Source organism: Cupressus sempervirens, chromosome 1 (assembly GCF_028749045.1).
Source record: "Cupressus sempervirens isolate cs-2001-9-10 chromosome 1, ASM2874904v1, whole genome shotgun sequence".
In the NCBI taxonomy this organism is placed as follows: Eukaryota; Viridiplantae; Streptophyta; class Pinopsida; order Cupressales; family Cupressaceae; genus Cupressus; species Cupressus sempervirens.
The window spans coordinates 790,398,748-790,470,836 of NC_143118.1; the positions used below are offsets into that span (position 1 = coordinate 790,398,748).

A 72,089-nucleotide genomic window follows, 5' to 3' on the forward strand; every position below is an offset into this window, starting at 1 on the left:
GACAAATTTATTCTGTTTGCTTAACTGTGATTGTTTGCGATTTGTTTCTACGATATGATTTTGTTTCGCCATATATGGTCCACCTCCAATTTTTCATTGGAAATGAAAAAAATACAATCAATCAATGTTTCATTTGGAAATAGCGAATGGTGCACGAGTATAGAAAGTAAATTGTTTCATCCGCATCTGTTGAGTTTATCGATCCTTCAATAATAATAATAATAATAATAATAATAATAATAATAATGTTAAAAAAAAAGGAGTTTATCGATCCTTCAATAATAATAATAATGATAAAAAAAAAAAAAAAATTTAAAGTAAAAGTGGGCAAATTAGAATATTATATATATATATATATATATATATATATATATATATATATATTATTATTATTATTATTATTATATATAATTTTTTTTAATAGATATTAATTATATGAAATAGAAGAATATATAAAATAATGTTTTATTCTAAAAATATTAAATATAAGGAAAGTAACTGCATATAACATAAGTTCAAAAAGTAAATAAGAGGATCAAAATGGAGAAATTTATCAGAATATGTTTTGTTTAGTTTATGATCCTTCAACAATTTCAGGGTATTATTATTATTATTATTATAAAGAAAAAGTGGGCGAACCACTAGAATATATTTTTTTCCCCTCTAATAGATATTAATTATATGAAACATCTGTGTGTGTGTAATATTAAATATAAGAAAAAGAATTTCATATAACATAAGTTCAAAATTATTCTAATGCTAGTGGAGCAATAAAGTTGGTAGGAGATCTAGCAAGAGGTGAGCTCAGAGTCCATGAAAACTAAAATGAAACCTGATAGGAAGAGCAAGGTAAAAGTGATTCACCCTAGCTCCAGAAGCAAAGATATCCTTGGCCCATCCCATATTTTTAAATCTAATCTATAATTAGATTTAATTAATTAATTTAAGGATAAATAATAGTTTAAATCAACATCTCTTTGTCTAAAATAAATATATTATTGTCATATGCTAAATGTATTAGAAATAATTTCAACCTTATTGAATTTTTTCATGAAGTTCAAATTTCAGAATTTTATGATATTTAATAAAATAGTATAATTTTTAATAATATTATTTCATTTTGATATAATATGAAGTTATTTAGTTTGTAATGTCAAATAATTTTGTCAATTTTATAGAATTATCACTTATATTTAAAAATAAATAAATTTATATAAGTTAAATTTAATATTAATTTTTTTCCAAATTTCTTCCCAACTTTATAATGGAAAAATTTGAATTCTAACATTGTAACTGAGATTCCAACCATTCATTTGTTAATAAGAAAGAGCTGGAATTACTCAGAAGAACAACCCATCAGTCGAATTCATCTTATGTTTAGATAATACACAAAAGTAAAAAATATTTTTGAAGTCAATTCAAATTACTGATTATAATAGAAAATTTGAATTGATGAAAACAGTAATGGATTCCTCAACAGCAGGCGGTAAGAGCCTAGATGGATCAGATGACAACAAGATGAAAAGGAAAACCTCGACATAAATTCATAAGATTGCGAACACCTCCAGCAAAGGTGAGCAGATTTGAATTCAGCAGTGTCAAACTTAATTTATTGCAAATAAAAAAGAGACCAATAAAATGAGCTGGACATGCATTTGAATTGGGGCACTATGAAACCAAATTGTACGGAGAAAAAGCTAGCTTGTTTAGGATAAGAACAGAAAAATATCCAGCTGGAAATACATTTGATTCAGTGCCAGTAAAGCCTAACATATTTGTCTGAAACCGGCTCTATCAGAACAATTGTAGGCAGCTAAGGCCTAACTTATTTCAGATAAAAAAGAACCCCTACACAAATTCCGCTGGTCGCAAATTCAGGCAAAGTGAATCCATTGTGCCTGGCTAGGAACACCTCCATTAACAACCGTGAGCATGTAGAATCCAGAAGGAGCCGCCACAGGACTTGGTGGCGCCGTCAAAACAACCCAAAAATATCTCTTTCCCTTTCCCTTCTCCTCCACAATCTTTGTAGCCCTCGCCAGGGACAACATTCTTTGGTTCATAGAAAATGAATGCGTAGTAAAAGGAGGAGAATAAACATGAAATCGAACATCGTTGCTCAAGTTTCCCGAAAGCGTGAAATTCACGAGAAATTCAGACCCATATGGAATGAAACCCGAGGGCTTAACAAAACTAATATTGGGCCTAAATCCGTCGTAAACCGGATCAAGATAATAAGGACTGTAAGCATCCACACGGAGCTCAGTTTTAGCATAAACACCAGTGAAAGTGTAATAATCATTTGAGTTGCTTCCGGCCGCCAGAATACGCCCGTCGGGAAGAAGATTTGCAGTGGAATGGTACATTCGAGGAATGGTGGACGGAGCGAGGACTGCAAACCGCTCTCCGGCGGGATTCTCCGGCCGGTAAAGCCACGGATTTTGGACGGGAATCCGGGCGTCTTGCCAGCCGGCGGATCCATTTCGGGCGCCGTTGATTATGAGGACTTCGCCGGTGGGAAGTATGATCATGTCGTTCATTACTCTCGGCCCCGGCATTTCCTCCATTTCCCATACTGGATTTTCAGATGTTATTACCATTCTCCCGCAGGTGTTGAGGGCTTCTAAATAGACCTCGTTTCCGGTCCGTTTGTTATTCTCGCCTCTTGTGAAGGATCCGACGGGTGCACCTCCGCAGATCATGATCTCCACTGTCTTGAAACCGTTGGAGAAGTCCAAGGGAAGCATGACGGAGGATCCTGTGCTCGGGTAGCACCTTGCGCCGCCGCCGGGCATTGTCGGGAACGTTCTCAGAACTTTGTTGCTTTTGTAGTCGAGGAGGATGGAGTCCTGGTTGGCGAAGATGAAGAGATTCCCGTCGGAAGACAGATGCACAAACGGGTACAGATTGTTCTCCTCGCGCGGAGTAAGCGTCTGCTGAAGGAAATCGAGGTTGTGGAAATCGTCTGTGTTTTTCTTGGGGACAAACTCGTAGCTAAACGAGTGGCGGCCTCCAACGACGAAGACCCGATTGTCAGGCAAGATCTGGTCGGAGGCGTACCATCGCTTGGACATCAGCTTCTCTGTGGGGGATTCCACCCAGTCGCAGGTCCCGTCCGAGCAGGGCGTGTAGTACCTGTTCGTACAGAAAGATATTAGAGATGCTATCATGATTATATTAAAAAGAAATAACTATATATATATATATATATATATATATATAAACATACCGGATGTTGAATTCTCCACCTATTCCCGAACCGCCCGTTTGGACCAGCGTGCCATTGCTAGAGAGAGCACCGGAAGAGCACCAGGTGTCGGTCAGAATGTGCAGAGGCCTCACCTTGTTGGTGACAATGTCGTATTCAATGGAGTGAGCCCAGCAATCTGAATCGATTGGAAGAGGTGGTCTTACATTAGTGCAGGGCGGGCTGGTTCTTGTGAGGTTGGATCCGTGATTTGGTCTGTCGAACATGATGACTTTGTTGTTGTGCATCACAATTGTGTGCATTGAAGCGATTCCAGCGTTCTCCAATAGTAGCTCCCATCTGCCTTGCAGATCCTTTTGCCTGTGTCCCCAACATGATGATGGTGTAGCCAGCAAAACTACAACCACCTTGATCATCATGGTCAATGGATTACTCGGCCTTTCCATTTTTCTCATCAACCTTAATCAGCAACGGTGGCTTGGAACAAGAGGGATTGGCCAGGCAACAAGGCAGTTGATCTGAAAAGATGCAAAGCGATAGAAAACTTTGGTAGAGACAGTGAGGAATGGGGCTCGTTTATAAAGGGTGGGAAGCACATTGGGATGAGCATTTAGATTCATGTTATGATAGTATTATGACATAACCAAAGTTTAAAAATGTGTTGTTTTAGTTAAATTTATGATGTATAGTAATTTGATATTTCTTATAATTTTAATTTCCAATTCGATATCACGTGGCTATCTTCCTACAAACTGTAGAGTTGAACAAAATTTTTAAAATGGAAAATATCATGGATTTTTTTTGAAAATTTCACAATTTGATCTTCATGATCTGTATAGTTTGTGGTCCAAAAAAACAAATAATTTGAAAAAAAAAAATGCTATGTTTTCGTAAATCTGAGAAAAAAAATGTTTGACTTTGTTTGTCTTTAGTGCATTTTGTCTACCCCTTAAAATGCTTCACGTTGCAATTAAGAATGTGTTGTTAAGTGAAAATTATGGTGTATCCAAATTTGATATTTATTTATCTTTCTATTTCTTAACTAAATAATACTTTGAAATAATTAAATGGAAGGAACGGAAAAACTAATAAATGAAAAGATATATATATATATATATATATAGTGAATTTAACTGTATAGTATAGTAAATATATATCTACTGAGTTGTGCTAAGAACTCATGTTGGAACTAACCCCTAAAGCTGTGCTTTGCTAGTTACACTAGTTTGTTACTTAGTCTCTAGTTATATATGGCTTAAAACAATGTGTTGGAACTATCTTACCAACTATTTCAATTAAATCACAAAATTTTATGGATGTAGCTATCCCCCTACAAACTATATACCAATTTTCAAAAAATCAAAAACATCATGGATATTTAAAATTTTGGGATTTGATCTTCATGATTTGCATAGTTTATAGTTAGTTGAAATAAGAATTTTTTTTTGATAAAAATCACCAAGTTTTAGTGAATCTGGAAAAAAAAAAAGGTTTGACTTTATTTTATGGTTAGTACATTTTATTTGGAGATTAATCTGTCCCATTTCACATCACATACTTTGATACATTTGAAAAGAATATAGTAATTTTATACCTGAAATTTCAAATTTCCATTTGAAGATGACAGTATCTTTCAATTTGAGGATGACAGTATCTGTATTCAGTGTTGTGTTCTGTGAATATTTCTTGTTCACTTGCTTTTCTTTAAAATCTCAATTTAGGGTTAAACAAAATTTGGGTGAAGCTTTACATTCAATAGTTTATTCAAACATGTTTGGAGCTCGGTTATAGTGCTATCCTCGCCATTGCCAGTTGTCATACTCTTAACGAGGATTTGAAAATTATCAGCTTTTAGAAATTTTATAATTGGTTTTGAGTTTTTCAGAAAACAATACATGTAATTCACTGCCGTGTCTGTATCAATCGAAGAAAATAAGTTTCATGTTCTAACTATGATAAAATGTTTTGAAAACTCAAGATTTGACCGTTAATGTATGCAGGAAAAAGTCTTCCGGAAAATATTGTATTTATAAATTTCATATGCTCCTTCAATATTGATTTAGAGATTTAGAGGAGGGATTTTTTTCTAAAAAAATATTTGCATTGTTGATGGGAATAATGTATTTTAATTTACTTTAGTGAAAGTATGGTAACGTTTTTAACACATTTCTGTTACCAATTTCATTTTAGGGTATGTATATTAATTTTACGATACTTTCATATTCTTTAATAGATAAAATTTTCATAATTTTATAAATTTGAAGTATTAAATAATTCAATGATTGAATAATATATTATTATTTTTTATTTTTTCTATTTAAAAACTAAATAATTATTCTTTTTAATTTACAATATTAAATTAGCTAAGATATTTATTTATATTTGTAATTAATATTTATAAATGAATCAGGTTTTTTCCTTTAGATAATATATAAAGACACATATATTTACATAATATTTTAAAATTAGTCTAGATTAATATATAAATATATTTTTAAGAATATAATTAATCCAAACCAATTATTCCTTTTGAAAAAATTGAGGGAAGAGAATGTATAGAAAAAATAATTAAATTTAACATCACAATGAAAATGATTTATCGTAGGGAAGAGATGAGAATGGAACCTCTTATATCTACACTTTAGTATTATGAATTTGATGAGCACCATCGCAACGTATTTCCACTTGCAACTTCATAATATTCTATCAATGACCTAGAAACCTCTTAAAACATGTCTTGTAGTTTCCATTGGAGTTTCTTTGCATTGCTAACTTTTTGTAACAAACCACATACAATAGCTATGATATACATAGAAGTGATGAAACACATGCTACTATTATCACCTTGTGTCCATCCCATGACTTAGAAAACATCTTAGATATGCCCGAATTATATATGTTCATTCCCTCCACATACTAGCACCTAACAAAAATGTGGATTAAACATGAAATAAATAAATACTTTTAGAAAAATGTTCTCCTAAGAAACAAATGTTGAGATCCATCAAGCTATTTATTAATCCTAAAAAATGTGTATCTTTGAATTGTGTTTTGGAGTTCTCATTGCTAAACTATGAATCAAAAATTCCTTAAATATTCAACATTATTCGCTAAGACATATGATACATATTTGTCATTTTTATAATTAATATGAAAAGTGTATAATTTTTGTTTATATAATTTGAGGCTAATTGGATAGTAATACACATTTCTTGATCAACAAAAATCCCAAACATATACCCAAAATATAACCTTGACAATATATATAATTTTTAGATTTGTCAATATAAATAAAGATATAAGTTAATATGAAAAGTGATATAATCTTAAACTAGTTTTTTGGTTTTGGTGTTGGCTCTACTCCCTGTTTGTTTATTGGTCTTTTGTGGGTAGTTGGTTCTGTGCTCCAACATTGTTTTTGAAATAATAAGTGACCAAAAACAAGGAAGTTAGCCCTCACAACCAAAATGCTGGTAACCAGCACATTACCAGTAGAGACCAATAGAGAACATTAATGAAATAAACTAAAGATCCACTTAACCATAGTAGTACTTATGCATGTAACTAACCAACATAATACTATGAACAAAACCATCTAAAATATAGTAGAAGTCTATTATGTCTATCATACTACGAAAGTTCATCATAAAAACTGTTGGCATAACTAGACCAACCCAAGTCTAAGCAACAGCTGGAAAATAGAAAATTCAAAAACAAAAAATTAACATAAAAACTTGGATCCAAAGATCCCCTTAAACTAAAAAACTGAATTCTCAATTTTCTCCTTTCCCTTCACAGCTAGCAAAATCCAAGCCCAGTCATTAGCAAGAAATTTAAAGAGGGGCTTATGATCCTCCATATCCATTCCAACATCTTCCTTCTCCTATGCCAGTAGTTGGAGGGTGGTGGCAATGACGTGGGTGACCTTTAGGGAAAATTTAGAGAAGGAGAAGAACCCCTCTTCTAAAATTTTAACCCTCTTTTCCAATTTGGCATACACCTCCAATTACTCCTTGGTCTCTTCCTTATTATCTATTTTCACCTTTTTAGCTTCCTCTTTAGCATTCTTCACATGGTTATCATCCTACAAAACCCTTGCGTTATTAAAAAACTTAGATTTTTCCTTGGCCAGGGAGGAAATAGTGATGGGTGAAATGTCCACTTTGCTACTATCCTCACAAAAGGTAATGGGCTGAAGGGTAAAGTTAGCATAAACATGGGTAGTCTTCGTGGTAGCAACATTGCCAGCTAACACTTGAGTATTGTCAGCATACAACTGGGCATTGTCAACGAAATTGTCTACCAAGTTAATAATTTTTTCTACCTCCTACTTTCCTTCTTCTCTTTTGGAATCCTCCTCCTCCCCTTCTTCTTCATTATTTTATGAGCTCTCCTCTTTAGCCTCCTCAACCCTGAATCTATTGAATTTTGGTTTGTGCCTTGCTTGGGATTGGGCAATTCTCCCCGATCTTCTCCTAGCCTTTCCCTTGGCCTCCTCGTCTAAGTCCTTGTCTTCCATCTCCACAAGTTTTTCAATTTTAATCTTTTCACTACCCTTTTGTTCTATAGCCTTATTAGGTTTTTTTTCTTTTTCTTATTTTCACGACTAGGGGAGGGTCATGGAGTATGAATTCTAGTTCTAGTACTGGTGCTCGAGGGTGAATTTTGATGGTGGCACTAGTTGTCAACCACCACCAGCCTAGGGGGAAAAGGGCAAGATGGAATTGGTATAGGCGAAAGATAAGGCCTTGTTGGATAATGGTAAAGTTTTGCCCTTTATTTCTCTTCTCCCTAACATCACTGACCATATATTCAAGTGAATGTAGCAAAAAACATGAGATAGAAATGAAATCCCTATTTCTAAAATGATTCAACAAAGGGAAATGGTAGTAGTAGTAAACACTAAACCTACCCTTCAGCATCAGATATTTCATGAGTACCAGGCACACATCATCCCATGGAGCTAGTAGCTTGTCCCTCTTAAATCCTCCTCTATAGTGCACTAGGTCCTCATTATTTGCAAAAAAATTGCTCATACTGGCGTCGTCCATAATTTTAGTGACCTTTCTCCATTTTTTCCCTCTCATTGAAAGACTAGTAGCCATGGCAATCACTTCCTCATTCACTTGAAAAGTGATTCAATTAATGGTGACCTTGTGGTTGTTCCACCCATTGACAAACTAGAGGGCACAATTCTCGTCATACCTCGCTATCGACTACATGTAGGGTAGAAACCCCCTCCCCCCCACCCTTTAACAGAAACTAGGTGGCCATCCTATCTTTGAAGTTCTCCATTTTTGTGGGCTCTAGCCTATTCAAATCCCCACCCATATCTATCCTACCAATTTCCCATTCCCCTACTTCAGTGATGTGCATCTAAACCTCCTTGTTTGCAAAAATACTACAACTACTATCAACCTTGAGTCTTTCAACAATGAGCAAAAAGGTTTTATAGTCTCGTGCTTGATAAGCTTCAAAATCCCATGTGAATTCATTATGGGAGTCATGATTGTATAGTATCATAATTTTAACACCCCAAAAATCTCTGACAATCTAATAAATGATGTCATTTGTACTTTTAAATGGGGAGTAATTTGAATTCTATGATGGGTTACCATAATGATGAAATGACATTCCTCTTAATTTTCATTCACTCATATCTCCTTTTGTATGGCCACGTCTTCTCCTCATTTCCCTAAAACCTTTATTAAATTTAGCACACTTTGACTCAAACTTAGCAAATTTGGCCCCGACTTTAAATTTTATAGTCATTATTAAATGATACTCCATCCTCTTTCCTTGCTTATCAAGGACTTAATTTCTTCATTAAGATTTTCCATATTCCTCTAGCACATGACTTCTATTGATTTAAACCACATGGAAGCCACTGCGTTGGCCACCTTATTTCCTTCCTGTAGATGTGTTGCATGTGGACTCTTTCCATTCCCTCTAAAATATGCCTAATTTCCATAATGATAGTCTAGATATTCCATCCTATTTGGGACAAGATAGCCCCTCCTGGTTGGGACACCCCATCAACCATCAATGATTAATTTGGAGTCCCCCTCTATTTTTATTTCCTTAAATTACATTTCATTAATTAGCTGAAGCCCCCAAAACAAAGCCATTTCCTCGGCTAGATAATTACTTTCATTTTCTACCTTTCTAGTATAGACTAATAGAGCATCACCATTGATATCCCACAACACTCCACCCGCCACTCCTACACCTCCTCTTGTAGCACCATCAAAATTTAGTTTAAATTGTGTAAGGGTAGGTGGTTTCCATCTTGTTGGATGTCTCCTCAACATTATTGGGTTATCAAAAAGGTAAAAATCCTCATGACATCCCTATTTTTCTACAATTTGTCCTTCTTGCCTACTTGGTTCTTCCTTCAGCTTTTTACATTTGGCAACCCTTATATTTTCCTTCAACAATTTCTCCATTATTTCAAAAACCAACTCCAATAGTCTTTCCTCATCCCTAAATATTTTGTTATTTCTTTCTTTCCATATACGCCATCAAATATATGGTGGAACAATTTTCCATAGAAAGATCAATCTTGGGTGATAGAAGGGACAACACCAGTTCTCCACGAATTGATCTAGATTGTCTTTCATAACCCAATCCAAACCAAATCTCTCCTAGACCCTAGCCCATATCCTTAAGGCATATTGATATTCAAGGAATATGTGAGAAATGCTCTCCTCCTTTTCCTTACAAAGATAACAACTTATTATATAAAAGCCCCTTCTTTTTAGATTGTCTAAGTTTAAATTTTTTCCATGTTGAACCATCCACCAAAAAAAGTTGATTTCAGGAAGAGGGTTACAAATCCAAACCTTACTGCACAATGGTGGACAAGGGTCCTTGCTAAAAATATGTTTGTAAGCTGATTTGGCTGTGAAGCTACTACTTGAAGTTAAGTCCCAGACAATAGTGTCCTCCTGGAATAGAATTGGGGGTCTTTGTGCTTCTAACAACTCTTCCAACTCCTTGAGTAGCTGAATATCCTCTTGGAAGTAAGTATCTTTATAAAGTTTCTTCCACTTCCTCCCTTGACCAATATAGTCTTCTTACTTCCTTCCCATGTCTTCTTTAAGTACCTCTATTTCTCTTTTGAATTTGCTGAAGACCAGCGATTTCCCACCCATCCAATTGTCTTCCCAAAATCTGATGCTATGACCATTCCCCACTACCCACCTTGTCCCTTCCCTCAATAATACTCTACTCTTGACAATATTCATCTATATTTTAGAGCCTCCTGGGAGGTCATTATTGAATAGATTCCAATTGAAGAGGGAACTTGACAGATATTTAGCTTTCATTATATTACCCCAATCAGTGTTGTGTTCTCCCAATCTCCAGCCAATCTTTGTAAGAAGAGCCTTGTTAAGGTCATGAAGTCTTCTTCCTCCCAACCCTCCCATTTCCTTTGGCTTGCACACCTCTTTCCAATTGACCAGACTCAATTTATTTTTCTCTTCTATTCCTGACTAGAGCAAGTTCCTTTGTATTCTCTCAATCCTATCCACCATTTTTTGGTTAATTTTGAAAAGGGACAAGAAGTAAATGGGAGTGCCCTAGAGAGTTGCTAAGAGAAATTTCCATTTTCCAACATTGCTTAAGATCTTCCCTTTCCATCCTACAAGTTTCCTCTGAATTCTATCCACCATCATATTCTAGAATTCATTAGCCACTTGTTTAGTGGTTAGTGGTAATCCAAGATAAGTATCTAGGAGGTTTGTAGACTGACAACCCAAGATGTTCCTTATTCTCCTTTGTAATGGGGCATTAGTATTAAAGAAGTAAATCTTACTCTTTTGGTAGTTAATTTGGTGATCTAAACTTTCTTCATAATTGTGCAAAATAGTCTTCCAAGCTTCAGCCTCCATAACCGAAGATTCTCCAAATAGGAATGTGTCATCTACAAATTGTTGTAGGACTTCAGTTTCAGCAATAGTAGTAGGCTTGACCCCTTTAACACAACCAGTGTTCACTAGTTTAGAGAAAGACCTCCCTAAGACTTTAGCAACCATGATGAAGAGGTAAGGAGAAAGTGGGTTAGGTGGACCTTTCTTCGCTCCAAAATTGACCTTTCTCCACTCCAAAATTGCCCTAGGGAGAACCATTTAGGAGAACAGAATATTGAACTGAGCCTAGCATCATCTTGATCAGACCTATAACCTTATTATTAAACCCCACTCTTTCAAGCACATCATAGAGAAAATCCCACTTGACCTTATCATAGGCCTTGGAGATATCCAATTTGAAGGCCATACCCGGTCGTTTTTTTTTCTCCATTGAGCGAATAATCTCATGTGTAGTTATCGCCGCATCTAGAATTTCTCCCCCTAGGACAAAACCTTTCTATGGACTGTTAATTATTCTTTCCAAAATAGGATTTATTCTATTAACCAAGACTTTAGCGAATATCTTATAAATAGTATTACATAAACTTATAGGTCTAAAATCTAGTAGGCTCAATGGTGTGGGAATTTTAGGAACTAGAGTAATAAAAGTCTTATTGATCCTCTTTAGCATCTTTCCAGTTTTGAAAAAATCCCTAGTAGCCCAAACCAGTTTAGAGTTAACTACCTCCCAGAAATGCTACAAAAATGTAGGGGGGAACCCATCTGGACCAGGAGCTTTATAAGCTTTCATAGAAAACACTGCACATTTCACCTCCTCCTCTGTGATGTTTCCTAGAATGTGATTGTTTTCCTCCATACCCAACACTTGTGGTATTAATCAAGCTTCTTCTGATCACCAGATTTCCAACTTTATTGTCCTTAACGTAAGCCTTGCAAAAGTATTTCATCACATGTCTTCCCATTTCTTCCTGATCCTTATAAAATCTTCCCCCTTCACCATTTAGCTTTTTGATTGTATTTCTTCTTTTATGGTTAGAGGTAGACCTGTGAAAGAAAGTAGTGTTTTTATCCCCCTCCATAAGCCATTGTACTCTTGATCTTTGTTCCCAAAAAAATTCGTCTGTCAGAAGAATATCCTTCCACTTTTTTCTATAAACCTCTTCTTATCGAGTTGCACTTTCTAGGTTAATACCTTCATAAATTTCCCCTTGGAGTTTTTAAAGTTTTTTGTTCACTTCACCTTTGATTTTAAACAAATCTCCAAATGAGCCCTTAGCCTAGCCCTTAACATTTCTCCTTATATTATCAAGTTTTTAGGTCAATCTATACATTGCAATACCTTCTATCCTTATATTCCACCATGCTTGAACTCTCACTTTGAATTCTGGGTGAGTCTACCACATTATTTCATATCTAAAAGGTTTCAACCTAATTTTAAAACCATCCTCCCACTAAAAATATTAAGGGGGAATGGTCCAAAGCAGTTCTAGTGAGGTTCTCTAGATAGGAATTACCAAGTCAATTCTAGTTCCCTGCTACCAATAACCTGTCTAGTCTAACCTAGATCAGCTCCTTCCTCTTTTATTATTAGTCCAAGTATATGGGTTTCCTCTTAGTTCCACATCAATAAAGTCCATTTGGCTCATAAAATCATTAAGATCTTGCAAGCTTTCCGGGCAGTCCTTGTTACCACCTAATTTCTCCAAGTGGTACAAGGGAGTATTAAAGTCTCCCATACACATCAATTGCTTATCCTTCATTTTTTTTGTAATCATAGATAGTTTATCATACATTTCCTTTCTCCCTAGCTTGCTATTAGAAGCATAGATATTGATTAGCCCCCAACATTGAGTACTAGATTGGAAATCAGTTATTATAAAAGTTCTATCCTTCCAAACCTCAACTCCCATCATAGATTTTGGGTTCCACATGGTAACAATACCCACCGATGCTACATTAGCATCCATATGCATGTATGCAGCACCAAGCCAAACATGACTAACAATTTTATCAAAATTGGCACTAAACATTTTAGTTTCTTGTATTAAAACACAGTCTACTTTTTCCTAAAAAATACATTGTTTCTAAGCATATTGCTTCTGGGGTTATTCAACCCCCTTAAATTCCAAGAGATGAATTTCATTTCTTACCTCTAGTAATGGTCTCCAGTCTAAGTTTCTTACCATTGGCCACATCCCTTGCTACTTGTTTTGTCCCGGTTGCTCTACTAAATGGCTTTTCTATAGTCCCACAAGCTGCCACATCTAGTTTTTCCCTCCCCCCTCCTTCCTCTTCTGAACCTCTCATTCCCCATTATCCCCCTCTTGTGGTGAGGTAGGGCCAACCTCCTTTTAAGCCTTATCAATGCTTGCCATTACTTTAGTTGCAATCTCCACTAGAGAGGCTTTAACCATCTTTAAGGGGGTACAAATTCTTACTTTAGTATCACATTCTCTGGCCATAGGATCCTACAGGTTTTCACCTCCTAGATTCACTGGGGAGCTAGGAAAAGGGTGGCAAACCTCTATTTCACCTTCCTATAACAACTCTCCTTCCTTAAGTCACCCCATGGATGAACTCAATAGTTCCTCTAATTCCTTCTAAAGGGATATTCCTCCAATTTCTTCTTGTCCTCCAAAGCTTCCCCATCCCCAAGAGTAATATTCACAACTTTTCCTGTGCTGCAAAGCACTAGGTGAACCTCCATAATTTGTATAATAATGGTCTCCACCTCCTATCTTGGGGCTTTTGAAGGTTCCCCCATAGTTTCCATAATATTCCTTGGAGTACCCTCCTTCTGTTTATCCTTTTACATTTGAGCCTTGCAGTCCACAATAAGGTGTCCAAACTGGCCACATTTCTGGTAGAACAAGCCCGCATTCTCATATTCAATGGGCTGAACTTTCTCTCCCCATTTGGTCTTAAGTGTAACCACAGTTGGGAGTGCTTGATTCAAGGCTACATTCACACAAAATCTAGCGTAAAACAATCTTGATTTTTGCATAGTCACCTTGTTCGTAGCGACAAAATGACCAAAAGAATTCCACACCCACCTTAGGATCTTTTCATCTCAAAATTCAAGGGGTAGTCTAGGTAATCTAACCCAGACTGGGGAAAATTTATTTAACTCTACACTAGCAACAAAGCTCAGATGCCACTTTGTCAAGGCAAGACAATGTTTCCCATAATACCAAGCACCTGAGAGAATGATATTGATATCCTCCTTCAATGTAAATTTGAAACAAAAGAGGCCACTAAACATTGTAGAAACACCCACACTACCTCTAACTTTCCATTTCTGACTCACCCATTTATGAATCATCTCAATTGTGGGTCTAAAAGCAATGAATCTACCAACAACACAAAGTTTGAGGCCAAAGGTCATACTGTCCACCAAACTATCAGGGAGGGAGATCACTGGACCATCTACACCATGGGCAATCTTGGGATCCTCTGTAGGGACATTAACCTCTGAGGAATCCACAAGCGCATTCTTCCAACTTGTCAAGGTCACATCTGCCATCTTTTGACTACCCTCTAGAGGACAACTAATAGAGCCACCACTGCCCAAGGCAACAGTGTCAGAAAAAGTCATCCTGACATCCCCCATGGAGACACAACCATCCATCATGTCCTCCAAGTCCCTACATAATGCAACCACCTTTTGCAAGTCCAGGAAAGGTGGCAGATTTAAAGGCTTAGGGCCTACCATAGTTTCAAAATTCAAATTCAAAGTTGGGCAGCAAGTTGCAGAGAAATTTTTTTTTTGAGTTGAGGGCATGAATGCTCAATGTGCTCCAACATTGCTATTACCATTAAACTTTAACACTTATTTTGTAAAGACTATTGAGGTTTCGGGTCCACTGTTAAAAAAACCTAATTTAACCCTTAATCAAAATTTTAAAAATGGAGGACAAGATAAAGGTATATTATAACTACCACTTTCCTATTCTTAATAACTTAGGAAGAAGCATAAAGAGGGAAAAAAAAATATTTATCATCAAGCCTCCCTTAGGACAATGCTCCCCAATTTGATGATTCATGAAAGAGAAATCATCATGCCCTTGAATATATGAGGCCTCCTTGGGATGATCCTCCTTGTATGATTGTTTTGCTGCAAGTTCTTGGACAGTTAGGGCCAAATAAGATTCTACCTTCTGGCACATGCAATAGGCATAAGAATAGTTGCAGGAAGGATAGAAATCTTGATCTTGGGCCAAGTTATTTTGAGGGACTATAGCTCTATTCGGATTTGACCTTGAAGCAAAAGCATGACTATTTTGCCTACCCTGATCAAAAGAGCTATTCCACTGATTAGGAGGCCTACCACCATTTGGAGCTTGATATTGCAATTGGGGAGGCTTATCACCTTGAGCTTGGTGCCTCTCTAAGGCCACCACCTTGTTACTCATTTTTTGTATCATAGAAAAACTATCCTCTAATCTCTTTCCTTGGTCTTTCAACTCCCTCCCCTGCTCTTGTAATTTTTTATCCAGGGTCTTCTCTCACTTATTTGTATTCAGCACTAGACCTTGGAGCATCTCTTTGAGTTCATCTATCCCATTTGAGGATGTGGAAGCTTGAGGGACTGGAGGAAGGGCTTGTGATGTAGAAGTTGTAGGAAGAGGGGCCATTGCTGGTTGGTGGTTGGGAACATCAAGAAAGAAAGGCATAGGGGGCCTTGAAGCCAACTTTCCTCCTTGTATTAGGATGTTCTCAACTTTTATGGCTATCTCATAGGCATTAGGCAAGGTATCTCCTCCCATAGTTTGGATTGTAGTGGCAATATCACAGTTAAAAGCTCTAAGGTAGTGCAAGAAGGCATTACCAGGGGTAGGTTTCACTGTATTAGGTATTCTATCCCATGTCTTTTGAAATCTATAGTTAAAATCAGTCATACACTCATGGGGGGCTCTTTTAATAGTAGTCAATACTCTAAAAGTGATAGATAGTCACTTCTATCCTCAAAATGTTTGCATAATCCTGCTCCTAGTCCATCCCAATCAGTTATAGAACCATGAGCTAAGCCTCTATACCATTGTAATGCTTTTCCTTTTAAAGATGAGGCTAGAAGTCTGACAGCAACATCATCCTCTGTAATACCATGAATATTACAGACATTTGCTACTTCTTGGATATGCTCTAAAGGGGAGATGGAAGTTTCACCAGTAAAATTAGGTATACTTTTGAGTGCAGATACTGGTATATCATGTCTTTGGGCTAATAATAGAGGACTTCCACCATTAAAGGTGGAAAAATCATGAACTCTTGGGTGTGCCATGTAAACAATTGTTCTATTGATGAGTGTTGATGGCAATCTAGGCTGAGTTCGAACAACAAGAGGAGTAGAGACAAATCTTACAGGTATATCAATTGTTATTACACCCTTAATTGGTGATAATGAAATTCTAGTCCTCCTTCTTCTAGGATTTGAAAGAGAAAGCTCTTGATATTGAAATTTACCTCTAGAAGACGCCCTTGTTTCAGCTCTGGGCATGAAATTCTACAACTTTGGCCTGGAACCAGATTTTTTGAAGCTCAGAGTCATCAAGTACTTTGAAGAATCAGCCTCTTGAAGGCTTAAACACCGAAGCCAATACTATCTCTTCTGTATTAATCTTGAAACTCTTTCTTTTTTGACACCAGTAGACTTTAAATCTTTAATAGGTGAGTCCCACCAGGCATGCCAAAAATTGTTGGCACTTAGGTTTGCACCCTTGTCCAAGGCCTATGCGTGAGGACAACTTAGTGAAACATGGAAACAACCTCCAAGCTGTGGGACTTGAACTATGAGGTTGAGTCTCCAGAGAAGGCCGGCTTCCTCTTACTATCAAGGTGCACCTAACTACTCTTGGAGAGGAAAAGGAAGAAGGAGAGCATGAAAGAAAATCTACCTAGTTCTAATCTAAGGAGGTGATGCACCAAAATAGAGTGTTCGAACCAATCTCTGCCTAGACATGCGCTACTGAACTAGAATGAAACTAAGGATATACACATCCAGACTTGCTTTAATCAAATAACCACATATAGATCAGAAAACCAAGATGAATGACACAAGGAAGAAGCTCACTTATATATCATTCACAAGCTAGCAGAGATACAGTCATGCAAATTACAGATTTCCACAAAATAATGGCACAGGCAAAAAATTCTTGCACTTTAATACCAATGGTTGAAGAAGATAAGTGGAGAATTAGACAGTTCAGAGGCACAGGGGAATTTACACTAGAATTGTAGAGAAGGTCCCCCCTTTTATAGTTAAGACATAACTAAGATCTTTTTCTGCTGAAATGACTTCGCAGCTACCTGCCATTAAGTCCTGCAGAGGACAATCATGGGGATTTGAAGAAAATTTGATCCTGCTGCCAAATAATGACCTGAGAAGATAGAAACGGTGCCATAACTATGCTCTGACTAGGTAGATGGATCGACTAAGATGGTGGAGTCTCTCTCTATGTTTCGCATTCATTTCTAGTGGTTTGGATTGATCGCCGAGATCAAATCTGCAAGATAACCCTCGATTTTCCTTTTTTTGGTGCATGAATCAGTAGAGCCAGCAAGTCAACGTATCCTTGGCACCAGAATGAGCCACGTGGATCAATAGTCTTTTATTCTTTTGCCACCCTACTAATTCTTCCTATGTTGACCACCCTTTATCGAACTAACCGCACCACCCTTCAAACTGTTATCATTAACATTGATGATCACACTAATTGCTAGTTGTCAACCATTAACCTTGGTCGGGCTAGCAAGACACATGTCAGCAAGGTGCTATGTCACCATGGTATCCACTGTGCAGCTTTTCATGAAAAGATAGCGCCAACCGTTGATCGGCCTTAAATCTAACAATCGTGAAGACTCATCGTATCACTATACTATTCTTACCCCGGGCCCATCATACCTGGCACCACCTCAGCAACTGCACCACACTTGAATGATACCTGGCAATACCTAACAGATGTACCTTGTCGAGACCTGCCCCGCTGATCCATGTGGCGAAAGGGTGCTATGTTGCTATGGTAAAGATCGCGCAACTTCACCATAGCGAGATGGCACCTTCCGTTGATCTAACTTAATTTGACGATCGTGAAGACTTGTCGTACTTCTTAGCATATCAATAAATAAGAACTAGCCACATAGCAACTGACTAACGAATCCTCATTGACATTTGACAGAGCACATCTGAGACTCACCGGACACGTGGTAGAAGGGTGCTATGTCGCCATCATATTCGTAGTGCAACTTTCAAAAGCGACATCGCGCCAACTGTTGATCTGCGTTGATCCAAGGGTGAAGAAAGATGTGTGAAACATCAAAAGATGGTGGGTCCAACCTTGCTAATGTCAAGGTCCACTGAGCTAGCGATGCATCAAAAATTCAATGCGACCACTCCTCCACGTCACCCACGGTTTCACCATGTCTTTGGTCAGCCGGGCGTTATGTCACTATCGAAAAACTCGTGCGAGCTGGCGATGCGTCGAAACTTGAATGCGACCACCCCTCCACATCACCCATAGTTTCACCATGTCTTTGGCCGATCAGGTGCTATGTCGCTATCAAAAAACTCATGAGTTTTTTGATGGCGACATGGCGCCCCACCGGCATTTCTCGTCTCCGGCCCGTAAAACTGACCGCTCGCCGTGAAAATTTTCTGACCCACCAAAGAACTTTTTTGACCCATAAACTGGACCCACTAGACACGCATCGACAGGGTGCTATGTCGCTGTGCTATCTACCATGCAACTTTTGATGGAGAGATAGCGCCAACCGTCGATCTCCTCTGATCTGAAGATTGAGAACTTGCGGGCCACAAAAACATGTTATAAGGTTTGATTGCTTAAATTTTTTCGATGTCTCTCAGGCATTAAAATAATATTAACTCTAGGAATTAGCCGTTGGATGGGCTAGACGTTTGAAATTTGAATCTTGGTGGGGAAAAGAAATATAACATTTCTGGCGACTCACGGGGGACACAAGCTTGCTATGTGTATGACCAGTGGCCTCATGTATCCATTGGGCTATAGAGTCAAAAAATGGGTTTGTGCATACTGTGAAACCCTGACCCTACCTGTGAGAGATTAAAACATGAACACCCTAAAACTCTACAACTGCAACTGGAATCGAAAAAAAACTTCCTTTGCAAACTGAAACACCTCAAAATATGCTACCTCATAGGAAGACGGTTGTGCCCATGCACTTCTGGAAAAGCAGGAAACAATAGAAGGAATCTAAATTGCCTATATACAAGAACTCGACCCTCATCAGAAGCAATCTTTAAGATAAATCCCATTGGCTGGAATGGGCAAAACTTCACCATTGGACCTACTCAGCTTGAATGCATTAGCCTGTTTGCAACTGGCAATTAGATAGGGGCCACTCCATAATGCATCAAATTTGGAATGTCTTCCTAGTTTTACTCTGTCTGCATCCCACTTTAGAACTAAATCTCCTTCTCTGAAGGTTCTGACCCTAGCCTTCTTGTCAAAATTCCTCTTTATCTACTGTTGATGTATCTCTAGGGTTTGCATAGCTTTATTTCTCTTCTCTTCTAGTTCAATTAGCTCTGCTATTCTTACTGACATGGCACTATCTTCAATCAATTCCAGCTGATGGGCCAACTCCAAGGATGGGAATTTCAATGAAATTGGGAGTCTGGCCTCCCTACCATATACCAACACAAAAGGTAAATTCTCAACAGATCTCTTGGGTGTTATCCTATCAGCCCATAGAGCAGTTCTTAATTTCTTATGCCAGGCCCTTTGATTGTCCTCTATTGTCCTCTTCATGATTTTGATTAGATTCTTGTTGGAAGACTTAGCCAAACCATTACCCTGGGGATAGTAATTTGATGATGTGCTCAGGTAGATATTGTGGTTCATTGCCCATGCACAAATTTGGGTCCCAACAAAAGACTTAGCATTATCCGAGATGATAGTAGAAGGAGCACCAAACCTAGATACAATCCCATTAAGGAACTCAACAACTGATGGTTCTGTGGCATCCTTCAAGGAAACTGCCTTTGTCCACCTAGTGAAATAATCAGTAGTAGCCAAAATCCATTTATGACCTGCACTAGATGGGGAATTAATGGGGCCTATAAAATCAAACCCCTACTGAGTAAAGGGCTGATCCACCTAAATAGGATGAAGGGGGAGAGCTGCAAGCCTCTATTTGCCTGAGAAGAAAGAACACTTCTCACACTTTCTCACATATCTATAACAATCATGAAACAAGGATGGCTAGTAATAACCAGCCCTCATGATCTTCATGGCAGTTGTTCTTGCAGAGAAATGACCACCACCAGGGCCATCATGAAGTTCCTTAATCATCCTCTTAGCCTGATCCTCTTCAATGCATCTCAACAGGGTCCCATTAAAATCCCTCTTGAATAGGATACCATCAATTACAACATAGGGAATGGATTGTAGTCTATATTGTCTTCTTTTAACTCTATCCAATCCCTGAGGGTATCCATTCCCTGATAAGAAGCTCTTCATATCATTTATCCAGCTCCTTGGACCATTAACATTTCCTTCCTCTTTCTGCTCTGTTAATACCATAGTAGCCTCTTCATCAGAATCCTGACCTGATAACATTTCTTTGCACAACCCTTTCCCTCTTACTAGCTTGGCAATCTAAATATCAACATCATACTCCATTACCTTAGTGATCCATCCAGCTCTCTTTTCACTGATATGCTTGCTTAACAAGAAGTCTTTCACACTGTCATGGGGCACCAACAAATGGATCCTATTGTGGGATAAGAGGTGCTTGAATTTCTTCAAGGCTTTGATGACCGCAAGGGCCTACTTCTCAACAAAGTTGTACTTATTTTCATATTCCTTAAGCCCTTCACTGAAGAAAGCTATGGGCTGCTCCTCATCCTTGTCATTTGTTTGAGTCAAGACAATAGAGATACTTGACTCACCACCTAAAGTGTAGAGGATGAAATCTTTCTCAAAATTTGGGTTCATGAGAGTAGGGGCTGAGGCTATGGCTGCCTTGATCTCTTCAAAACTCTCCTTCCCTTCCTTGGTCCATGAGAAGACCATACCTTTCTTAAGCATAGCTGTAAGAGGTTTCACCATGGTAGCAAGATTAGGAATAAACCTTCTTACAAAATTTATCCTACCAAGGAAACTTTGCAGCCCCTTCTTGTGTTTAGGATGAGGAAGGGCAAGTATTGCCTTTGTTCTTTTCAGATCAATGGTCAGCCTATCCTTAGATACAATGTGTCCCAATAATTTTCCTTGGCTTGTAGCAAAGACACACTTGGCTGGGTTAAGGGAGACCCCAAACTCTCTACATCTTAGAAATACCTGTCTTAGATTATCAAAATGGTCTTCTACATTTTTTGAATATACAGTTATATCATCAAGGTATACTAAGACAAACTTGTCAATTAATTTTTTTAAGGCCATCTCCATTGCCTTTTGAAATGTGGCACCTGCATTTGTTAGCCCAAATGGCATCTTGCAATAAAGACATATGACCTTTGCTAGTTTTAGGATCCTCTTGATACAAGGGATTCCTTGTTTGTTGTAAGTTTATGGAAGATGTTCTCTAAACACGAGGTGATCTAACCGGTGAAGGAGATCATGAAGACTCCTCACTAGATCTACTAGAGATAGACCATGTATAAACTAAGAAGTAACCTCTACTATGATTACAACCCCTAGCTCTACCTCATGTAAGTCTATGGGGATAAAACATATTTCCACTCCTTTTTACCACAATCATAGACAATGACAAAGAGCAAAAGCCTAGACAAGGACCACACTAGAACATAGCCTCAAAAAGTGAGATAAGAGTGTTGTATACTTAGGTATGAGTCATCTGAATAATAGCTAGAAAATTCAAGAGTTATGACTTTCGTGACACAAAGTATGATAAACACGAAAGGATAGAATAAGATAACTAAGTGACAAGACTAGTTCATGTGTAGATCATAAGTTGTTAGCTAAGAAAAAAGTCATTGTTTGACACTATTTATAGACAATGAAGTGATCAAATGTTGCAGACATAGATTAGACTTGGACCATAGATAACTTTGGCATAACAGTTTAACAATTTTAGGATAAGATCCCATGTGAGGATTTAGAGGGATTCGTACAAGAAAGCATAATGAACCAAGTGAAGTTTTAGAACAGCAAATTTGGACCAATTTTCTTACATGAGGACTTGCATAGAGCCACATGAGGAGTTCATAGTTTGATAAAGGGTAAAAGCACAAACCTATGTCACCTTTTATAAAGAAATGGGATATTAGAATGCGACAATTCAACATTGGATGAATTTCATGGCTATAATTTTAATATTTTTTTTGAGTAATAATTTATTCATTTTCTTTTATTTTGAAGTCTTTTTTTTAACTATAAAAAATATAGGCTATAGTTCCCATCAAACAAGTATATGCAAATCATCTTTTTTTTTTCTAATTTGAAAATATCTTATAGATGACATGTATAGCTAGGGAAAAAAGAAAGAAATAATTATTTTTTATGTATATTTTCTTTCTTATAAGTACTCAAGCTCGACCTTATCAGAATCCAACAATTGTTTCCTCCCGTCAAAACTTCCCCATCAATTCTACACCTTGAAAAAAAATGTATTCATGAAGAAGACTCTCTCTCTCTCTCTCTCTCTCTCTCTCTCTATATATATATATATATATATATATATATTGTTCTGATTTACTATTTTTTCTCCTTTTTTGAGGGAGAATCTTCTGAAATGTTGAAATATCAATTTATAATATTTTAAAATTATAACTTATTATAACTAATCAAAACACTCAAAAAATTATATAATGATGATACTAAATCTAAGATCTATAAAAGGGTTTTTTTTTTTTTGAAAAAAATTGAGTTTTGATAGTGAAATGAGATTTGACCAAAACAAGTTTTGATATCCTAAACGATGACACAAATATGTGCTTTTACCCTAAAAAGATGGAATTTTGGCATCAATATATAGTATTTGGAAAAATCTCATGTGAAGATTCATAGAGAGGCATGTGAAGAACTGCAATGAACCCCACAAGTGTTGACAAGGAGTTTTCTTGCACAAAATTTGCAAAATAGGGCATGAGAAAAAGGGATAGACCAAAAATGTTTGACTAAATTCAAAGAGATTTTCAATGGTTTAGATAGTTATAAATAGAAGTTTGATTGTGTTTACAAGTTTCATATAGATATCAATATAGTTTTCAAGTTTTGGACATCATTTTGGTTTCCAAATAGATAGTTATTTTTAAACATGGGAAGCAAACAGTAGTTGCAAACAATCCAACCAAGGAGAAAGAATCTTAGAGGGATGATGGGATCTTGATCTTTAATTTGATAGATTAGGACAAGTTTAAAGACTCACAAAAGACACACTTTATCCCTATAACCAAAAATGGTAGAGGAAGAAAAACCTTTCTCTCACAACTTATGTGCATGCATTCACCTCACATAGTCATGTCACCCTACTAGAAGGCACCCATGTTTTTGGTGTACTCCAAGGACTCAATAACATATACGCTGAATGAACATCCTTGTGGTAGGGTTCAAGTGTGTATACCACCTTCCAACATCTAGCTACATGCCTATGGTGAGTATCTATAGGATAGATTCTTCCCCCTCCATGCACAAAGATTATGTCCCATTTCAGAGGTGAACCAGGTAGCAACTAACTAAGATATTTTTACTTGGCTTCCATTCATATTAAGTCCTGGTGGCCTCACGAATGAAGTTGAGGCCAAAAACCCACACCAACATCTATAAGTTCACACACTTGACTAGCAAGACTAGGGTCATTGTTGGCCAATGCAATATACATAGCCTCTTTTTGATATGCGATATCAAAATAAAAAAGGGGGAATTAATATGGATTTGGAGTTTTTCGCTCAACAAAGCATCTTTATTATAGTAAGTTGGAATCTCTGATGAAAAGAGTGTGCTCACTTGGGTCATTCCTGGAGGTTGGATCACTTTGACAGGCCCTCTACAGGTTGACTTGGACTGGTGGTTTGCATCTAAGGGTCTAAGTTTCTAATTTCCCACAAGGGGAAAGAGCATACTCCTCTACCTTGTCACCTTACCCAACCACATAGAACATGTTCATCACTGAGTTATCTTCTCAATCTCAACTTGTCTTTTCTCAAGATTTTGATTTCCTAAAAGGAAGTCATCATCCCTTCATAAAAAAGACTCATACAGGAGAACCACCAACTTTCTTGCCTCCCTCAAGTACCATCTTTCAAAGGCATCTAGGTTTCTAATTGACTCTTGGGCATCACTTCCAAGTAGTAAAGAAAATACTCCCCTATTCCTTTGTCTAGAACCCTACAAAGTTTACAAGCCCTATTAAACTATGCGTAAAAAAGCAGTAAAGAAAACACAATGTTTTAGTGGATTTAAGGGTAAAAGTAAAAAGTTGTGTCACCTTTCAGATTGACTAACTAGAATGACTAAATTTGAGTATTTCTATCTAAAAATAATTTTTTTCCAAAGATATGATCTAGATAAATTCATTCTAGCTAAGTTATAAATGGTATCACACTTTTCCAATTGGAAATGTCTATTAAATTAATGTTTTACACTAGTTTTAATCCAATTACTAAAGTAATATGATTATTTCAGAAAACTAATGTTTCAATAACTCTTACAATTTTTTTACGATATATTTTTAATAACTTAGAAACACCATTTTATAGAGCCCAAAGTCAAGAATTTTCTCATATAGAGTTTATATTGTTTTAATTAGATATAGTATATTATAATTAAAAAATTCTAAAAACACATATTTTAACACTCAAAAAGATGTCAATTTTGAGAAAGATAAAAATAGTAAATCATATCGTAAAGATTTAAAACTTATGTAACATTCTAGAAAAGAGAGTCCTCTTCTAGAATGTATAATTTTTATTCTAGTTAAAATAGATTTGTTTCAAAAAACGTGGTGGGAGATAAAAACTAACAATTTCAAGTGAGTTGAACTTTAAATTATTATAAAACTAAAAATATAAGTCTAAAGACAATTTTTATTTTTGAATGTTCTAGACATATATGTTATCTATAACATAGTCTAAGATCAAAGAGAAATAAGTTTATTTCCATATAGTTTTGTGGTGGGAACTAGACCTTTAATTTTCAGCATTTTTCAACAACTAAAAAATTATCGATAAAAATTGTGAAAACATATCAATTCTTGATCCAAATAATTGTTAAAAATTATAATCCTAAACTTGATCAATTTCTACACATTTTATTAGTTTAATTCATTTTAAAATTCTAAATAATAATACCTATTTTATATCATTGAAGGTTAACAATTGTACTTTTGTTATCCTTTTCCTTCGCAAAAGGGTGACACGGGTTTGTGTTTTGACCCTTGAACATATTCTTTGACATGTGTATGTTCGACAAATATCCTACAATCAAGTAGTCAATGTTTTTTCAAGGGTTTGTAATAAGGTTTCTTTGACAAGCATCCTACAAACAATTGTTAAGATGTTGAAAATCAGGAATAAAAAATGAAACTTATTTAGAAACAACTGTTAGTTAAATCATCATGATGAAAACATAATCTAAAAGTTGCATTTTGCAATTATTGATGCCAAATTTTGTGTAAAATCCTGCACAAGCCCGTGCGAGAAAATGGCATGTACCGCATGAGAAATCATGCAATTATACCCTTTTTCGTGTGAGGAAGTGTAGTAAAGGGAGAAAAATCTCAATTTCTTCATGCAAGAATGATATTTTTTGCACAAGAAAGTGGAGTACTACATGGACAACAATGACAAAACACTAAAATATGTAGAAAAAGGAACAGATGAGGGCAGGAATTTGATTTCTTGGCCCCATGGTGGTTACCATAAATGTAATGAACCCTTTTTGGGGATCCATCATTAATTTATGACTTTCCTTTTATTTATATTCTTTTGCCATATTTTCTAATTGCTTATAGAAATGAGTGATTTGTTGCTCCTAATTTATCTTGATGGATATGCAAATATAATTGATATTGCTTATAGTGATGAGGTGATGTTTCTGCTTTTTCTTGATATATATCTAGCCAGTTTATGCCAATGGAAATTGCTCAAATTATTAAACCATTAAGGATGTAGAAGCGGAATAAGAAATTATTGATGATTGAAAGATCAAATTTGATATCCATTATATATCTTGCCCTATCAAAGAGGTTGCATCTCTTGAATGTCTAAGGGACATATCTCTTCCAAATCATAGATGCTCATCTCTTCAATAAACTAATTATTTCAATATGTAAATTGCTATTTATTTGTATAATCAATGCCTTCCATGATTAATTGTTATTTGTTATCATCTTATATATATTCATATTATATCATTTAATTATATTTTAATGTTTTTATCAATTGATATAATATTATATCTATTTGATATAAGATAATCAATGATATATATATTTAATATATGTAATCATAATTATTAATTATATTTATTGATTTATGCAATTGTATTGTACTTTGGCCATAAATAAAAGGCATAATCCTTCATGCATAGGCGTCCATTTATCAATGCCAAAGTCCTTTTGAAAGAGGGTTTACACATTAGTCGATAGTCACTAATACTAAGTATCAATTCTCTTTACAACCATGAATATATACTATATTTTAATTCTTTTTTTACAATATATTCTTACATTTAATATTTTAAATACTCATATTTAATATTTTTTGTACTTTGAAAAAGACACTTTTGATTATAATTATATTATCATTATCTTTAATTAAAATATACTTCATGTTATAATAAATAAGTGGTAATATTGGTTTAACTTATTAAATTTTATAAGTTATTATTATTATTTATTTAACTTCATCAATACAATTATTATAATTATAATTATAATTTATTTATTTAGTCTCATATTGACTCTATAAGGTATTATTATTATTTGATTTATTAATAATGATTTGATATTACCTTATTATCTTAATAATATTTTATTATTATATCAATAATATATTATTATTTATTATTTAATAATATATTATACCATTAATAATATATCAATATTTCTTTTAATATATTATAACATTAAGAAATAATATATTTATTTATTCATAATAATTTACTTATATTACTCAAATTAGGGGACATGACAATAAATGTATGCAAGAAATATGGGCCTCGATCTTTACACACAGTTCAACATGATCATTATATGTAGAATCATCCCGAAATGAACATTGGATTTTTCATCCGAAACAATTTGACAAGCCGATATGTTGTCTTCTAACTCTAATGATTATGCAATTGCTCTCAGACCAAAAAGCTAGCAACCAGACATCTAGGGTGAAGGATGTGAATAAAGCTAGATGATGTGCAGTATTAAGCTAAATGTATGCAATTAATCTAGAAAGAAAAGAGAGAAAATTATACTAAATGTATGCATTTTAAAGCTAGAATGGAATTATGATGCTAGAATAACAATGCTATCAATGCAAATTCTTGAGTGATTAGTTTAACATAAGTTTGATACCATCAATTATCAACCTTTGTAATGAGAAATTGAAGGCTTCTTAAATAGAATCCCAAAACTTGATCAATGACCAAGATCAATTTGAATGAACAGTCGAGATTAGAAATGAGATTCAATTAGAGTAGAAATATCCTTGTGCAAATGAAGTTAATTGATTCACTTCTGAGTGTGAGAAAGAGTTAACTAAGTTAATTCCATTTCCAATTCCAGTTCACTCACAGTTTCCATTTCCAAACTGAAGAGAGAATTTGGAGAGTATATTTAATTTAACAAAATTGAATATGACCTCATAAATGTATAATCTTAATTAATTAAATAATTAAATTTAATAAATTAATATGAGGATATATCTTATTAAATCAAATGCATTTAATTCCCATGTACATTAGCTTTAAAAAGGTAATTTTGATTTAATTAAAGTATGAAGACTTATAATTTAATTAAACTTAATTAATAGGTTTAATGTAGCTAATTTGAGTCAATACTTAGCAATTAAATAAAGAGTGTAATTAAAATAGATTAGGGATTTTCTACATTTGACACTTAGGTCAAGTAGCTATTATCAGAATCAAAATTGCCTAGTAAAATAAGACTTAGAATTGATCAAGTAGACTAGAATTGGTTTAGCATGGCAATGCCCCAATTTTGGGATATTACAGTAATAATCATTTCTGACACTAGATTGTTAGCACTTCTACCATCAATTATCACATCACAAGACTTATCTTCACATCCGCACCTTGTGTGAAGCAAGCTCCTTCTTTGATTAGGTTCATTCACACCACTTAGCAAGACTCTTCTATTAACTAGGACTTCTCTTTCAGCATCTTCAAAATCTGAGGATCTGACATCTTCATCAACCTGTGCAACTTTGGCCTGGCCTTCTATTTTTTGATCTATCCTTCCTTGGTGCTAGGAACATTCAAATGCTCTATGCCCTTCTTCTCCATAGTGAAAACATTTCCCGCAGAAGCCTCCTCTTCTAGATCCTTGTCCTCTATCTTTTCCTCTCTAATCTTTATTGTTCTGATCATGGAAATGATTGGAATTGTTTCCCCTCTAGTTATGATTGCTACTTCTAGCCTCATCCTTTTTCTTCTTATTATCATTATGGCCACCATAAGATCATCCGCTAGATCTTCCACTACAACCTCTTCCACTATTCTTGTTGTCAAACTTCTTGCTTAATTTCTCCTTGTTGACCGGTTATAGAATTCTTTAAACTTTATAAGCCACTGTTAATTTTTAAAACTTGTCTAGTTTTAAAACATCAAATTGGCCATTTTATCTTTGAAGTCTGCGAGTCTTTAAGCCTCCGTATCTCCGGCTCGTTCTCAACTCCGCACAGCACTTGAGATCATCGAAATCCAGCTTCTGAGCCTCAAGATATTAAAGGTTAATGATTGCCTTCAAAAATATGTATTTCTTAACCTTTAACTTCTTAAAAGGTTAATGATTGCCTTCAAAAATATGTATTTATTAACCTTTAACTTTTTAAGAGGTTAATGTTAACCACCGAAAACATGTTTTTCTTAACCTCTCAAGAGGTTAAGGATACCCACCAAAATATGTATTTCTTAACCTCTTCGAGACGGTTACTAACCTGTTTTAAAATTTCTCTAACCTATTCCAATTTCTTCTATGGGAAGTCGAGGATGAGTTTGTGCAGGAATTAAAGAAGAAGATGTTCACGGCAAAGAGTGACAGTCCAGTGACCCGATATATTGGAGATTCTCAAAGCAGTGCAGAACAACTCCACTTGATTATTTTGTGAAACAGACAAATGGATGCTTACAAATGCTTTATCCTCATACTGAAGAGACAATTGAACTGGAAAAATCAAGGTTTAATACGTGCAAATGTTTACATGGGAAATGATTATTCGTGGTACTTTACAATGGCAGTGTTACCATGTTTAATTTGAAAGGCAGAGGTTGGTGTGGTGCCGAGGCCGATCACTATGAGCCGTTGTTTTATTATCCTGCTCCGGTAATCTCACAGGAGAAGGCTGCATTTGTCCTTTGACCTTGAAGAAAATTACATTTATACTTCTGAAGTCTTTTGCAAATGGCATTATTTTCGGCTACAGTGCATCAAGCAAATATGAGGAGTAGAGGAAAGAAGCGTGTTGTAGTTGATAATCATCTCGAAAGTCCCTCACGTAATAATTTTTGGGAACGTATTTAAAATCTAAGGTTTACTTCAACACATTATCTATTTTGTAGTGCGAAAGGCCATCATTTTAAACAAAGAGCAAGTCTGATCAATTTGTGAGGCTCCCGAAAACACTTTGAAGATTGAAATCTAAAGATGGGAAGTAAAAACGATTAGTAGGATAAAGACATTTTAAAGAAACATAAACTTGCGAATATACATGAATAAAACTGCCAGTTATGGGAGCCCAAGTTTATGAAGAGATTGGAATATGGGGGAACCCGATAATGCAATCCATCTCAGGATTTTATGATGTGTAGAAAGGTGGCACAAAAGAAGAAGACTCTAATCATCGCATGAAATATTCATGCAGAAATGGTAAAGATTACCCTATGAAGTTCCTTCGATTGTTAACTAAATGAGAGCCATAATACTTTGCACTTGACGTGCTTGACATAATGTCTCTGCGGATATCAAGCAGAATGAGGCAGCGGCAGCAAGTTTGTTTCCCACCAGTTCTATTCCTAATGAGTTTCCCAGAAAATGATGACCCCGCCCTATACTTTAGAGTGGCTCGGCCCTGTATGATATAGAGGCCCTTCATGATTATAAGGGACCTAAGCACGGGTAGATGCACCGGCTACACTGATGATATGTATTTAAATAAGGCCATTCCAAACCAATGAGCGGTTCCTCAAAGCCACTCCTCCTTCTCGCTCTATTGATACGAGCTCTTAATACCGCCTGCCAAACTTGATAAAGACGTCACCACAAACGTCTCATTCTAAAATTCGTAAGTTTGTTCCTGCATTCCGGATTGCGAATTGGAGGAAGACTGCTCGTTTTGACAGGTTTTGGCTTTAAATAATGCCTTTGATTATATAATATTTGACCATTCTTGTCAACGATTTCCTGTTATCTCCATATGTGAGAGATGGAAGATGTCTGCGCCCTCCGTTGACACCACCTCGCCATAGATGAAAGATTCATGAACAAGTTACAAAGGGATATAAGTAGCTCCTGAGATCACCCCTGATCTGTTTGACGAAATGCCAAAGATTAAAAGGCAGGTGGTGGACACAAACATGACATGTAGAGTGCTAGGGAAGCACGTGAAATGTTTGACAAAATACCCTTTCCTGACCTGCAATTTCAGAACCTCCACTCATTAAGTCACCCAAGCTCGAATCAGCATTCTTATTTTCCTCTGTAATTCGGCATATTTGAGAAAAGGATTGGAAATCAAACCATGAAGTACAAGTATCAGAGGCCGGATTATGCTCCTGTTCTAAGAAATACGCTCCCAGATATTGGTGATACCATTTTGGGAAATGTTTGTCTTCAAGACTTCTGGTCATCTCTTGCGAATGAAGAAAGGACTCCATTAGCTGGAAAAATATTGGAAAGTGGCTTGGCCCAAGCAGGCGGACATCCCATTTCCGTACAATGCCCAGAATTAGTGTTGGAGTGCGTGAAGGCTTATCATCCCAGCACTAGAGAAGTTGTTTCGCCAAACAATGAAACAATTGCCCGCATAGACCCTGCTTCTATTGCTATCATTTTTTGATTGCCTGCTAGGATGCAATATGCCAGCATTAATCTAAGAACTACAAAGGAATATTTTGCTGCCAATCAAACTCAATGTTTAAATACTGTGGCAAGATCGTGGTTCTTCCAACCGAGAAGAGGCAAATCTCAATTAGGCAAATCCATTCACAGATCATCACTGAAAGAAGATGTGGCGAACATGGTAACTTTGTTGAGCAGGATCATTGGTCTTCGGGATTCACACAAGTTTGAAGGTTGGATGTTTCTATTCATTAATATTATCTGTGAAGGAAAACAATACATTGATTGGGCTGAAATTATCAGTGACTCACTGCACAGACAGCTCATGGGACTTCGGGAAAATGACTACTTTTATATGACTTCATACCTTTTCTACGCCATTGCAAGTATCAAAAGTTGGCTAGGACTTAACCGGCAGGGCATTTGTGATGACACGACCATCATTTATAATTATCTTCCTCAAATTCAGTATGATAATAGCCTACACCACTTCAGAAGAGTGAATGACGCATTCACCATGCTAACTGTAAGGGAAATTCAGGGGAACATTGGGCTCAGGATTTCACCAGAAGCAGCAATGAAAGTACAAAAATATGGAAGTGTTTTTATACAATTTCCGAAGTTTACTTATATCTGGTTGGCTGCCTATGATGGATGTCCGTTGATGCTACCCAGATTTGTTGATGATAAACTAGTCTTAATTGAAATGTGCAGGCAAATTAATCAAATCAACAAACTTTGCAGGAACAGGAGGACAGATGAAATAACTTTCCCTATCGGCATCGGATATTATAGTTGTGACACTGCGTCAGATGCCAGGAACATTGAAAGATCCATCGCCACGATAAATTTGCATCCTTACACGATGTGTTTCCCTTATGATAGTAAGGGCTATGCTGTGAATGAATTGAAGTTAAATCCTAGTCTCGGTCACTTCCCGGCTCTGGAAGACTTTTGGGAGGATTGCGAAGATGACTTCGAAGTCAGGAAGAGGGATTGGATGCGGCTTACAGTACGGCAGATAATAAACTTCAAGTTAGATATTGATGTAACAGGCATAGCTGATGATGAAGTTTCTTTGGTTGATCCTTATTATTACGAGAAGATTGAATTACTAGAGCTCCCTCTTATTGATTGGTCAATTCCCGAATTGAAAAGTTTGAAAGAGAGGTCTTCCTATGTTCTTAGAAGAATGAGAGATTGGATTAGTAAAATCAGAATCGAAAAAGCAACTGGTGAATCTCAAAATGAAGAAGGGAGAAATAATACAGGGGAATCGTCTCAAATGGCAATAGAGGCCACTTCTAGTGAGAAGGTAGATGTTCAAGATCAAGATGAAAATTTGAATCAGCCAGATAAGTTTACAGTACAAAGGAAAAGGACAAAAATGAAAGGTAGAAGGAATGAAAAAGACCTAAGAAGCCCTCAAATTGTTGAATCACATGTTCCGGTTACATCCCCTCGTGATGTAGCAATTCCTCACTTGATTCTTCCTCCTCCTGATGCCCCCATAATAGACATTACACAGTTGGATGACCCGTTATCTAATTCGGAGGACTTAATAATGGTTGCTGAAAATGTAACAGGTGCCGAACAAATTTCAAAGGTTACACATTCATGGTTCCAGGATAGTCTTCAGAAGAGGAAGAATGTTGTTCAGTTGGTTCTGCCTCCGTTTGATATGGTCTCTAGCATTCTTCAGAAGCCTCCTAAGGCGAAAAAGACCAAAGTGATGTCCAGGTTAGCTATTGATAAAACTTCAGGCAATCTGTATGTAGAATTAGCCAAGCCTATAGTTGAAAAGAATGTTGATGAAGCATCTGAATCAGATTTCATTCTAGAAAATGTTGACCTTGGTCCTTCTAATGCGGAAAGAGAGTTTCAAAATTTTGAATTGATTGCCGCTCAGATGTTGCAAAGGGTGAAGAAAGAGAGAAGAGCCAAAGAGCAACTCAAAGAACAACTTCAAATGATGGTAGCTTATGTTAATTCAATCAGCAACCCTTCTAATACCCAAGTCATGGCCACCCCGCCAGTTCCAACAAGACTTGATGGTATTTTAGATCATACTATTGTTCAAAGAATCGACCAACAAAAGTCATATAGTTTAATGATCGAGGCTTGGATAAACAGGATGATAGAAGATGCTTCAAAACTTATAACTGGAGTAAAGGAGATATGTGGGAAAGCCATCACGCAGGTACAGGAAATTTCTAAGGAGCTGGAAAATAGCAAAGAACATAAATCCAACTGGCAAAAAGTAGCCGATGAATTAAAGGAAATAGCCAAGTTGGATACGGGCACCCTACTCCTTGAGAAAATTATTGCTGATCCGAGTGACAACCAAATACGTATCTGGAGTAAAAGTGTTGGTTGGAAGATGATAAACATCAACAAAGGGATCACTCAGTTTGAAAAGTTAATAACCTCTTTGGAGCAGCTGAAAGCAAAAAGTACAGATGAATTAATCTCTACTATCATAGGTGGGATGCCAGTCAGTGATCTTCAGCATATTGATTGTCAGTTTCTCCTTGATTCCTTCAGCGTTCAAATTCATTCAGAAATAGAGAATCGTGTGTCAGATGCTGAAACTATGATGAAGCTTAGCCTGGTTGCAGTCACGTTGGGAGATTGTAACATTTCAGCCTACCGGCAGGAGTCAGAAGAAATCCAAGATAGATATCTCACAGCCAAACTCAAGATGGAAAACGTGTTCATTCCGAACTATGAATCAATGATACTCATCCAAGATGCTTACAGGGCTTTCCGAGACAGATCAATTGTGTCCTGATAGATAGGGCTAATAGCTAGAAGAATTAGTGATTGTATATGCAAACGTTTTCAGGAATTCTAGCTAAAGTTTTGCTTTTGCAAGTTTCCTTGTATAGGTTATTTTTCTTAAGGTTAATTAACCTTCCAAAATTTTGTGTTTCGGAGGTGGTTATTAACCTCAGAGAGGTAGTTATTAACCTCTATGTCTATATAAGGACACCTTTTGGCTTGTAAAGGGACTTTTTGGTGAAAAAAATAAGGGAACACTATGCTGAAATTTTGATCTAGGGATAAATTTTGGAAAGTATGTACACTTTTTATCTCTGAATTGAAAAATCTCTATTATTTTTCTTGGTGCAAGGAAATGAAATGAGATCTACTTTGGGTTTCTTATTTTAAAATCCAAATTGTTATACGTTGTAGTGGACATTCTCATGGTGCTATGCGAATGTTTACAGATGATAATGAATGTGCTTAATAACATTGGTTGCTTTCAAGCGTAGTTCTTGGACACCACCGTTATCGATCTTGCTAACCACAGAGGGTTGTGAGGGCGTGTGGTGCATTCGTCTTCCATGACTCTCTCCTGGAACTTTAGAGTTTGAATTCTTTATTTGAAAATCTGTTAAAAATTATATCATACGAGGGAGCTGCCCCTCAAAATGCAGAGGAAGGTCGGATATCAAGGGCCTATCCAACTGTTGTGAACGATTTGCCGCATACACTCCATTGGGAAAATTCTTCTATGACAAATCTGTTTACCAACAGATTTTTGGTGACTCTGCTGGGGAAAGACTGAACAAAAAGATTGACAGTCACCTATGATGAAGTACAATGGTACTTCCACATGAGAACATTTTTCCTGTTCTCCAACCGAACCTTGGCTTTCAAGACACCTAGGAAGATATCATCTCAGACTTGAACACTCTTGCCTGGAGGTGTAGACGAAGTATTCAAGAATATCATCAAGTTAATCGAGTTCTTGAAGAAGAAGAAGAGTTCGGAGAAATCTTGCGAAGAGCCCCTATTGGTCAGGATGTTATAGTTATTGAAAGAATAGTGGTCATTCCAAGAAGAAATAGACAGAATCTTGGTCATATTCAAGGGCAAATAAATAATAACAACCAAGCTGGCTGATAAACCATACACTCAGGTTGATAGACAAAAGGGTTTGGTAGACGAAGACTTTGAAGCCCTCTGAAAGTTAGATTTTAAACCAATTACTCCTAAGAAGAAGAGAAAGGTCAAGTCTGTTAGTAGGTCTTCTTCTCCAACTAAGGCTACTGTTTCCCCTACGGCCTTTCAAGCTTTACTTTTGCCAGGGACTATTGTACCTTCAGCTATAAATGTACAGCCCTTGAATATCATTCTTCTGACCATGGCACATCAAGCACCGCAGCCACCAGTCCCATGGGGAGCTGCTATTGGCCCTCTAAATTTAGGAAACCAACTACATGACATGCCCGTTGGTTCTCGAAAAATTCTTCCCAAGTTTTCTGGTGACGAAAAAGTCACTACCGATCAGCATATAAGTGCATTCTTTACAGCAAGCGGTGTTCTTGCAATCCAATATGAAGATGTTTCTGTCCATCTTTTTGTTGAAACACTTACTAAAGCCGCAGCTGAATGGTTTGGACAACTACCCGCTGGATCAATTACCTCTTGGGTAACTTTGATTCAGGCTTTTGAGAGGAGATTTAAGACTGCTGAAGATGAACATTTGCTCCTTTCCCAGTTGACCTCAATGAAGAAAGAAATTCATGAAACCATGCGAGAATTCATTGCTCGTTTTAATCAGACAGTGAATCGAATCCCTGTTAACAAAAGACCCACTGAAGAAAATCAAATGACTTTCTTCATCAGTGCTCAACCTTCTGATGTAAGTTTTCAAATACGAAGGACAAGACCCGTTAATCTAGCGGCTGCGCAAACCGTGGCTATCGAGGTGGAAGATGACTTGCTTAGTTCAGGAAAATGGAGTCATGATCTACAAAAGGGAAAAGGTCAACAAGCCCCTGTCACTACCACTGATCCTTTATATCAAAAATTGGCTAATGATCTATTACAACTCAAAAAGCAGTTGCCCTCTAATCCTCCACCTTTGTATCAAGATATCCCAAGGAGGAATTATCTGCCATATCAACAAAATAGACCAACTAAGTGGCTACCCCAATCGACACCAAGATTAGCCATTGAACATCCCTCATCATCTGGTAAACAAACTGCTATGTGTGATTTTCATCTAACAACAGATCATGATGGCACAAACTGTCCTGAGATGGCTAGATTCATGCAAATGCATTTGACTGCAGAGAAGATAGAAGAATATGTGGCTCCTGAAGATGTGACAGAACCCGCTGTTGAAACCTCTTCCATAAATTTCCTAGAGTATGAATCTGATGATGACCAAACTGAAGATATCAATAATCATTCTTGCAATGCGACTACACCAAGTTGGAGACAGAGATTGGAAGAAAAATGGAGTAAACAAGCGAAAGAAAAAGCCTCTGATGAGACTGCTAAGAGGATTATGTCTCGTAAGCATACCCCAAAAGAGCCTTCTCAAGCGAAGGAGACGGATAAGGGTAAAACGCCTCCCACCATGGAAGACTCTTTTGATTTTATTAATCATTGCAAGAAGACCAAAGTACAAATTTCTCAATTGGATTACCTAAAAGCCAACCCTCATCAATTAGAAAGGTTGATCCAGTGTGTTGGCAAAGAGAAACGCTCACCTGAAATCACTATCAACCATGAATCAAGAGTTTCTCTAGAAGTGGAAGATAATTTAGAAGGGCCCATGACTGAGAAAGAATCTTTTGTTGTGGCGTCTTTGTCAGACAAACCTGAGCCTTTCTATGTTTCTCTTTATATAGCTGGATGCAAGTTAAGTAATTGTATCATTGATTCTGGTGCATCTGATAATGTCATGCCTTCAAAGGTAGCACATGCCTTAGGTCTCTCTCTGAATAAACCTTCTGGAAAAGTGTATTCTATGGAGGCAAAACAAGTCCCGCTAGTTGGCCAGTTGAAAGATGCTCAAGTAGCACTTGCAACACATCCTGAGAAGAAGTTAAAACTAAACATCCTGGTTGCTAATATTCCTGCCAGTTATGGGATGCTTTTGAGCAGAAGTTTTTGCAAAGATCTTGGTGGCGAAATCAAAATGGACATGTCTCATGCCCTTATCCCTATTGGAAATAAGAAGGTTAAGCTTGATCCTGAACCCAAAGCTAAATATACAGTGTTGAAATCAGATGATCCCAGAGCTGAAATCTTATATGTTGATACTGGGCATGGAACGTACATGATGACATCCAATGAAGGAAATGTAACTAAACCTCTCATGCCTGATATAACCAATGAATTATGGTCAATGGAGTTTGACGGAAGTTCTTCTTCTTCCGGTTCAGGTGCTGGGATAGTGTTGATATCACCACAAGGAGAGAAATTTCCCAAAGCTTACAAGTTGGCTTTTGAGACCACCAATAATACCGCGGAATATGAAGCTCTCTTACTTGGTCTCGAGTATGCAAGAGGAAAAGGAATCAAACAACTCAAGGTATCAGGGGATGCAGAATTAGTTGTCAATCAGGTACGTAGGCAATATCAAGCAAAGAATTCAAAATTGAAGGCATATAGGAATAGAGTGTGGGACGAGATCGAGCATTTCGATGCTTTTTCTTTATTTTCCATTCCTCGTGAACAAAACTCTAAGGCAGATTGTCTCGCAGTCTCTGCGTCTCTACTTATCCCTCATCCTAAGTTCAACATAGATGTTTATACAGTAGAGATGATTCATAGACCCAGTGTGCCTGATAATGATCGACACTGGCAAGTTTTTGATGATGATGGGAAAATAATTGCATTTCTCGAGGGGAGGCCTCCATTTTCAAACCTAAAATTTGAAGGATCGCGCAATCATAATGGAAAACAAGAAAACGATCCTAAGGTTATTCAATTGGAAGGTAATGTTATCCCAAGAGGATTAGTCACCCTAGAAAGTCTTTTTAATAAAGAAGACAAAAGGAAAGGGAGAGTTGAGGACACTAAACCTTCTAATTGTTCGGGTTATGAGAAAGTAAATATTAGTTCTCAGGGAAATCCAAAGATGGTCCTAATAGGGAAAAACTTGACTCTAGAAGAAAAAGAAGCATTCATGAAATTATTGAGAGCCTACCAAGATGTTTTTGCCTGGGGTTATGAAGATCTAAAGGAATTCATGGATGGGAAATTTAAACATCAGATTCCTTTGAAACCTGGTTCAACTCCCTTTCGGCAAAAGCAAAGACAATTCAATCCCAAAGTGGCTGACGCTATTTTTAATGAGGTTGATAAGATGCTTAAAGCAAAGATTATCTATCCCATTCACCACTCAACATGGGTAGCTAATATTGTTCCTGTTAGGAAAAAGAATGGTGAGATAAGAATATGTGTTGACTTTCGCAATTTGAATCAGGCATCGCTCAAGGATAATTATGGACTCCCTGTCATGGATCATATTTTGCAGTTGGTATCTAGCTTTGAACTCATGTCAATGTTAGATGGCTTCTTCGGTTATAACCAGATCAGTGTTGCACCTGAAGATCAACATAAAACCGCTTTTACCACTCCATGGGGTACGTTTGCCTACAATCGTATGCCTTTTGGTTTGATAAATGCTGGGGCCACTTTCCAAAGGGCCATGGATCATTCATTTGAGGATTTCAAGAATAAGATCATTTTTATGTATCTTGATGATCTTACAGTGTTTTCAAAACAGAGAAGAGATCATGTGCATCATCTAGAAGCAATATTACATCGATGTCGAACTCAAGGCATCTCACTGAATCCTAAGAAGTCTATATTTGGGGTGACAGAAGGAAAACTACTGGGGCATATCGTCTCCAAAGAGGGCATTCGGATAGACCCTGAGCGGGTGAAAGCTATCCAACAGTTGTCACTACCCATCAGTAAACTAGGAATTAGATCTTTCTTTGGGCAGATAAACTTTATAAGGAGGTTCATACCAGACTTCTCTGAGATAACAAAGTCAATTGTGGATATGATGAAAGGAAATACTAATTTTAAGTGGACGAAAGAAGGTAAGGCTTCTTTTGAACAAATCAAGACTGAAATTGCTCATGCGCCTACCCTTTCTTATCCAAATTTTTCCAAGGATTTTCATTTGTATTGTTATGCCTCCGAAGACACCTTATCTGCTATACTTACCCAACCTGACAAAGACAATACTGAGGCCCCAATAGCATTCATGAGTATCCCTCTTAAGAAACATGAGTTGAAATACTCCTTGATCGAGAAAAATGCTTATGCTCTAGTTAGAGCGGTGAAACAGTTCAGGTTTTACATCCTAAACTCTCACTCCAAGGTGTTTGTCCCTGACTCGGCAGTGAAAACTATTCTGACACAACAAGAAATTGGCGTGAACAAAAGGGCCTCCTGGATAGCTAAAGTACAAGAATATGATCTCGATATAAAACCTACAAAGCTTGTCAGGGGAAAAGGTTTGTGTAAGGCAATTGCGAAAGGATCTTCTAAAGAAGGGACGAAGGAAGAGATGCCTTTAGTTTTATTCATTAGTAATGTTGATGACTGGTTTTCCAATGTTGCCTATTTTCTAACATATGGGGAATGTCCTGCTCATTTATCACTTAAAGAAAAGAGGACCTTAAAATTGAAATCTGCAAAATACATTCTTTGGAATGACGCCTTATACAAGAAAGGGATAGATGGTACTTTTCTGAGATGTGTTGATTCTGAACAAAGAAAGGAATTGCTTCAGTTATTTCATAATGAAGCATGTGGAGGTCATTACTCCACATCAGTAACAGCTTACAAAATTCTGAGAAATTGTTTTTACTGGCCCGGGATATTCAAAGATGCAAAAGAATGGGTGAAGAAGTGTGATTCTTGTCAGTACTTCAAAGGAAAAGTTCAATTGGCTGCACTGCCCTTGAAGCCAGTGGTGATCGAAGAGCCCTTTCAACAATGGGGTTTGGATTTCATAGGTCCTATTCATCCTTCATCCTCTGCTGGACACACTCATATTTTGATGGCAACTGACTATTTAACCAAGTGGGTGGAAGCGACTCCAGTAAAACAAACAACTTCAGAAGTGGTTTGCGATTTTATCAAACAAAACATTCTGGTTAGGTTTGGTGTGCCGAATAAAATTGTTACTGACAATGCTACCAACTTCTCTTCTCAAGAGATATCATCATTTTGCTATCAATACGAGATTATTCTCTCTCATTCCTCTGATTATTTTGCACAAGGAAATGGTCAGGCAGAATCAAGTAATAAAAATATTATGACCATTGTAAGAAAACTGATAGATGTTAATCAAAGATCCTGGCACAAGCACCTATATGATGCACTATGGGCAGATCGTACCACTAAAAAGAGAGCAACGGGATTTTCTCCCTTCGAGATCCTGTATGGAACTGAGCCAGCTCTTCCTCTTCCCTTAGAGCTATCCACCTTGAAATTACAGAGTACCATTGAGAATCTTGAATTCAAAGATGCTCTCGAGAAACGAATGTTGTATTTGACAAAGTTGGAAGAAGAAAGAGAGATGGTTGTTGATAGAATTCAGGAACATCAATCCCATGTCAAGAGGTTATTTGATAGAAAGGCTAAGCAGAGGATGTTTCAAGAGGGCGATCTTGTCTTGCTTTGGGATAAGCGCAGAGAGACAAAAGGATTACATGGAAAATTTGACTCCTTATGGAGAGGCCCTTTCCAGATCAAAGAGGTATGCGGAAAGAACTCTTTTATTTTGTCATACCTGAGCGGTACCCAGTTGCCCTTACCTTATAATGGGCAACACCTAAAACATTATCATCAGTAAAAGGTGTTCATACACCTTTTGTATATAGGTTGTCCCATTTTTGGTATGCTCTTGTTGGTTGGTGTTGTTTTGGCCTTCCTTTCTGTTGTCCTGTTTTTGGTATTTGTTCCCTCTTTTGTAAATTGGCCCCTCGAATGATTCTATTTCACAAGCCCAATGGATAAGGCACTACTTCATTATTCTGGATTCGAGCTTCGTCCCTGTCAGTCCTTGTCCCCAGTTAGAGCTAGCTGTTGACCGGTTATAGAATTCTTTAAACTTTATAAGCCACTGTTAATTTTTAAAACTTGTCTAGTTTTAAAACATCAAATTGGCCATTTTATCTTTGAAGTCTACGAGTCTTTAAGCCTCTGTATCTCTGGCTCGTTCTCAGCTCCGCACAGCACTTGAGATCATCGAAATCCAGCTTCTGAGCCTCAAGATATTAAAGGTTAATGCTTGCCTTCAAAAATATGTATTTCTTAACCTTTAACTTCTTAAAAGGTTAATGATTGCCTTCAAAAATATGTATTTATTAACCTTTAACTTTTTAAGAGGTTAATGTTAACCACCGAAAACATGTTTTTCTTAACCTCTCAAGAGGTTAAGGATACCCACCAAAATATGTATTTCTTAACCTCTTCGAGACGGTTACTAACCTGTTTTAAAATTTCTCTAACCTATTCCAATTTCTTCTATGGGAAGTCGAGGATGAGTTTGTGCAGGAATTAAAGAAGAAGATGTTCACGGCAAAGAGTGACAGTCCAGTGACCCGATATATTGGAGATTCTCAAAGCAGTGCAGAACAACTCCACTTGATTATTTTGTGAAACAGACAAATGAATGCTTACAAATTCTTTATCCTCATACTGAAGAGACAATTGAACTGGAAAAATCAAGGTTTAATATGTGCAAATGTTTACATGGGAAATGATTATTCGTGGTACTTTACAATGGCAGTGTTACCATGTTTAATTTGAAAGGCAGAGGTTGGTGTGGTGCCGAGGCCGATCACTATGAGCCGTTGTTTTATTATCCTGCTCCGGTAATCTCACAGGAGAAGGCTGCATTTGTCCTTTGACCTTGAAGAAAATTACATTTATACTTCTAAAGTCTTTTGCAAATGGCATTATTTTCGGCTATAGTGCATCAAGCAAATATGAGGAGTAGAGGAAAGAAGCGTGTTGTAGTTGATAATCATCTCGAAAGTCCCTCACATAATAATTTTTGGGAACGTATTTAAAATCTAAGGTTTACTTCAACACATTATCTATTTTGTAGTGCGAAAGGCCATCATTTTAAACAAAGAGCAAGTCTGATCAATTTGTGAGGCTCCCGAAAACACTTTGAAGATTGAAATCTAAAGATGGGAAGTAAAAACGATTAGTAGGATAAAGACATTTTAAAGAAACATAAACTTGCGAATATACATGAATAAAATTGCCAGTTACGGGAGCCCAAGTTTATGAAGAGATTGGAATATGGGGGAACCCGATAATGCAATCCATCTCAGGATTTTATGATGTGTAGAAAGGTGGCACAAAAGAAGAAGACTCTAATCATCGCATGAAATATTCATGCAGAAATGGTAAAGATTACCCTATGAAGTTCCTTCGATTGTTAACTAAACGAGAGCCATAATACTTTGCACTTGACGTGCTTGACATAATGTCTCTGCGGATATCAAGCAGAATGAGGCAGCGGCAGCAAGTTTGTTTCCCACCAGTTCTATTCCTAATGAGTTTCCCAGAAAATGATGACCCCGCCCTATACTTTATAGTGGCTTGGCCCTGTATGATATAGAGGCTCTTCATGATTATAAGGGACCTAAGCATGGGTAGATGCACCGGCTACACTGATGATATGTATTTAAATAAGGCCGTTCCAGACCAATGAGCGGTTCCTCAAAGCCACTCCTCCTTCTTGCTCTATTGATACGAGCTCTTAATACCGCCCGCCAAACTTGATAAAGACGTCACCACAAACGTCTCATTCTGAAATTCGTAAGTTTCTTCCTGCATTCCGGATTGCGAATTGGAGGAAGACTGCTCGTTTTGACAGGTTTTGGCTTTAAATAATGCCTTTGATTATATAATATTTGACCATTCCTGTCAACAATTTCCTGTTATCTCCATATGTGAGAGATGGAAGATGTCTGCGCCCTCCGTTGACACCACCTCGCCATAGATGAAAGATTCATGAACAAGTTACAAAGGGATATAAGTAGCTCCTAAGATCACCCCTGATCTGTTTGACGAAATGCCAAAGATTAAAAGGCAGGTGGTGGACACAAACATGACATGTAGAGTGCTAGGGAAGCACGTGAAATGTTTGACAAAATACCCTTTCCTGACCTGCAATTTTAGAACCTCCACTCATTAAGTCACCCAAGCTCGAATCAGCATTCTTATTTTCCTCTGTAATTCGGCATATTTGAGAAAAGGATTGGAAATCAAACCATGAAGTACAAGTATCAGAGGCCGGATTATGCTCCTGTTCTAAGAAATATGCTCCCAGATATTGGTGATACCATTTTGGGAAATGTTTGTCTTCAAGACTTCTGGTCATCTCTTGCGAATGAAGAAAGGACTCCATTAGCTGGAAAAATATTGGAAAGTGGCTTGGCCCAAGCAGGCGGACATCCCATTTCCGTACAATGCCCAGAATTAGTGTTGGAGTGCGTGAAGGCTTATCATCCCAGCACTAGAGAAGTTGTTTCGCCAAACAATGAAACAATTGCCCGCATAGACCCTGCTTCTATTGCTATCATTTTTCGATTGCCTGCTAGGATGCAATACGCCAGCATTAATCTAAGAACTGCCAAGGAATATTTTGCTGCCAATCAAACTCAATTTTTAAATACTGTGGCAAGATCATGGTTCTTCCAACCGAGAAGAGGCAAATCTCAATTAGGCAAATCCATTCACAGATCATCACTGAAAGAAGATGTGGCGAACATGGTAACTTTGTTGAGCAGGATCATTGGTCTTCGGGATTCACACGAGTTTGAAGGTTGGATGTTTCTATTCATTAATATTATCTGTGAAGGAAAACAATACATTGATTGGGCTGAAATTATCAGTGACTCACTGCACAGACAGCTCATGGGACTTCGGGAAAATGACTACTTTTATATGACTTCATACCTTTTCTACGCCATTGCAAGTATCAAAAGTTGGCCAGGACTTAACCGGCAAGGCATTTGTGATGACACGACCATCATTTATAATTATCTTCCTCAAATTCAGTATGATAATAGCCTACACCACTTCAGAAGAGTGAATGACGCATTCACCATGCTAACTGTAAGGGAAATTCAGGGGAACATTGGGCTCAGGATTTCACCAGAAGCAGCAATGAAAGTGCAAAAATATGGAAGTGTTTTTATACAATTTCTGAAGTTTACTTATATCCGGCTGGCTGCCTATGATGGATGTCCGTTGATGCTACCTAGATTTGTTGATAATAAACTAGTCTTAATTGAAATGTGCAGGCAAATTAATCAAATCAACAAACTTTGCAGGAACAGGAGGAAAGATGAAATAACTTTCCCTATCGGCATCGGATATTATAGTTGTGACACTGCGTCAGATGCCAGGAACATTGAAAGATCCTTCGCCACGATAAATTTGCATCCTTACACGATGTGTTTCCCTTATGTTAGTAAGGGCTATGCTGTGAATGAATTGAAGTTAAATCCTAGTCTCGGTCACTTCCCGGCTCTGGAAGACTTTTGGGAGGATTGCGAAGATGACTTCGAAGTCAGGAAGAGGGATTGGATGCGGCTTACAGTATGGCAGATAATAAACTTCAAGTTAGATATTGATGTAACAGGCATAGCTGATGATGAAGTTTCTTTGGTTGATCCTTATTATTACGAGAAGATTGAATTACTAGAGCTCCCTCCTATTGATTGGTCAATTCCCGAATTGAAAAGTTTGAAAGAGAGGTCTTCCTATGTTCTTAGAAGAACGAGAGATTGGATTAGTAAAATCAGAATCGAAAAAGCAACTGGTGAATCTCAAAATGAAGAAGGGAGAAATAATACAGGGGAATCGTCTCAAATGGCAATAGAGGCCACTTCTAGTGAGAAGGTAGATGTTCAAGATCAAGATGAAAATTTGAATCAGCCAGATAAGTTTACAGTACAAAGGAAAAGGACAAAAATGAAAGGTAGAAGGAATGAAAAAGACCTAAGAAGCCCTCAAATTGTTGAATCACATGTTCCGGTTACATCCCCTCGTGATGTAGCAATTCCTCACTTGAGTCTTCCTCCTCCTGATGTGCCCATAATAGACATTACACAGTTGGATGACCCGTTATCTAATTCGGAGGACTTAATAATGGTTGCTGAAAATGTAACAGGTGCCGAACAAATTTCAAAGGTTACACATTCATGGTTCCAGGATAGTCTTCAGAAGAGGAAGAATGTTGTTCAGTTGGTTCCGCCTCCGTTTGATATTGTCTCTAGCATTCTTCAGAAGCCTCCTAAGGCGAAAAAGACCAAAGTGATGTCCAGGTTAGCTATTGATAAAACTTCAGGCAATCTGTATGTAGAATTAGCCAAGCCTATAGTTGAAAAGAATGTTGATGAAGCATCTGAATCAGATTTCATTCTAGAAAATGTTGACCTTGGTCCATCTAATGCGGAAAGAGAGTTTCAAAATTTTGAATTGATTGCCGCTCAGATGTTGCAAAGGGCAAAGAAAGAGAGAAGAGCCAAAGAGCAACTCAAAGAACAACTTCAAATGATGGTAGCTTATGTTAATTCAATCAGCAACCCTTCTAATACCCAAGTCATGGCCACCCCGCCAGTTCCAACAAGACTTGATGGTATTTTAGATCATACTATTGTTCAAAGAATCGACCAACAAAAGTCATATAGTTTAATGATCGAGGCTTGGATAAATAGGATGATAGAAGATGCTTCAAAACTTATAACTGGAGTAAAGGAGATATGTGGGAAAGCCATCACGCAAGTACAGGAAATTTCTAAGGAGCTGGAAAATAGCAAAGAACATAAATCCAACTGGCAAAAAGTAGCCGATGAATTAAAGGAAATAGCCAAGTTGGATACGGGCACCCTACTCCTTGAGAAAATTATTGCTGATCCGAGTGACAACCAAATACGTATCTGGAGTAAAAGTGTTGGTTGGAAGATGATAAACATCAACAAAGGGATCACTCAGTTCGAAAAGTTAATAACCTCTTTGGAGCAGCTGAAAGCAAAAAGTATAGATGAATTAATCTCTACTATCACAGGTGGGATGCCAGTCAGTGATCTTCAGTATATTGATTGTCAGTTTCTCCTTGATTCCTTCAGCGTTCAAATTCATTCAGAAATAGAGAATCGTGTGTCAGATGCTGAAACTATGATGAAGCTTAGCCTGGTTGCAGTCACGTTGGGAGATTGTAACATTTCAGCCTACCGGCAGGAGTCAGAAGAAATCCAAGATAGATATCTCACAGCCAAACTCAAGATGGAAAACGTGTTCATTCCGAACTATGAATCAATGATACTCGTCCAAGATGCTTACAGGGATTTTCGAGACAGATCAATTGTGTCCTGATAGATAGGGCTAATAGCTAGAAGAATTAGTGATTGTATATGCAAACGTTTTCAGGAATTCTAGCTAAAGTTTTGTTTTTGCAAGTTTCCTTGTATAGGTTATTTTTCTTAAGGTTAATTAACCTTCCAAAATTTTGTGTTTCGGAGGTGGTTATTAACCTCAGAGAGGTAGTTATTAACCTCTATGTCTATATAAGGACACCTTTTGGCTTGTAAAGGGACTTTTTGGTGAAAAAAATAAGGGAACACTATGCTGAAATTTTGATCTAGGGATAAATTTTGGAAAGTATGTACACTTTTTATCTCTGAATTGAAAAATCTCTATTGTTTTTCTTGGTGCAAAGAAATGAAATGAGATCTACTTTGGGTTTCTTATTTTAAAATCCAAATTGTTATACGTTGTAGTGGACATTCTCATGGTGTTATGTGAATGTTTACAGATGATAATGAATGTACTTAATAACATTGGTTGCTTTCAAGCGTAGTTCTTCGACACCACCATTATCGATCTTGCTAACCACAGAGGGTTGTGAGGGCGTGTGGTGCATTCGTCTTCCATGACTCTCTCCTGGAACTTTAGAGTTTGAATTCTTTATTTTAAAATCTGTTAAAAATTATATCATACGAGGGAGCTGCCCCTCAAAACGCAGAGGAAGGTCGGATATCAAGGGCCTATCCAACTGTTGTGAACGATTTGCCGCATACACTCCATTGGGCAAATTCTTCTGTGACAAATCTGTTTACCAACACTCCTCAACTCTTAGGAAAAATTGGTATGCCTCCTTAATACTATTCATTTGAACCAAACTCAGCTCGTCCTAAATACTTGGCCTTAACCCATTAAGATAATGGGCCACCTTCTCCTTATGATCTTTTAGATGGCCAATTCTAATGAGAACTCGGTAGAACTCTTCGGTATACTCTTGAATGGATTGTCCCACTTGCTTCAACCCTTACATTTTCTTCAATAGATCAAGCTTATAATCTACGTGAATGAGTTATTGCTTTAGTTTAGCTAACATATGATCCCATCTGGTGATTTTTTCCTTTCCCTTTCTATTTCACTCCAATTGAATCTCCTACCACTACATCTTTGCACATCCCTTCAATCTAGCCTTTGCAAACATGACCCTATTAGGATCCTCACTATCTTCATACTAAAAGTGCTCCTGCAATTCATTGATCCAATCGATCAACTCCTCTGGGTTAAGATTTCCCAAAAATGTGAGAACTTCAAACTTAGGTCTTTTTCCAATCTTTGAAATGGCCCTAAAAAGTCTCTCTTCCTCTAGTTTAGAACTGCCTCTGGTTCAACATTTTCTTATACTTCATCCTCATCCTCGCTTTCATGTCTTATGAGAATATTTATTCCTCCATGCATTTGTTCTTCCAATGCTTTCATTTGTCTTTGGAGGGCTCTCAGGCATAACACCTACAACTCTTCCACCGCACTCTCTTTGTGGATATAAGAGGTTCCATTCTTATCTCTTCCCTATGATAAATCATTTTAATTGTGATGTTAAATTTAATTCCTTTTTCTATACATTCTCTTCTCTCAATTTTGTCCAAAGAAATAATTGGTTTGGATTAATTATATTCTTAAAAATATATTTATATATTAATCTAGACTAATTTTTTTTAAATATGTAAATATATGTGTCTTTATATATTATCTAAAGAAAAAAAACCTCATTCATTTATAAATATTAATTATAAATAAAAATAAATATCTTAACTAATTTAATATTGTAAATTACAAATCAATAATTATTTAGCTTTTAAATAGAAAAATAAAAAATTATAATATATTATCCAATCATTGAATTATTTAATACTTCAAATTTATAAAATTATGAAAATTTTAGCTATTAAAGAATATGAAAGTGTGACAAATCATGAAATTAATATACATACCTCAAGTCGTGCTGAGTGCAAGGCCCTCGACATTGAAAGGGATGAGGTAGAGATAGTGTCTCTAGTAAATTTGGCGGAATGGATAACTCCTCAGTCCTTAGTTAACTAAAGAGGCTAGACAAAAAAGGTGACCTCCATTTTTAAAAAATACCATACTTTCACTAAAGTAAATTAAAATACATTATTCCCACCAACGGTGCAAATTTTTTTTTTTTTTAATTTCTCTCCTCTAAAACAATATTCAAGGAGCATATGAAATTTATAAATACAATGTTTTTCGTAAGACTTTTTATCACAATCAGAACATGAAACTTATTTTCTTCGATTGAAACAGACATTGGTAGTGAATTACATGTATTGTTTTCTAAAAAATTCAAAACCAATTATAAAATTTCTAAAAGCTGATAATTTTCAAATCATGGTTAAGACTATGACAACTGGCAATGGCGAGGGTAGCACTAAAACCGAGCTCCAAACATGTTTCAATAAACTATTGAATGTAAAGCTTCATCCAATGTTTGTTTAACCCTAAATTGAGATTTGAAAGAAAAGCAACTGAGCAAGAAATATTCCCACAACACAACACTGAATACAGATACTGTCATCCTCAAATGGAAATTTAAAATTTTGGAATTTCGGGTCTAAAACTACCATATTCCTTGTCAAATGCATTAAAGTATGTGATCTGAATTTTTTTGATTTAGTTGAAAGAGTTGGTAAGATCATTCGAACACATTGTTTTAAGTCATGGTCATATCAGACTGGAGCTTAAGTAACAAACTAGTGTATCTAGCAAAGCACACGTTTAGGGGTTAGTTCTAACATCAGTTCTTAGCACAACTCTGTAGATATAGATTTACTATATTATACATTTAAGTTCTCTAAAAATATATAAATCTTTTTATTTATTAGTTTTCCTTTTTTTTCAATTTAATCATTTCAAAGTATTATTTAGTTAAAAAATAGAAAAATAAATAAATATCAAATTTGGATACATCATAATTTTTACTTAAACAACACATTCTTAATTGTGACATGAATCATTTTAAGGGGACAGGCTAGTCTCCAGACAAAATGCACAGAAGACAACAAAATCAAATTTATTTTTTTCCATATTCATGAAAACATATTGATTATCAAATAGTATACAATTTGTAGGGAGGATAACCGCGTCCCATTTTAAGTGATATCAAATTGAAAATTAGAATTATAAGAAATGTGAAGTTACGATACATCATAATTTTAACTAAAACAACACATAATTTTAACTAAAACAACATATTTTAAACTGAGGTTACCTTATAATACTATCATAACATGAGTTGCTCATCCCATTGTGCTCCCCGCCCTTTATAAACAAGCCCCATTCCTGTCTGTCTCTACCAAAGTTTCTTATCGCTTTGCATCTTTTCAGATCAAGTGCCTTGTTACCTAGCCAAGCCCTCTTGTTCCAAGCCAGCATTCCTGATTAAGATTGATGAGAAAAATGGAGGGGTCGAGTAAGCCATTGGCCATGGTGATCAAGGTTGTTGCGGTTTTGTTGGCTATAACATCATCATGTTGGGGACACAGGCAAAAGGATCTGCAAGGCAGATGGGAGCTACTATTGGAGAACGTTGGAATCGCTGCAATGCACACAATGGTGATGCACAACAACAAAGTCATAATGTTCGACAGACCAAATCACGGATCCAACCTCACAAGAACCAGCCCGCCCTGCACTAATGTAAGACCGCCTCTTCCAATCGATTCAGATTGCTGGGCTCACTCCATTGAATACGACATTGCTACCAACAAGGTGAGGCCTCTGCACATTCTGACCGACACCTGGTGCTCTTCCGGTGCTCTCTCCAGAAATGGCACGCTGGTCCAAACGGGCGGGTGGGGACCTGGTGGAGCATTTAATGTCAGGTATGTTTTCATATATTTTTGTTTTTTTATAGCTTCTTTAATATCTTTATTTTGATATTGTTATCAGGATTCAATTGTATAGCTTTTGATTCAACTCATTGTCTTATGTTTTATGAATAGTGTTTCACAAGAACTCATTTCATATTAAAATGAATGGAACTTAGTACTCATTGCATCTATGTGAACCTAACACCATACATTTAAATCCAACATTATTGGACCCATTATAAGAATGACCTGACTTATTTCAGATAAGAACAATCCAAAAACAAGTCAGCTAGACATAAATTCAGCACTATACATTTGAAAATGTTTGGTAACACCTCCAACACCTACATCTGAATTCAACACTATACATTTCAATCTGATTTGGAGGTGTTCCAACCAAATTCAAAAGTATAGTTCTGAATTTATGTGTTGGAGGTGTTCCCAACTAAATTCAAAGTTATAGTGTTGTAAGTGGTAGCTCCAACTCATTGACCTGTATTTAATGAGTTATTATTTCAAGAGTCAAATCTTTCATGAGAATGAATGGAACATTTATCATTAATTGTATCTAAGTGAACAGATCTTCACAATACTAAAATAACTACTCAAAGATCATAATGCACATTTAGTAAAAATTTTAATTAATCTAAAAAATAAAAATAAAAAAATTTTAAATTTTTTATAATTTGTACCATTTTTGTTTGAGAATGTTAGAATTGTTTATTACTTTTAAAATAAAAAAGACTATTATTTATTGCTTAAACCTGGAAAAATGTAAGTCAACTTTGACTATTTAACACTTTTTACCTAAAAATCAAACTCTAAAGTAGCAGACACCCTAATCAATTTTAACACTTTTATCTATAAAATAAGCTTTAAAGGGTCCAAATATTTAAACACTCTCCAATGTTATAATTTTACTTACGTAATCTCCTACTTATTTATTTATCAAAATACGGCTTCATGTTTTACTCATTTTAAAGCATCTCTGATATCTTTATTTACGAACAGGTACTACACGACCTGCTCGGACGCGGGACCTGCGACTGGGTGGAATCCCCCACAGAGAAGCTGCTTGTCCCGAGATGGTACGCCTCTAACCAGATCTTGCCTGACAATCGGGTCTTCGTCGTCGGAGGCCGCGACTCGTTTAGCTACGAGTTTGTCCCCAAGAAAAACACAGACGATTTCCACAACCTCGATTTCCTTCAGCAGACGCTTACTCCGCGCGAGGAGAACAATCTGTACCCGTTTGTGCATCTCTCTTCCGACGGGAATCTCTTCATCTTCGCCAACCAGGACTCCATCCTCCTCGACTACAAAAGCAACAAAGTTCTGAGAACGTTCCCGACAATGCCCGGCCGCGGCGCAAGGTGCTACCCGAGCACAGGATCATCCGTCATGCTTCCCTTGGACTGCTCCAACGGTTTCAAAACAGTGGAGATCATGATCTGCGGAGGTGCACCCGTGGGATCCTTCTCAAGAGGCGAGAATAACAAACAGACCGGAAACGGGGTCTATTTAGAAGCCCTCAACACCTGCGGGAGAATGGTAATAACATCTGAAAATCCAGTGTGGGAAATGGAGGAAATGCCTGGGCCGAGAGTAATGAACGACATGATCATACTTCCCACCGGCGAAGTCCTCATAATCAATGGCGCCCGAAATGGATCCGCCGGCTGGGAAGACGCCCGGATTCCCGTCCAAAATCCGTGGCTTTACCGGCCGGAGAATCCCGCCGGAGAGCGGTTTGTCGTCCTCGCTCCGTCCACCATTCCTCGAATGTACCATTCCACTGCAAATCTTCTTCCCGACGGGCGTATTCTTGCGGCCGGAAGTAACTCAAATGAAAATTACACTTTCACTGGTGTTTATGCTAAAACTGAGCTCCGTGTGGATGCTTACAGTCCTTATTATCTTGATCCGGTTTACGACGGATTTAGGCCCAATATTAGTTTTGTTAAGCCCTCGGGTTTCATTCCATATGGGTCTGAATTTCTCGTGAATTTCACGCTTTCGGGAAAGTTGAGCAAGGATGTTCGATTTCATGTTTATTCTCCTCCTTTTACCTCGCATTCATTTTCTATGAACCAAAGAATGTTGTCCCTGGCGAGGGCTACAGAGATTGTGAAGGAGAAGAAAAAGGGAAAGAGGTATTTTTGGGTTGTTTTGACGGCGCCACCAAGTCCTGTGGCGGCTCCTTCTGGATTCTACATGCTCACGGTTGTTAATGGAGGTGTTCCTAGCCAGGCACAATGGATTCACTTTGCCTGAATTTGTGACCAGCGGAATTTTTTTAGGGGTTCTTCTTTATCTGAAATAAGCTACAATTGTTTTGATAGAGCTGGTTTCCGATGTAGGATTTTTCTGAAATAAGTTAGGCTTTTACTGTCACTGAATCAAATGTATGTCCAGCTGGTTGTTCTTATCCGAAACAAGCTAGCTTTTTCTGCGTACAATTTGTTTGATAGTGCCCCGACTCAAATGCTTGTCCAGCTTATTTTATCGGTCTCTTTTTTATCTGCAATAAAAAATTAAGTTTGACACTGCTGAACTCAAATCTGCTCACCTCTGCTGGAGGTGTTCGCAATCTGACGAATTTATGTGGAGGAGGTTTTCTTTTTCATCTTGTTGTTATCTGATCCATCTAGGCTCTTACTGCCTGCTGTTGAGGAATCCATTACTGTTTTCATCAATTCAAATTTTCAATTATAATCAGTAATTTGAATTGACTTAAAAAAATATTTTTAAAGTTTGTGTATTATCTAAATATAACTTTTAATAATAAGATGAATTCGACCGATGGGTTGTTTTTCTTAGTAATTCCAGCTCTTTCTCATTAATAAATAAATAGTTGGAATCTAAGTTACAGTGTTAGAATTTAAAATCGTCCATCATAAAGTTGCGAAGAAATTTAGAAAACAATTGACATTGAATTTAACTTATATAAATTTACTTATTTTTAAATATAAGTGATATATCTACAAAATTGTTTGACATTACAAACTAAATAACTCAATATTATATCAAAATGAAATAATATTAATATAAATTATACTATTATATTAAATATCATCAAATTCTGAAATTTGAACTTCATAAATAAATTCAACAAAGTTGGAATTATTTCTGAATACATTTAGCATATGACAATAATATATTAATTTTAGACAAAGAGATGTTGATTTAAACTATTATTTATTCTAAAATTAATTAATTAAATCTAATTATAGATTAGATTTAAAACTATTAAAATTTTATTATAAAAATATTATATTTATATTGTTAAAAAAAATTATATGAAATTTGTATTCTAAAATTTTGTTATTTACTAATGAAATGGTACATTAGTTTATAAAATTATCTTACTTTTAGATAGTTATATTGAAAAAATATTATTTTTTATGGTTAATATGAATTTTGGCATATGAATGGTTTTCAATTATAGACCACAAGATAAGAATTTTTGCTAGTGTAGTCATAACACTCCACCTATTTTGACACTATAGAATGCCCCTCAACATTAAGAATTTACAATAAATTAGAAATTATATTAAAACAATAAAGACACAATGAAAATTATGGCATTACTCTTAATTATTATGTAATTTTCAAGTCAAATTTATAAAATATAAATATAAATATAAATAAACAATCATACAAAAGGAGTTCACAATGTAATGATAAATTTCTTAACTATAATTTTTTTTTAAAAACATAATAGTAATCTATTTCACTTGTTCACAATTTATTTAATTTCACATAAATACAATAAAAATTGAACTATTACACTCTATATAAAACTAAGGGAGTTAGAAGGGTTAAATAATTTAAATCACTTTTTTTTAAATTAAAAATATAAATTTATTAAAATATCTTATTTCGGTCTTCTTTATGTGATACTTGTCATTATAGTTATAGTTAATAGAATTAACTAAATCATGATAATTACAAATATGAAAATAGTTTAATGTCCAAAAGTGAGTAAAATATTAAAAAGATGGAAATTATATGTGATAGTTTAGTGTTAACTAAATTTAAATTAATTATCAATAGTAAAAAATGTAGATAATTCTAAACTATTATTAAACAAAATTATTTTAAAACTCTTAAAAGATTCCTTGCAAAATAATATATTCATAGATTAACCTACCTTTAATTTAGTTTCCTTTTATAAATGTGTTGGTTAACAGTTTGTCCCTCTTGCTAATTTGGCTTTACCTTGATTCTAGATGCCCAAAATGAGAGGAAACAAAAGGATGTTACCAACAAAAGGGTCAGTGTATGTGTTATATCACTACCCTCTAAATTGTAAGGTATAGCTCCCTTATATTCAATATATGCAATGAATTATGTTTTTAATAGATCATTGGGATATGGGGTATGCTCTTAACTTGAGAGCAGAAAAGGATAAACCAAGATGTTCATAACTACAAACACCCCATGCAGAAATAGATTTGGGAAACTTATAACACCTAGTGGAATGGATACCACAAGCTACCTTGAAGTTCTTCTAACATCTACTCCTACTTTTAAGTGCAGATTTACCATCTAAATGCAAAAGAGGAATGAAACAATAAGCACATGAGGGAAAATGGAATTGCTTTCACTATCAGCCTTGAATGAAATGGAATCCAACCAATAAATAATAGATTCATATGCATTTATCACTCATTTCCCAATGAAACTATCTAACATGATGTGAAATGAACAAGAGAGGAAGCAGAATCATATATGAGGAAAGTAAATGGAATCACTTTCACTACAAACATCAAAATTAAATGGAATCCAACTAATTATCACAAGTTCACATACAATTGTCCTTCAACTCTTGATGCAGAACTAATTTGAGAATGGGCAACAAAACATAACCAGTAAATAGAAAGTAAATGGAATGATAGACTCATTCACCATCAAGTTTGTCAACCTTTGTACTATCAAATGAGGTTACATTTATATTTTGTTGTTATCATTTCTAAATTTTGGTAGGTTAAAAGTCATATAATAAAGAATAAAATACGAAAATATCCAATTAATATCGTGATATGAGAATGTTCTATCTCTTCTATTGATTATTCAGAATTAGAGATATTCTTGAAAACACTCCATGATTGTTCAGCTTCTTGCAATCTTCAAAAAACCCTGTGATAACACTCTTTTCTTCACGTTCTGTTGTTTCACACCAAATGTACATATATTTCATATTACAACGGTCACTATATTTTCAAACTCTGGCCATCAATCTCAAATTAATGATCACAATTTAAACATTATGTCTTCCTTTATATTTTCTATTGTGGGTCCCTTTGGCCACTTTGTCTCTAAGAGTAACTTATATGCATCTCTCCATAGGGACATAGCAAGAAGCATTGATCTTTTAAGACCTGACAGCACTTGCAAAACTGGCCCACCTCTGTAATTGTCAAAGAATCTATACAATCACAGTATGCTAAGTTGGGACCCATTTACCTTTTGTGGCTCATGAACTGAACTTGGTCCCGTAGTTCCATGCATTGAATCATTACTATGTCGCATAGAATAACAGTTGAGCATCTTTGTATAGTGAGATAGCAACATCCATGGATCTCTTTCTGATCTAACGGTGATCATTTAAAGAATTTAACTCATTAATTTCCCTTCGCATTGTGAGTTCATCTTCCAATTATATTCTTTGTGGCATACACGTGGTAGTACTTTATTTTTTGATGTCCAACCATTTTGCTTCATTGGTACCTCGTGACTAGACTCTAATGACACTTCATGAGATGTGATGGCCCACCAAACATGTGCCTTCATGTTGCTATGTCACACAAAATAATGATCAAGCATCTTTTTATAGTGACATAAGGACCTCTGTAGATCTTCTTTGATTTGACAGTCAACAAGATTCATTTAACTTTCAATTGAATAGGACCCAATATGACAAGTAAGCATCTAACTTTTCAACGTGTCAATAGCATATGTTCTTGCATTCAATTGACTTTTCAGCTTGGTGATGTGGATGACTAGAGATGTTTTGATTCATCAAATTGATTTCAACTTTGGTCTTCACCATCTTTGACCACATTCTTTCCCCATTTATCACATTTTGAATGTTCATTTTGCATCGAATTGAATTGATTTTGTTTGAATCTAATTCTCATGATTTGCATTTTGTCTTTAAGCCTCCATCCTTGATATTCTCTATCATCTTTTTCTCTGAATATGTCTATGATGTCTTCATTCTACTTGTGTTATGACTTTAATGGACCACTTGATCATAGAATTAGGGTTTCTCATAAATCTATAGGAATGCTTTCATGAAGAACTACTTCTTAACATGGATATTTTCCTTCAACATTATTAGAAACATCTAGATCTTATTCTCATCAGGAAAATGTATAACAAAACCCTCCCAAAACCTAATCACCTAGCCAAGAATATAATGTATTGCTCATATGATTTCCTGCATTAGGATAACTCAAAGGGAGATGAGAAGAAAGACCATTCTAAGGGAAATCTAGACTCAAACTCAAGACTCAAGACTTTTGACTTGACTCAAAAACCCTAAAGCAAAGATAAAGATTGAAACTTGGGTAACAACTGGCTCTATCTGGGGATTTAAGCATGCTAATGCTTGAAAGAATCCATGCAATCTCTGGTTCCCCACAAGGCTGACAACTTGGAAACAAAAGAACAAGCTAATCTAAGAAAGCAGCAACAACAACCTAGAAAGCAACAACTAAGCTAAAACAAATAGTAAGGAAGGGAAACCTACCTATCTAACTACTATGCAAGGGTTACCTACTTTCAATTTTGCACTTGATATAACTTCAGATTCTACCCATTATAAGAACATGGTAGGGTTTCCCCTATGGGTTATTCCAACTTAAAGGAATTATTTTGATTCATTTGAGTAATTTGAAAAGGTCCTTTCCAAAAGGATTGAAACTTGGAATGCATACCTCTAGGCTTATGTCTCTTATCCCATAACAACACCAAATGACCTTCCATAAAATTTCTAGGCTTTGCCCTTTTATGAAACAATTTCTTTATCTTTCCTTGATGTTCAATAATCTTATCAACTATCTCTTCTCTCTCTTCTTACAGTTTAGTAAGATACAAGATCCTCTTCTCTAACCCATCTTGGAAGACATCATCTTCAATTGCAGTTTTTAATTTACAAGCAACTAGTTCTAATGGCAGTGAAAAATTAGCTTCTACTCCATACACCAATTCAAAAGGTAAGATCCCAATAGCCCTTTTAGGTGTGGTCCTATCAGCCCATAAAGTATCATGAATCTTCTTGTGCAAACCTTTTTGATTATCTAAGACCAATTTCTTCAAAATATTAATCAGGTTCTTATTACTAGACTCAGCCTACCCATTTCCTTGAGGGAAATAATTAGAAGAATGTCCAACTTGAATACCATTATCATAGAAAATATCAATGATCTCTGAAGAGGAAAAATAAGATGCATTATCCATTACTAACTTCATAGGAACTGCAAACCTGACCAGAATATGTTCTTTGAGGAACTCACATACCATTTCTAAGGAATTTTTCTTCATTGGCTTAGCTTCAACCCATTTACTAAAATAATATGTGGTAGTCAGTATATATAAATGTCCTTGACTAGAGGGTGGATTAATTGGACCTATAAAATCTAAACCCCATTGATGGAAAGGAGCTTCAATTACTACCGACCTAAGAGGTAAGGCAGCAAACTGAGGTTTACCAATAAACATCTTGCATTTTTCACAATTACCCACCCACTTGTATGCATCTTTAAACATAACGAGCCTATAATAACATTTTCTCCAAATTTTGAATGCAGTGACAGTGCTAGAAAAATGCCCTCCACATGCTTCATCATGGACAGATCTTAATAACTTCACCTGATGTTTCTTATTCACACATCTCTAAAAAGTTCCATCAATAGCTCTCTTATACAAGATTTCATCATGAGTTACATATTTCAAGGCTTTAGTTTTAGATCTCTCCTTTGCTTAGTAGTCAATCTATCACGGCATTCACCATATGTCAAAAAATAAGAAATGTTTGACAACCAGGGATCTTGAAGACCTACCATAAGAACTTTTAGAGTATCTTCTTCTTTGCTTTGTTGATCTTGTGCTAAGGCTTTATAGAGTGTATTTTCTCTTATGAGTTTGGTTAGTTTTATTTCTATATCATAGTCTTAAACTTTGTCTATCCACATTCCTCTATTATTGCAACCAACATCTTGTTGTGTAAAAATACTTTTCACTACAAGATCTGGTACATGTATTACTGAATGATTATGCAGCACATAAAATTTAAAATTCTTGAGGGCCCTCACCACTACATATGCATGTTTTTCCATTTGAGAATATCTCAATTCTTGATTTTTCAATGGTATACTCATGAAAGCAATTGGAGCCTATATTTTCTCTCTATTCTCTTGCATCAATATAGTTGACATAGTATGTTCTGAGGCATAACAATAAATGATGAACTCTTTGGTGTAGTCAGGATGAACAAGCACAAGAGCTTTAGCATTGGCATCCTTGATATCTTCAAAATCCCTTTTTCCAACATCACTCCATTTGAAATTTTTATTGCCTTTCATCATATCAACTATACATTGAACTATTTCAAAGAAATTAGGAACAAATCTTCTCAAGAAATTTACCTAGCCAAAGAAGGACTTCACTTCTATTTTTCTCAATGGTAGACATAATTTTTGTTTAACTTTAACCCTATTTGAATCAATTTTCACTCCTTCTTGTCATAGGATATGACCAAGCAACTTACCTTCTATAACACAAAATATTGATTTCTTTGGGTTTAGAGAGATACCATGCTCTCTACATCTTTGTAACACCTTTCCTAGATCCTTGATATGATCTTTTCTTTTCTTGGAAGAAACTATCAAATCATCAAGGTATATGAAAATAATTCTATCTTTCAAACCTTTCAAAGCCAAATCTATGCGACGCTAAAAAGTTTCTCCTGCACTGATTAAGTCAAATGGCATTCTATTGTATGCAAATGTGTTGGATACAATTGATTAATTGTGTATTACCTTTGATGTTACACAAATATCATATCATTACCAGTCCGTAGGTGTCTAGCTCACTCAAGTAGTGAAGACAATTTTCTGTGTCTACTGAGCATTCTTGTGTTTGCATAGTTCAAAAGGCAATGTCTACTGAGTTCCCTCGAGCGTCAAAAGAAATTTTATAGAAGATGAGTGTTAATTGAGCTCACTCGATTAATGAAGGAATGTTGGATGGAACCAGTGTTAACTAAGCTCACTCGGTTACCAAAGGGTCTCCACAAATATGTAGTGTTAACTGAGTTCACTTGGTTAACACGGGAAAATCATTTCTGAGTTAGTTTCTACTGAGCAGGGTTAGCTAATGAAGGATTTTTCTATTTTGGCATATTGAGTTTAACTAATTTATCTATTGGTTCTAGCTGGCTAAGGTGATGAATATTAATTATTCTAATTTGTATATGAGCTAACTTGACAATATGAATGATATAAGTATAAGGTCAACTTGAGAATTTGAAAGTGTGTAAGGGTGTGAATGCATGGAAGAATTTGAAGATCTAATGATGCAATAAGGAAGTGAATCAGAAGGATAGGCAGAATATCATTGTGGAGCTAGATAGATATATTCAATCAAGAAGGATCAAGTATAAGACACAATAGAGAGATGTAATTAGCAATTTAGTTGCATTAGAAATCAGGTCATCTCATTGTTACTCTCTAACCATTGTAGCAATGATCTAAATCTCTTAATAGAGTTGGCTTAATAACTATTTGTAAAATGTCTAACAAAGTGGCAATTCTATTGAATTGTCTAAAGACCTCTAACAAGACCACTCCTAACAGGATCATTAAATCCACTAATAGGGTCACACCTAATAGTGTGTTTTGTAACCTTTAATAGGGTTGGATCCTAATAGAGCTCACTTCAGAAGAGTGAAAATAGTAACTAGTTGCAATTGGTGATTTTTCCCAAATTGGATTTCCACATTAAATCTCGATGTCAAATGTGTTCATGCTATTTTTCTTTTATATGTTTACAACTAAGTTAATGCAATAGTAATCACAAATAACATCTAAAGATTTACATGTTAATTATTTACCGAGTTGCAGCATTCTATGTATTTTTTTAAGCATCGGCATTATTCAGTTCTCAAAGTTTATTTTGTACTGACATCTAAGGGATGTGGACTTATTAATGTGGTAACTGATTCACCCCTCCCCTCTTAGTTACTCCTCTTATGTTTCCAACAATTGGCATCAGAGCTTTTGGTGCTTGTAGAGAAGGTTTCAAGGACCTAAGCTAAAGATCAGGTTGTCTTACAGAAGAGAGATTCCCAAGCTGAACAAAGATAATTTTGCAACATGGAAAGGACTTATGAGGTAACATTTGGCTACCATCAGTGATTTAGGTTGTAAATAGCTTGATGCTGAATAAAAGACGCCCACTGGAACATTATCAGTTGAAGATATTGTCGAAAAGAAGAATCATAACATCATGATGATTGATATTGCATCTGCTCTCAATTATGTTAAATTTGATGAAGTAAAAGATTGTCAAACTACTCATGAAATGTGGACCAAATTGAAAGACATTTATGGAGGAGATGACAATGTAAGAAGAGCTAAGGCTAAAAGTCTTAGAGGTCATTATGATCAAATGAAAATGAGAGAAGATGAGAACATTGTAGAATATGTAGAAATAACAAAGCAAGTATGAGCGCAATCAAAGCATCTAGAGGAGACATTGAAGAAAAAATAGTTGTAATCAAGGTGTTGGAGTTGATGAAATCCAACTCTAAAGATGCCCAAGATCACCTACATGCGAAAACCTGTCAAAGAGAAGCCAAGGAAAGAAGAGCATGGAGCTAGGGAAAAACCCTAAACGGACATGATAGACCACCAAATATTGCAAAAGAGAAAATATGTATTTACAATATTCAAGAAGTGATATGAAAATGCAATGAGAGAGCCTGAATATAAAGAGCTCCAGGAATCTTCCTGAATGAGCTAGAAGATGCTAGGAGATAAGTGTGACAACTAAGCATACATCCACATAAGGTGGAAAGTCCTCGAACAATGTGAGAGGATAAGTATGACTTAGGAGAGAACAAACTCTCGTATTATCAACAACTTATAACTAACTCCTAGACTACAACTAATAAATGAAATGCATTTACCTAAGTAAGCTTAAGTAAATAGAATAAATAATTAGTAAATTAATTATTTACTCTAACACCCCCCCCTTAAGTGCAACTTAGGGAAATGCCTTAAGCTCACAAAATTAAGATGAAATGCAAAATGTAGAATGCATAATGGGTCCCGACAATGAGGCCATGTTAGGTACCCATGAACAAATGCAATAAGAATGCAACCTCTGAAAATGGGGAAAGAGAGAAAACCACGTGGGAAAAACCCTCCCCCAAAAAGAGGTAAGAACCTAGTGAAGAACTGAAGAAGCCTCCAACTAGGGAATGTCCCCTAAAATAGGAACAAAGAGTGATCATAAAGAGCATCACTGAAGTATGAAGAAGCTGTAAAATTTGCCAAACTACTGATCTGAAGTACCACCAAGGAAGAAGAAGGCACAAACCAAGCATGTCTATATGGTAGATGATCCATCTCACTGAAATGCATAGGTAGCCATCCATTGCAATCGCCTTGTATATAGGATCAACCACTAAATACATAGCTCACACTATCAAACCATCGAACCAAGGATGCATTGGAACAATAGCATAACTCACCCTTAATGCAAATGGGGTGAGATGACAAGCAACTGAGAAGGTGGGCCAAAGTCTCCTGCAGACGAACCAAGAGCGATGAGAGAAGAAGAGGCACAAACACCTATAAAGACACGGTTACACTGACACTACATGGGGCTAATGTTGTGGAAGGGACACTCGCTTGACAAAGAGAGAATGCCTAAAATAGCAAACAACTATCCCCCCCATGGTGCTTTATGAAAATAGTGCATGTACAACTGACTCAAAAACAATGTTCATGATCTCGAAATACAAAAGTGGTACTTTATCTCAGTGTGATACATAAAAGTGCTTCAAAATGATAGTTACAATGATCAAAATTAAAAACAAGCTGCAACAAAATATAGTACAGCCCAAAACAAAGGAAACCATGCCAGGAAAACGATCCTCGAGCCTAAATCACTCAAGATATCCACCATATAGCAAAAATGCCAAAAATATGATAGAAAGAGCATGGGCCAAAAACTTAAAAAAAAGGACCACATTTTTGAAAAGTACACAGAACCAGCTTTTTAGAAATATAAAGTTTTCAAAAAACTGACATGGGACACAAAAGATATACATGCCGGAGTCAAAAATAGAACTTCACAATTTAACTTTAAAAATGGGCAATAAAAAGGCATCAAAATCTAAAAATACCTAAACTAATGTCTCCATCTTGGAACCAATTTTTCGGTGCTTCTTTCAGATCGAAAAAATAACTCTATATTCTTAAGTTATGGCCAAAAAATTGAGAGTAAGTCAAAAAGGACCTAAAAGGAGAGTGCAAGAAGGTGTATTGATGCAGTGCTGATGTCAACATTTCACATCAATAAAATTGATGGCCTCCCAATCATTAGCACAAAAAAGAGGCCACATGGCAGACTTGCCACATGTCAGTCGTAGATTGGACCTAGGTGCTAACGAAGCAAACTAGTGGCAGCTGATGTTGGGAGGCAAAGACACCTGGCAGAGGTGGCATACTAGAGAGGTGTTGTAGCACAATTGCTGACAGTGGTGACCAAATCAGGAGGCACCGCTGGTAGAGGTTTGCGGGCGGGTGGCAGTTGGGCCGCAGCAGTGCTGCAGCCGCATAGCCGGCTGTGGTGGTACATAGGCTGAGCACTGGTTGCGCGGTGGTGGCCCTATGGTGGCATGGCGGCAGCATGCTGAATTTAAATTTTTATTTTTTTTCCTACAAAAAACCATCCGTACAACTGTATGGCAAGCCCTCCGAGTAAAAAAAATTTGCCTCCTGGAGCTCTATCTCCAAAATTGACAAGTTTTATATGAATCCTAACTAAAAATGGCCTTCTAGATCCAATGGTAGCATCCGTTTGGGCTGAAAGTGCTCTGAAAATTCACTATTCCCTTGATTTGAAGAAAAAATGCACAAACAAACTAGGGTTTGTGACTTCAAATTATGGCTTCAAAAATTCTTCAAAAAAGCAGCAATAGAGAGGCTCTGATACCATGTTGGAGTTGATGAAATCCAACTCTGAAGATGCCCAAGATCACCTGCATGCGAAAACCTGTCAAAGAGAAGCCAAGGAAAGAAGAGCGTGGAGCTAGGGAAAAACCCTAAACGGACATGAGAGACCACAAGATATTGCAAAAGAGAAAATATGTATTTACAATATGCAAGAAGTGATATGAAAATACAATGAGGGAGCCTGAATATAAAGAGCTCTAGGAATCTTCCTGAATGAGCTAAAAGATGCTAGGAGATAAGTGTGACAACTAAGCATACATCCACATAAGGTGGAAAGTCCTCAAACAATGTGAGAGGATAAGTATGACTTAGGAGAGAACAAACTCTCGTATTGTCAACAACTTATAACTAACTCCTAGACTACAACTAATAAATGAAATGCATTTACCTAAGTAAGCTTAAGTAAATAGAATAAATAATTAGTAAATTAATTATTTACTCTAACACAAGGTACTTAGAACTCTTCTTCCTATTTATGCAATTAAAGTGTCTACTATTCAAGAGATGAGATGTGATCCAAATAATAAAATATTTTTGGATGCTCTATTTGGAAGATTGACAGCTTTTGAGTTAGATAACTTTGATAACTATGTTCCTAGTTCAAAAGTTATTGAGTTTGCATTTGAACCTAAACTCTCATTCAAGAAAAAGAGTAAGAAATCAAAGTCTAGTCAATCAGGAATTGAGGAAGAAGAAACAAAAGAAAGCTCAGAAAGTGATCTTGAAGTTGTTGAATCCCTACTTGCAAGAAAATGTTCCAAAGTCAGGGATGACGAGGCAACTAATAGATCTTCCCTTATATTTTTCTCTCTTGGAATAGAATGTAGTGAAAATGTGCCAAAGTCTTCAATTTCATCCCACACTCTATTTCTATAATGCCAAAGTCTATGATTCATCATAGTTTATTGCCTTCATACTTGTTTTACAATCAATTATGCATCATCTTAAGCCTTTAGGATCCTTACTCCTTTTTACTTTGTTGTAGAAATGCCCAAGAGTAATGCTTTATATTATGCAATATTATTTATATTCTTAAATTGCATCTTGTAAGCTAGGCGTGTCTATTCTCTCTCAAGGGACGCCAACACCACACCTGCTCCTAATTTGGAAGTTGTACAACTTTCATCAAAATCTAAGGTCCATATTCTCTAATCATCATGAGGGTCTGACTCTTCTTCCAAACACTAAAATTGGAAAACAATATAATTCCAACACTCAATTTCTCAATATAAGATATGTGCCTTACGATTGTCAGATTTCATCACTATGAATTTGGCTTTCTCTTCAAGTTCAAGATTAATTTTCTTGCTACCCACTAGGTAATGGCATGAGACTAATCTAACTTTATTTCACCTCCAATGTCCCTTCAAAAAATCCTACTCAATAACATACCATAATTGGCAGGGATATTAGCCATAAGGATGGTTAACTTCATTCTCTTGGTTGCATGTGCTTCCAAAGCTACTTGGGCACCCTTAACTTTCCCTAAAAAGGGAGCTTGTTTAGCATCCATGGAATAGAAGCACCTAAAGGTTTTAGTTAATGCAAATCCTAAGGCATAGGCAATAGTGGATGGCATAACATTATTTGATGCACTTGAGTCTATTATGAAATTACTCAACTTATGACTATTGACATATAATGACACTAAAATGTCCCTTTTCTGATTTTACATGATATTTCCAACCTTTAATCAGATCTTTAAGATCAAACAACTAATATCACAAAGATCCTCCAAATTTCTCAAGAAACCCCAAATCGGGTATGCCAGAAATTGTGCCAAAAGCTTCACAGCTTCACCAATTATTAATAAATCTGAAAGTGGACATTTTTACAGAAATTTCAGCAGCATAACAGCCTAAAAAATGACATTTCCAGATCTGTATAACCTTTACACAACAGTTCTCAAATGTAGGACAAAAACTATGCTCATCGGGCTCCCGAAATTAACACAAAAATGCCCGGAAACACCACACAACACTAATAAACTATCTCAGAAGTTTAATCACATCCCAATACATATATTCAGCTCTATTTTAACAACTTAAAGTTTGAAATATAGTAGCAACCAAAACTGATATGAAATGCTCAACTGAAAACACCAAACTCATACAAAAAACACACCCAAAAACCCACAAATCTACACTGTTCAGCACAAAGGCAAACTCTGTATGAGCATGCACATGGAATGGCTTCAAACTCTCATCCTTAGCCTTCCTGAAAACCTGCAAACTCCCGTTCTTGGGTCTCCCTGGAAACCTGCAAACTCTCGTTCTTGGGTCTCCTTCTCCACAGGTTTTACAGCCTCTGAAGAATAACAAAGAATGAGCAAAAATCAAGTTCTCCCCTCAGCCCAAAATGCCTCCAAACCCCTTAAAAGAGGGCATAACTGTAACTCACATCAAAGAGAGGTTAATAAAACATATTTTAATAATAATTTTCATTTATTAGTCCAAAGGTTTCCAAAGATTAACCCCCTTTTTCTGAAACTTCACTTTCTTGGGCCTGCCTGCCTTAGCAAAGATTATTATTTTTTAATTATTTGAAAAGGGGACATGACAAGTCCTCCCCTCCCAAAAATTGCTTGTCCTCAAGCAATGGTTGAACAATAAACCAATCAATCCACCTGGATCCCAAATGTAGTCATGAACTATACTACTACCAATTAACACAGGCTCCTGCAATATCCTCTGCAATATGACCAAGAAGAATCCATAATCAAACTGACAATTATAGATCAACCAAACTCCGAAATCACCACTACCACAATCAAAAACCCATGAGGCACAAGCTCTTAGAACATCAAAACCCAAGCAAAGTGGACAAATCAAACTACCAACACAGTAAATACCATCAACGCATCCCACTGGCCTATACGGAATGCACAATCCAACTCTGCAACAATGGTGAATGCTCTCCAATGAAACTATACCAAGTATGGAGAATCCACACACTGTACAACTCCTGCAGTCAACACAACTTTGCAAATCACCGGCCACTATCTCATAACCATAACTACCATGCACCCCTGATGGTGAAAAGCCATCACAAGATAAATAGCAAGAATTGGAACCCAAACCAAATCTTCCTGCCATCAACTCCTCAACACAAGGATCAAATGCTAACTAATGTACATACCTTGCAATATAATGTTGATAAAAAAAACCAACCTTAGTCAACAACTCACCATGAACAAGTGATACAACCCACTGTGACTGATCACCAGCTAAGTCAGGAGATGTCATAGCCAAAGGAGTAGAATCAATAACAACACCTGCTAAAGCATCACTCTAAAACTCCTGCTCTAAGTCATGTATTATCAAGCTGTCAACTGTAGAACCTATCGCCATGTCATGCCCATCACAACTCTCATCTTGAGGCATCAAATTGTCCCATAACTGATGATAAGCACTAGGAACCAAAGTACATCTCTGTATCATTATCTCATCAACATGGTCATCAAAGGTAAATTGATGAGCATACCTCACAGTGTAATGCCGATAGAATGCACCAATCTCAGTCAGTGGCTCAGACTATAATTCAGATGAAACTAACTGCAATTGATCATTAACCATGTTGGAACTAACTACTACCTCCGAAGATATCACCAAGGGAGTAGTGTTACTAGTAGGAACCATGCCAACTGCCGACTCACCAACATCACACATGATCTTTGATAAATCTCTAGTCTTTGTGCCATCAATACTAGAGGCCACCACCATGTCAAGCATACAACAATCTGCTACAACACCCAACTCAACTGAACCTAAATCTAGTGGGAATGAACCTAATATTCCAATGTTAGTATCAAGAATGGATGCATCCCCATCTCCACTGTCTCCGACAATCTCGGCCATGGACATCCTCGGATCACCAAACACCACTACTTGTGACTGTATAGAATCAGGTGAAGACTGTAGTCGCTCTAACTCCATGGTCACCTTAGCCAAATGAAACTGTGACTCCTTGAAAGCCAACTGTGTACTCTCAAGAATCTCAGAAGTCACCACAAGCTGCTCAGTAAGCTCACTCACCTCATCTTCCTTGGCCAACAATGCATCATATGCTGTACTGCCCCACTTCATAAGATAATCTTTGTCGGCTACCAACTGCATATAATCCTGTCTCAGAATCTGGATAGCCTCCCATAAAGAGTGGAACTCTATCAAGGAAAGATAACTGCCTCCCTGCTCATCACTAGTAGGAGAACCTCATCCATAAACTGCTATCAACTGACGAGCAGCATCGAAATGCTGGCAAGTGATAGCAATGTCTTGGTCACTAACTCTCAACTGATTAGACAGATGATGGCACTAGCTTGACTGTCTCCTACAAACCTCCTCTGATGCACTGTCTAAAGGAGTATCCTCAAAGTTACTAGTCTCTAGAGTATTACCATCCATATCCTGTGAATCAAATCTAAAACTCATATCAACATACGGAGTATCAAAAATATTAGCATTGTTGTCCAACTCCTCTATACCCAAGGAAACTAAGTCTTCAAAATTGCCCACTGCATCCTCCTGGATGTCATCAATGCCAATATGATCCTGGGACTCATCTATACACACTGCCAAATATGAAATATCATCAACACATTCTAGCAAGTATGGTCGACTGGATATATGAACAAAGCCCAACATCGGTGTATAAAAACTAATACCAACATTGGACAAGCTGCTAGCACAAGAAAAGACAACACCGTGCAATCTGCTAATCAAATCCATGATAGCACCCAAACAAACACTGCTACCAAAAAGTGTTAAAGATCTCCTGTCAACTGAATCCCAAATGCCAATATAACAATCTTGAGTCCATATCTGTAAACTAGAATCAGCTGGTAACTCAAGCAAAATCCTCACTTGAGTAATATGACCAATACCAACTAACTCCACATACCTATCATGATGAGATAATGAAGTCAAAATACTCTCTTCACTCACCTTTAGCTGGCGGGATAAATCATGTGAAGTACTACCTGCCTCAACCTCATGTGATGAAGCATCTAACTGTGCCTGGTACTCTTTCTTAGCAAAGTCATGAATGCTCAATGTTTGCTCATCTCTACCAGGTATGTCACCATCCTGCACAACAACATCCTCATAATCATCATCTGAACCCACTACACTGTAGTCACTGCCTATTGTAACTATACCATCCTGAATACCTGTGGCATCACCCTTTGACAACCTGTAAACAATTGTCTCAATTTGAGTATCAAGTTGACTGTTACTATCAATCTGTGTAATATCCTTTCCCACCACCTCCTGTGGCAGAGTAGAATCTGAGACCTCTACCTGGCTATCAGCTAGTTTCTCAGACTCCTCATGCAAGTTCTTGGGAATTGTGTCATCTGTCCTGTGAGAAAATCTGCCAAATAGAAATCCAATCAACTTATCCACCTTAGCTGGGTCAGATAACATGTCATTCATTATACGGTGGTGCTCAACCAACTGTTTAGACATGTCATGGCTTATTTTCATAAGTTTATCTCGAATGTCTAAATAACCATCCTTTCTACTATTTTGACTCTAGCTATCAATTGTCCAAGATCGTTCCCTCTGAGACTCTGTACTATACCTGTCCATTCTGGATAAAGTAGAGTGTAACCCCAATAGGATATAACTTCTTCAAACACCAAGAACTAACATGCAAATGATTAGAAGTAGCATGCAACCATAAATTTGGACATGCAAATGATTAGAAGCAACATGCAACCACCAAATTATGACATGCAAGATCTGGGTAGTTGTCAAAACTGACATGCAAGATCTGGGTAGTTGTCAAAACTGACATGCAAACTTCTACAACCACCAAATTCACCAAGAACTAACATGAAAATGATTATAAGTAGCATGAAACCATAGATTTGGACATGAAACTGATTAGAAGCAACATGCAACCACCAAATTATGACATGCAAGATCTGGGTAGTTGTCAAAACTGACATGCAAGATCTGGGTACTTGTCAAAACTGAAATGCAAACTTCTCCAACCACCAAATTCACCAAGAACTAACATGAAAATGATTAGAAGTAGCATGCAACCATAAATTTTGACATGCAACTGATTAGAAGCAACATGCAATCATAAATTATGACATGCAAGATTTGGGTAGTTCTCAAAACTGAAATGCAAGATCTGGGTAGTTGTCAAAAATGACCTGCAAACTTCTATAAACCCTCAGGCTGGCAAGATCATGGCTCTGATACCACTGAAATGTCCCTTTTCTAATTTTACATGATATTTCCAACCTTTAATCAGATCTTTAAGATCAAACAACTAATATCACAAAGATCCTCCAAATTTCTCAAGAAACCCCAAATCGAGTATGCCAGAAATTGTGCCAAAAGCTTCACAGCTTCACCAATTATTAATAAATCTGAAAGTGGAAATTTTTACAGAAATTTCAGCAGCATAACAGCCTACAAAATGACATTTCCAAATCCGTATAACCTTTACACAACAGTTCTCAAATGTAGGACAAAAACTATGCTCATCGGGCTCCCGAAATTAACACAAAAATGCCCGGAAACACCACACAACACTAATAAACTATCTCAGAAGTTTAATCACGTCCCAATACATATATTCAGCTCTATTTTAATAGCTTAAAGTCTGAAATACAGCAGCAACCAAAACTGATATGAAATGCTCAACTGAAAACACCAAACTCATGCAAAAAACACACCCAAAAACCCACAAGTCTACAATGTTCAGCACAAAGGCAAACTCTGTATGAGCATGCACATGGAATGGCTTCAAACTCTCATCCTTAGCCTTCCTGGAAACCTGCAAACTCCCGTTCTTGGGTCTCCCTGGAAACCTGCAAACTCCTGTTCTTGGGTCTCCTTCTCCACAGGTTTTGCAGCCTCTGAAGAATAACAAAGAATGAGCAAAAAAAAAGTTCTCCCCTCAGCCCAAAATGCCTCCAAACCCCTTAAAAGAGGGCATAACTATAACTCACATCAAAGATAGGTTAATAAAACATATTTTAATAATAATTTTCATTTATTAGTCCAACAGTTTCCAAAGATTAACCCCCTTTTTCCGAAACTTCACTTTCTTGGGCCTGCCTGCCTTAGCAAAGATTATTATTTTTTAATTATTTGAAAAGGGGACATGACAGACACATAAAAGGGATCAAGTTTCTAGCTAGGGGAGGTAGCTAGAACTAAGGACTCTTCTTCATTGAATAGAACAAGAAAAACTAGTTCTTCATCAAGAGAGTGAGATACATTGGCAGAAGCTTTATTAATATTAATAGTTACATTTACATGTACCTATCACTAGTTTCCCCTCTACAATAATCAACTAGCTTTTGCAATTAACAAGGATTAGACTTTAAATATTCTAAAGGAGAAACATGAATATGAGCTTCTTTACAATAGTTGATGATATCGAATGAGGAATCTAACTTACCACTTGATTCTATTTTTTCTTTCTCTCCTCTTGAAGTAGATGGGTTAGAGGCACTAGTTGTGGTTGGTGAATCATTATCCTGAACAAGGACTGAATTTTTCATAGTTGTTGGTTTCTGATTTAACATATTTAATAATACAAGGGGATAAAAAATCAAATAATACCTATGGGTCAGCTACTTCCCATGCTTGGTACATTATTTTTAAGGGCCAACTAAGAAAGTTCAACCTAAAAATTTGACATTTCCCATATACTATTGTGTTTCACAAATCCTTCACAGTAGATTTGGCCTTAAATCTTCTTGTAATTGCAATTCACTAGAAAACTTCCAATAGCCAACAATATAAACTTGACAAATTATTGCAATAAGTTGTGACAAACTTTATTTCCCTTTTTGACAGACTATTAAATGATTCTTTTTTTACTCAATTTTTGAAAGACTAGGAATGATTTGCCTAATTCTTCAAATAATGACCAATCCCTTAATCCATTTTCATAATAGTGTCAAATCAGCCAATTTTAATAGATCTATTTAATTGTCTTGCAATTAAATGTATTGATTGTTAACCTCTAAATTCTCTAATTCTAATATCCCTATCACACTTAAAATGACCCTACCATACCACACAAGCATTTACTTAATTCTTTGAATTAAAAACAATAATGAAATGATATACAACCCACTTGAATTATACTTGAATAAATTGAAACTTGTTCCTTCATTCTCAAAATCAAAAAATAATGAAAATGGAGACAGAATTTTGAGACATAGATATTTTGCAATGTTTCTTATATTAATATCCTCGAGAATCATACATGTTTCTAATACAAGACTAATGACAAAAATATAGGATTAAAACTAGCATTTCATTAACTCCAAAAAAATTCAAAAAAAAGATAAAACATCTTAATACTTAATATAAAGTGGACCAACCAAAATGATAATATTCAACATAGCAATAGACCTCAAACCCCTCTTCCTAATCTTGGAAATACTTTTATAGAGAAAGGATTGCAACAAGCTTCAGATCTAGGAAGACATGTGTCATTACATGAATCATACAATTGGTTACAAAGAAGACAAAATATTGTTCTACAAATATTCTCTACAGCT

The 72,089-nt window shown here is 36.3% G+C and overlaps 1 protein-coding gene and 1 pseudogene across 1 annotated transcript; one reads left to right on the plus strand and one right to left on the minus strand.

The window, feature by feature from the left end:
- Positions 1-1,681: 1,681 nt before the first annotated feature.
- LOC149580239 (aldehyde oxidase GLOX-like) lies at positions 1,682-3,740 on the minus strand. Its single transcript, XM_089813397.1, has 2 exons — positions 3,230-3,740; positions 1,682-3,135 (listed from the first exon to the last, which is right to left on the minus strand). Exons 1-2 carry the CDS (start codon positions 3,661-3,663, stop codon positions 1,875-1,877), a joined length of 1,695 nt encoding a protein of 564 aa, XP_089669523.1. The 5' UTR covers positions 3,664-3,740; the 3' UTR covers positions 1,682-1,874.
- A 46,147-nt stretch (positions 3,741-49,887) lies between these two features.
- On the plus strand, positions 49,888-52,650 carry LOC149580240 (aldehyde oxidase GLOX-like; annotated as a pseudogene).
- The last annotated feature ends 19,439 nt before the right edge of the window (positions 52,651-72,089 follow it).

What these genes read in the sequence shown, in the direction of transcription:
- LOC149580239 (XM_089813397.1), bottom strand. Translation starts at nt 3,663, where the DNA reads ATGAGAAAAATGGAAAGGCCGAGTAATCCATTGACCATGATGATCAAG. An exon ending in GGTGGAGAATTCAACATCCG is followed by an intron (nt 3,136 to 3,229) that starts GTATGTTTATAT and finishes CTGTACGAACAG; the next exon opens with GTACTACACGCCCTGCTCGG.